The sequence below is a fragment of the Miscanthus floridulus genome, chromosome 11 (genome assembly GCF_019320115.1).
Source record: "Miscanthus floridulus cultivar M001 chromosome 11, ASM1932011v1, whole genome shotgun sequence".
NCBI lineage: Eukaryota > Viridiplantae > Streptophyta > Magnoliopsida > Poales > Poaceae > Miscanthus > Miscanthus floridulus.
Genome location: NC_089590.1, coordinates 96,763,013 through 96,834,164, shown reverse-complemented (window position 1 = coordinate 96,834,164; position 71,152 = coordinate 96,763,013). Strand labels below are relative to the sequence as shown.

The 71,152-nt window shown below is 47.6% G+C and overlaps 4 protein-coding genes and 2 pseudogenes across 5 annotated transcripts; 4 read left to right on the top strand and 2 right to left on the bottom strand.

Moving 5' to 3' along the window:
* LOC136492512 (haloacid dehalogenase-like hydrolase domain-containing protein At4g39970) overlaps positions 1 to 2,473 on the bottom strand; it is a 9,666-nt pseudogene extending 7,193 nt beyond the window's left edge.
* Positions 2,474 to 2,620: 147 nt separating this feature from the next.
* Positions 2,621 to 3,187, top strand: LOC136492511 (uncharacterized; annotated as a pseudogene).
* Positions 3,188 to 14,860: 11,673 nt separating this feature from the next.
* LOC136494093 (uncharacterized) lies at positions 14,861 to 16,406 on the top strand. Its single transcript, XM_066490236.1, has one exon. It carries the CDS (start codon positions 15,131 to 15,133, stop codon positions 16,067 to 16,069), a length of 939 nt encoding a protein of 312 aa, XP_066346333.1. The 5' UTR covers positions 14,861 to 15,130; the 3' UTR covers positions 16,070 to 16,406.
* A 40,482-nt stretch (positions 16,407 to 56,888) lies between these two features.
* On the bottom strand, positions 56,889 to 58,945 carry LOC136492510 (uncharacterized). The gene is made up of 4 exons (XM_066488502.1): positions 58,764 to 58,945; positions 58,474 to 58,560; positions 57,257 to 57,468; positions 56,889 to 57,160 (listed from the first exon to the last, which is right to left on the bottom strand). Exons 1-4 carry the CDS (start codon positions 58,943 to 58,945, stop codon positions 57,153 to 57,155), a joined length of 489 nt encoding a protein of 162 aa, XP_066344599.1. The 3' UTR covers positions 56,889 to 57,152.
* A 2,235-nt stretch (positions 58,946 to 61,180) lies between these two features.
* Positions 61,181 to 62,192, top strand: LOC136494665 (early nodulin-like protein 21). Its single transcript, XM_066490836.1, has 2 exons — positions 61,181 to 61,486; positions 61,600 to 62,192. The coding sequence occupies exons 1-2, from the start codon at positions 61,303 to 61,305 to the stop codon at positions 61,935 to 61,937; spliced, it is 522 nt and encodes a 173-aa protein (XP_066346933.1). The 5' UTR covers positions 61,181 to 61,302; the 3' UTR covers positions 61,938 to 62,192.
* Positions 62,193 to 62,496: 304 nt separating this feature from the next.
* On the top strand, positions 62,497 to 67,783 carry LOC136494089 (uracil-DNA glycosylase, mitochondrial-like). Of its 2 annotated transcripts, XM_066490233.1 has the most exons (7): positions 62,497 to 62,809; positions 62,928 to 63,148; positions 64,144 to 64,302; positions 64,870 to 64,900; positions 66,313 to 66,448; positions 66,640 to 66,723; positions 67,330 to 67,783. In XM_066490233.1, the coding sequence occupies exons 1-7, from the start codon at positions 62,587 to 62,589 to the stop codon at positions 67,394 to 67,396; spliced, it is 921 nt and encodes a 306-aa protein (XP_066346330.1). In that variant the 5' UTR covers positions 62,497 to 62,586; the 3' UTR covers positions 67,397 to 67,783. The 2 variants fall into 2 exon arrangements, with proteins under 2 accessions (XP_066346330.1, XP_066346331.1); XM_066490234.1 differs by lacking the exons at positions 66,313 to 66,448; positions 66,640 to 66,723; positions 67,330 to 67,783 and adding an exon at positions 64,380 to 64,421 and having other exon boundaries at positions 64,870 to 66,272.
* Positions 67,784 to 71,152: the final 3,369 nt, after the last annotated feature.

Sequence of the window (71,152 nt, the reverse complement as noted above, 5' to 3'; positions counted from 1 at the left end):
CACTCCCCAACGGGTGAGCGCGTCGCCATCGAGTGGCCTGGCGACGGTGCCCTACCACGCCCGTGGAGGCCGTGCCTGAGCGGCAGCGGCGCTTTCTTTTCGCGCACTGGCGAAGCGGTGCTTCCCACACAACGGCGGTGACGACAGCGGCAAGGTAAGCCTCTTTCCCTTCCCCTTCTTCCCCTTCTAGATCTTGTTCCTCTTCTTGAGTTTCACCGATTCGGATTAGGGTTAGGGTTAGGTAACCCTCTTCTCTTCTTAGATCCAAACGGATCTAAACTGATTCTTGTCGTTCACCCGTTCTAGATCTAAAAACCCTAGAAAACCTGGCTCTGGTACCATTATTGTACTATTCTGATCACATGGTAATAGATCTAGCTGGGTACATCATCGTAAACGGATAATAGGTACTAGTACATGAACTAAATAGAGATTAGAGAGAGAGGAGTAGTGCTAGGTTACCGACCATCGTAGGGCTTCGATCCAGTGGCTTTGGCCATAGTCGTTGTTTCGGTATCTGTGCGAGGGCAGCGACGGTCGGTGAAGACAGTGTCGGTGATGAGCAGTGGCGACCAGCGGTGAAGACCGATGGCGGCATAGTGCAGTGGTGGAGGTGCTTCCCGTCACTAGCCGCGCCCCTTACTAGATCGGGTTTAGGGTTTGTCGATGGGGAGCTCGGCTTAGGCGAACCTCATCACTTGAGCCGCCGGCCCCCACCTCTATTTATTGCATAGTGTGACAGGGGCCCTCCAGCTATAGTGGGCTGGATGCCCCCGATCAGGACGCGGATCAAAGGCCCAACTAGACCGTTGGGCCTAGTTTGGGATTAGAGATCAATCTAACACACCTAACAATAGAGAGACTCAAATCAGGGCAGACAAAAAAGGAGATGACTTGTTATACATATTAATTTTAATTATGATGTAAGTTTATGAAATAATGAAGGCATTGAACTTACAGTTCCAGATTTTATAATTTCTTTGTATCTCTTTGTTTTCCAATCCTGCAAATTAAGTGTTACAACTGTAAAAGTCTTGAATTCAGAAGGAAAAATGGTGTAAGCTGTAATAACATCTCTTTTCAAGAATGCACAAAACACTTGCACACTAATAGAGGTTAGAGAAGGAGAGAACTCTTTGTGTATAGATGGGGCGGGGGTTCGGGGATTTTCTCGATTTGTGTGAGAAGACCTTCATCTTAATCACAATACCATGGGGGCAGTCTGGACCCCCGTGGGCTGAGTTTTTAAGGAGAGAACATAACCGAAGTTCATAGCTGAGATACTAGGTTTTTTTGGATAAATAACATGCAATTGCAAAAGTATAATTGGATGACAGATTGATAAAAGAGATCAGTATTTGTGTAGAACACACAACTTTTGAAGATAACTCTAAATTAGTGAATGTCTCAAAGTATTTGTGATCCTATCCCACAACCCACAGAAATGATATTAGTGAACAATCCAAAATGTTATAAAACCAAAGATATAAAAGCCAGACCTGAATTATGTCAACAAACTTCTCCTTATCGAAGTCAGTCGAAGGTGGTGTCTCAAAGATCTTTGAAGAAGGCCACCCATTTTCTCCAAAGTACCTGTCAAATCCCAAGCCCCAACCAATTCAGAACCAATCGTCACTAAACAAAAAGATCCAATCGTCACAATCTTTTTGGCGTGCTGACATGTAACAATCAGTGGGAGGGAGGGGGGAGCACCCCCAACCTCTAGGATGTCCACTATATAACCTCCTTAATTAGCTAATAAATAATAATAATTACTAATTAGTGCTTTATATGTTTGCCCTTTCTTCTTTGCTCACACCAATCCGATCAACAATTGCATATTTGCATTGTACCATGCTTGTAAACTTCTTGCATGTCCATTGTAGAAACGTCAATGTGCCGTGTGATCATCCTAGAGTTCGTAAGTTAACAACATGCTTACGATCAAAGCTTGCATTTGCACAAATTAAACCGTAGATATGATTTGGCATCCCACTAAGGCACACATAATGCATTTTTTGCGCAAAGCACCAAGCACAAGGCACATGATCATCACAAGCAATTAACCAGTAGGTGAAGCAATTCCGTAATGAAAGAAACCAAACTTGCGCACGTACCACCACATCTTGGGCTTCCCTCCGCCAATGCGGTTCTGTAGGTCATTGTAGAAGGCCTCATCCTAGTACAGCGGGTCGGCGGAGGCCGACGGGCAGCGCACCCCAAAGTTCATGAATGCATCATTGTAGGCCTAGCGGTGGAGGTGCTCTGACTCCAGTATGACGCCATCATAATCAAAGATGAGAGCCTTGAGAGACGCCAAGGCGGAGACCATGACGAGCCAGGGTGCGCGGTAGAGGCATGTGGTGGGGACGCTTGAGGGTGATCGGTTGTTGAAGAAGGCATGGCGGCGAGCGCCAGCGCAGGCGGTGGTGGGGAGGGCGAGGGAAGTGGAAGTCACCGTAGTCAGAGGCATTAGGAAGGAGGGAGGGAGGATGGAGCGGAGTGGACAGTGGAGTAGGCACTAGGTGCCAATGGTTGCTTATCTAGCTGGAATATACCATCCTTCCCATAGAAAAGCTTAAAGCTCCCACCTCATCTAGAGACCAGAGGCCACGCGGCAATGGCGATGGCGGTGGCGTGGGTGACCAGCCTCGCCTGCGCTCCCAGACAGGCACAGTATCACCGCTTCAGGTGTGGTGGAAGTGCGGGTCTGCACAAACCACACATGCATGCGGTAGGATAGGCGCGATGTTCTAGCTATGCTTGCGGGCCTCGTGCCACCATGGGTCGATGTGGGCTCCTGCGGGTGCCTCGAGCGCTGCGGTGCCAGGCCCAACATCGCGGCGTCTGTCGCCGGAAGCGCGGCGATGTTCCACCACATGGGCATGACGGCGTGAGGCAGCAGCTACTGGAGCACCTCCTCGGCCCCACGGAGTTCGACGCGGCCCTAGGGCTCACCGCGCTAGCCACGAGGGAGAAGGCGGAGGCTGTCCTCGAGAAGGGAAACGCGGAAAAAGCGGAAGCCATTCTGACTGAGGTCTGGACTAGACACATGCGCCACTCTACGATTGTGCGTGCTCCCTCAGTTGCTGGATTCGAGCTTGATGATGATTACACTTGTATGTTTGCATAGGTTATTGGGTCCAATGTTTGTGGTGGTCTGCATTTGGTGTATGTTTACATCTAAAATTTGAACAAAAGAACGTGGGAACTTAGCTTTCAGCATTGTGTTATCAAGGAATCGATTAGATATGAATCAATATCAGTTGATTTAGATGCGATGTCAAAATCGGCTATTTTATAGATGACGTCAGCAGATGGTATCAATTGGCTATACTTGAATGACGAATAAGGAAAATTAGGGTCCAAGTTATTATTAAGTTAGGAAGTTTTCTTTTATTCTAAGAATTATAATAAGTCGTATTTGAGTAGGATTCATGTTTAGGTTCTGAGTATAAATATCAGACCCTGGTTATTGTAAAAAAACAACGAACACTCAATCAATACAACCTTTTCGATTTTCGTCATCGCATTAGGAGTAGAAGTACTATAGATTTCGGTGAGTTCTTCAACAAATAGGGCTGCATCAACTGATCGACCTTTAGCTTGCTTGTGAGTACCATCACGACTTGTATTGTGCTTATAAAGCTGCATCAACTGATTGATCTTTTATGAGCCATAATATAAGTTAGTTATCGATTTGTGTCATAGTTTGTAAGGCTACATCAGCTGATTGATCTCTTACGAATCATAATATAAATTAAAGTTATCGATCTTGTGTTAAATAACTTGTTGTTTAATATAATATCACCAGTTATCGAATCTGCTAAGATTAGTAAGATTTTTCTTATTGTTTTTTTATTGATTCACTAGTTGTCGATCTTGTTATAATTAATGTTTTTATTAATTATAACAAAATCACCTGATGGAGATAGAGATAGATCAGCATCACATCATCTTAATTGGTCGTCCTCTAATCTAGTCACGCTTTAAATCTTATAATTGATGGCTTAATTCTACTAGATCGGTTGTTTTATCTCTATTCCAATCAAACATAGAATGCATCCAAAGACATGTTTCAATCTTGAATAAACTCATTAGTTAATGAGATCTAATCTAATAACACTGCCATAGCTGCATCGATCTGGTCGAACCTCACTGGTAAGAGTTTAGATTAGAAATTATCGATTAGAGGTCTTGTTCATGATCAAGATATGTACTATGTTTGTTTGCTATGACTGCATCGACTATTTTAGCCGATTTGTCTATACTCTCACACATATAATATATTTTCATGAATCTGTCAACATATAGATGGTTTTATATATTCTTTGGCTTTAGTTTGTTATCATTATCATAGCTGCATCGATCTGATCGAACCTCACTGTTGATGAAATAGATTAGATTCAAACTGTTTGCAGATTCATTTATGTTAGATAGTCGATTTGTTCACATGTTATACTCTTTTCATCAAAACTTATCGGCTCGACGCTTTATATCGATCATGTTCCATTTAGCCGATGATGTTTTATGATGTTCCATGAGCATCGGTTATTTTGATTCATATCATTATCATTTAATATTAGCTGATAATCCTTGATTTAAAGATCTTCATTTTATGGATACGTCGGATATTGATTATTTAGTCGATAGCCTTATTGAATCGGCAATCTAGCCGTGCATTTGGAATGGTCTGGTTCAACACCGACATATTCCACCTCAAATTATTGATAAGATTTTCTCTACTTGTCAATTGTAGGTCAAATTGACTGCCACATCGTTGGGTTTTCAGAATTGGCTGGTTCTGTGTTAAAGCCAAGCAGATCTCTGGTCTCGTTCCACTCAGATCATCCAGCTTGATGTGTGTTGATCACATCGCCACATTTTTGTGTCAACACACTTTTTGGCATGCCCGATGGGACCACAATCGTCATGGTGGTTCACAACAATAAGGATATTCTTATAGTACCTTATGAAGACTTACCTGATGAGGATAAAAATATCATCGGTAAGGCTATAGAGGAGTTTTAGAACAAGTGCTTATTGTCATACATCAAAATACGTGACAATAAAGTTGTATAGAAATATCCACTGCTGAGAGTTTTGATGCATGGATAGTCAGATACAGATGAAGCTGATGATATGCATTTCTTTGTAGAAGCTGTCAACAAATCTGTTCATGATGCAATGTTGAATCATAATACAACTTTCTTGAATACATTCCACAATAACATAAATGAGGTGTTTCATGGATTTCCACTTGATCAGGTTGGACCGACTTATTACAATATTCTGCATCTGTCGACTCAGGGGACTAATCAAGCCAGTAGTAGCCATCAAGAAGCAGCACTAGTTAAGAGTGATGATGCCCAGGTAATTCAGAATTTATCTAAACAAATTCAGGGTGCTACTACTAATCAAATGCAATATAATCCTAGATCATTAGTGCAGCATGTGCAACAGCCGACAGGGTAAGTTCAGAATCAGATGGTTAATTTTGGTATATTAGGCCAAATACCACTGTCGGCTCAAAAGATAGCACCATCGGTTGAAATGATTCATAAAGATACAGATCCTAATATTTTTAATCAGAGATTTCAAACATTAAATCAGCAAGGGGCCTGACAGATAGATACTCCACAAGGATATCATTATGGTTTAGATTATAATACTCTCAATATGATTCCAAATTCAGGATATCAAGGCACTCAAAATTTCAATCCGCAGATGGGTCAGCAATTGCCAAGAAATTCAAACTCAAATGCTGATGAATTATCGCTCAGAGTAACCAAAATGATGAAAAATTAGTTTGATTTAAAACCAAAAGGGCAGACTTTTTTGTACAAACGTCTATATCCAGAGTGGTATGATTTAGTGGCCCTTTATACAAATTATAGGCTTCCAGAATTTACTAAGTACAATAGAACATGTGAGTCGATATCTTACTTAGTTGGGTGAAGCCTCTGTTGAAGAAGCGCATCGAGTTCATTTCTTTGTTTCTGTTAGGACCAACTTTCACTTGGTTTTCATCACTAGCGGTTAATTCTATTGCCAATTGGAGTGATCTTAAAAAGAATTTTCATACATATTTCTATACTGGAACAGGGGAAAGAAAGATCACAGATTGGACAATTATAAAGCAAAGAGCTAATGAATTGGGTGCTGAATTCCTTCAGAGGCTCCGAGAAACAAAAAAACTTATGCTTTTCGTTGAATTTGACTGATGATCGGCTAGCTATGTGGGCCATTCAAGGAATGTTGCCAACATGGAGAGAAAAGTTGCTTGGGCAAGAATTTGACAATTTAGGTCAACTGGCTCAACGCGTGGTAGCACTTAATAGCCAATTCCAGAATATACGCAGAGATACCTAATTCTAGAAGAGTGCTGCAATCACTGAACCTTATAATTCATATTTAGTCGATGATGATGATGAAGAAGAGGAAATTGTCGCTGCCGAATGGAATTAGGGTAAAAAGATAGTAATGGTTCCAAATCCTTGGAGAAAAGAAGTTGAAGAAAGTTATGATTTTGATGTTACAAAAGCAGACAAACTTTTTAATTTCTTGCTTGAGAAGGGACAGATTAAACTGCCTACCAATCATGTTATATTATCTCCTAATCAGTTGAAGAATAAGAAGTTCTGCAAGTACCATAACACTACTTCTCATACTACTAATGATTGAAGACTTTTTCGGCAGCATATTCAGAGGGCTATTCAACAAAGGAAGCTTAAATTTAATACAACTCGAAAAATGAAAGTTGATGATAATCCTTTCTCGAAGGATCAGAACATGGTTGATGCTAAGTTGTTCAAAGGAAAAGCTAAAGTTATAACATCAGCTAGGGCAAGAAAAACTAGAACAGTTGATCCAGAGATACAAATATCGGCTGATGAATATAAAGAAATTAAAAGGCGTTGTAACCAACAAAAGAGACGATATGAGCAGGGAGAAACATCGAGAGATGGTGTGATGAAACCACATGTTACATCTTGAATTCTGTTGAATAAATGGCAACAGCAGAAGAAGAAAGATTATCAGCACTGGTTAGAAGAGAAAGAATATCAATGTCAACAAGAAGAAGAGAGATATGAAAGAGAACAAGCTGAGTCACATTGGAATTGCCTTTTCTTCATATATTGTTGGAACGAAGGTTTGAGATTGCCTACTAGAAATAATTGCCCAGAATGTAGCGAATAATATTAAGATTGCCTACTATAAATAATTGCCTAGAATGGTGCGATGCGGACTCCGCCATGGCTCATGGCCCCCACCGACCAGTTTTATGGCCTTCCCATGACCCTAATTAGAGAAAAGGAGCTGCCTTTGGGCTCAATTGAGAGCATGGCCACCTTGCCGCAGCCGCCACCACCGTAGTGACACCACCACCATGGCCAGCCTCGCCCGAGCCCCTTTCGCCTCACCTTGATGCCCTAGCCGTGTTTGCTGGAGCACCCAGAAGCTGAAGAGGCCCTGCTTGGGCTGTGCCAATGCCTCTGGTGCCCACGCCACCGATCCGCGCAGTCACTGTCCATCGCAGCGCTTATGCCGGGTGCCCGAGCCTCCAAGTCACTATCCTTGGTCCACCATGAGGTTCCCCATGACCTCACAATGACGTAGACCCCTTTAGTTGCCCCTCCGTGTCGTCGCAGCGTGAGAATGGCCGAGCTCGCCGCCGGTGAGAGCGTCGTCGCGCGTGAGAGAGAGAGAGGGAGCCGCCGTGCCTTTGCCTGAACCCGTGTGCACCCGGTGCACCATAGGCTTGTGTTTGAGTGCATTTCAATCTTTTGAATTTATGTTGCTTCTTTGTGATCATCTATAGGAGTCGCTTATCACAGCTATATGCCTCGTTTGACAAACCCAGAGGAGCCACAGACTGAGGAGCATGACCCCGACTACACTAAGGAGCTTGGAGACGACCTGCCAAGTGCCACGTCCCACCCAACCTCGTAGAACCCTATTAGACATGCTACCATATATATGCTAGTGCTTTACTTTTATACAAATGATTTGTGATAGATTGCATGGTAGAATTGCTTATGAGCCATTACCTTATTGCAACCTATACCCCTACACACCCGCTGATAGGTTAGATGCTCGCTTACTTGCTATTGCTTCTACTACTCATTATATCCGTGATGTGATGCTTGGTGGAGGATTGTTTGTGAGTGGTTAAGGCACTTGGTGCCGATAATGTGGTAACAACCGGAGAGATCTTGGCATGCGTCTTGGGTGTGTGGTGAGAGTTGAGTCGATCAGGCAGGATCTTATGACGAGTCATTGGACGAGTCTTGCCAGGGGGTGTGACCTAGGCATCCCCTACTAGTGGTACCTGTGGCGGGTGCATGTGAGATGAAGAGGTCCTAGGGTGAAGTGTCTTTGGGGGATGAAGCCCTGGGATGGAGGTGCCATCGAGGCATGGAGTGTTGGTTATCCCCTTTGAGAAGATATCATGTCCGGTCCCCTAAGTACTGGTATGTCGAGAGAACCAGATCATAGGACCCTACATGCACGCCACTCATCCCTGAATGGGCGGGGAACGGATGTTGACCAACTAGGACGATGCCACTACTGTTAGGTTGGAAGTGGATAGTGTAGGGAGGTACGGGCATACGACCCACACCCTCCTAAGATAGCGTAGTGACCTCTGGGGGTCCGGTACTACGTCTCACAGTCTCAGCGTTTTGGTGGACTCCAGGGTGGCCTAGGGCTGAGTGGTAGAGTGGCATCGCACCGGTTGGGAGGTAGCCCGGTATCAGCCAAGGCGGGGCACCACCGATGATGGTGATCTTGTGGTTCTAGGTGTACACGCTCTGCAGAGTTGATCGAACTATACGTATAGCCGCGTCCTCAGATATGGACATTCATATGACCTACGCTTCCCTTGATTAGTGAGTGGAGTCTTTTCTTCTCTCCCCCTGGGTTCTTGTGTTGGTTTCTAGCCTTGGCCGATGAGGCAAGGTACGAGCGGGAGTCGTCCTTGTCGCCTAGAGAGTGTGAGAGTGGTGAGATATGTGTGATGGGATAGGAGAACGTGTGGATGAGACGGGTTAAAACTTGATGAATTATTATTATTAAAACTTGACATACTCTCATAGGAAACTACAACCACAAATAGGTCTTTTTGCTCTACCCTTGCATTCCACTACCACAAAGCAAACGTAAAGCATAGGGTGGGAGCCAGTGGCCAGTACAAATCATACTGATAATTGTTTGACATGTTCTGAGCCCGAGTACGACTACCAGGGAGACAATTGGGAGGATTAGAGGTCTTGTTCCTGTGTTCAAGTTTGGTTTTGAAGATGGAGTCTATGTCCTCTGCCTTTCTACTTGATGCTATTCTGGATGTTGCATGCTCTGAGTGATTCCGCCAAATGACGATGTAATAATGAGTAAATCTTGATATTTGTACTCTCTTTAAAACAGGTATTCGATGTATGACTGTGATATCAACTATTATTTGATAATGTGATAGGATGATCACCTGGGACTATCAAGTTATAGTTTGAATCTGTGGATTTTCTTTCGAGGAAATCGGGATTGTTTCGGTCCATCACCTGGATTGGTTTAAGCACGTGCTGGATGATGAGAACATTCCTAGCATGCTATATTTATTATAAAATTTTAAAAGGGAGGAAACATTAGCTGTTCTGATTGTGATGTTCGGTTGATTGGCTGCCCGTGTGATGCAGTGTACAGAAAGAAAGCTTATATTATAACGTTGCTGAACTCGCACATTGTCATGCTGGCCTTGATTTGGTAAATGGCAAGTCCTGTCTTAGACATTCAACGCCAGCCATTATTTTGTTCAGTTGCAGACATGCCCTGATGCCCTTATGATAGTACCTGTTATGATGGAGCCATGCATAAACAAAATCCTATATGGTTGTGACTTGCACCACCTGTATAAGAAAATGGCAAGGTCAAGGCTGTAGCAATTTCATTGTGACTTGCACCACCTGTATAAGAAAATGGCAAGGTCAAGGCTGTAGCAATTTCATTCTGTTCCTTGCTGTTTTTGGTTGATTCACCAGTTATCGATCTTGTTATAATTAATATTTTATTAATTATAACAAATCATCTGATTGAGATAGAGATAAAATCGACATCACATCATCTTAATTGGTCGTCTTCTAGTCTGGTCACACTTTGAATCTTATAATTGATGCCTTAATTCTACTAGATCGGTTGTTTTATCTCCATTTCAATCAAACATAGTATGTATTCAAAGACATGTTCCAATCTTGAGTAAGTTCACAAGTAAATAAGATCTAATCTAATGACACAACTATAGCTGCATCGATCCGGTCGAACCTCATTGGTAAGACTTTGGATTAGAGATTATCGATTAGTGGTTTTGTTCACGATCGAGATATGTACTCTGTTTGTTTGCTATGCATCGGCTATTTTAGCCGATTCGTCTGTGCTTTTTACGCATATAGCATATTTTTCATGAACCTGTCAGTATATAGATGGTTTTATAGATTCTTTGACTTTAGTTTGTTATTATTATCATAGCTGTATCGATCCCATCAAACCTCACTGTTGATGGTAACAGATTAGATTCAGAGCGTTTGTAGATTCATTTGTTCTAGACAGTCGATTTGTTCGCGTGTTATACTCTTTTCATCAAACTTATCGGCTCATCGTTTTATATCGATCATGTTCTATTTAGCCGATGATGTTTTCTTATGTTCCATGAGCATCGTTTATTTCGATTCGTATCATTATCGTTTAATATTAGCCGATAATCCTTGATCCAAATGTCTTCATTCCATGAATACGCTAGATATCGACTATTTAGTCGATAGCCCCATTGAATCGGCTATTTAGTCATATATTGGAACTGTCTGGTGCAACACCGACATATTTCACCTTAAACTATTGATTATTCTCTCCTTGTCAATTGCAGGCTCAAATTGACTGGCACGCCTTTGATCCCGAAACCAACCGTTCTTGTGTTGAAGCTACGCAGATCTTCGGGCTCACTCCGTCAAAATTATCCGGCTCGCTGTGTGTTGATCACATCACCATATTTTTGTGTCAACAGAATCCCAACCCCCTTAACAAAATGTTAGCACACCCATTTATTCCACCCAAGTGCTGCAATGTGTTACTAAACCAAATGCTTCAGCAACTTAAACTGTGTTTCTACTCGCTGCTAGAAACCATTGCTGTCATAATCCCTGTGAGCTTTTGTGTAATATTGATATAATGTGAGCTTGTGTTACTTGTGAGGTTGCCGTAGTTCAAGGCTGCACATCTCAGACTCGAGGTGCACCCTTCCCCAGCTCCCCCTCCTCTAAACAAACATCGATATAATACGAAGGCCTCGTTCGGCTTACTAAATCTTGACTGAAATTGACTGAAAATGTTGTTCTGACTTAATTGTTGTAAAAGAAAAATACTGTTCTAGCTAAAAAAACAAACTAAATAGTGTTGTTTTCTAGATAAGCTGAACGGGACCTTTCTTAAGACCTGTTCGTCCTCATTATCCATGTGGTTGTGTACTTGTGTGCAGCTCAAGCATTGCCTCAGGTCAAAGTCGATGTGCGGCCAGGCCAACGCACGAGGCCGGAGGCTCCGGCGCCCACGTTTTGGTTCCCACCGCTTCCGATGCGTGGCGGTAAAGCCAAGCATGCGTGGAGGCAACTGTAGCGATACCAGACGGGCTGCTCCAGGCAGTACTGCACTATACTGCCTCCGTAAAAAAAAATTGAGATAGGTCGAGCTTTTTTAATTTTAAAGTTTAATGTTAATATTTATGTCTCTAATTAGACTTATACAAAAATATATTTCATAGTTAATATAATAATACCTATTTACACAAATGTTAATACTTTTTTTGCAAACTTTTTTTTATAAATTTGGTGAAACTTGAAATCGTTTGACTCTAGTAGAAGCGAGATTTTTTTTTTAGAATGGATAGAGCAGTATTTCCTTGGCCTGTTTGACTCCGGTTTCGTGCTTTCCACTAAATCAAACTTTTCTAATTTTGACCAAGGTTTTTTTTAAAAAAAGATGAGTAATACTTGTTAAAGTTCTTGTCATAAGTTATTGACTAACCAGTATGCACTAACAAATTATATTTCATGGATAATTTGACGAAACTAATTAGGTATCATAGGCATTGGTGTATTTTATACGTACTCCCTCTATCCCAAAATATAAGGAATTTTAACTTTCTTGGGGAGTCAAAACATCTTAGGTTTGACCAAATTTATATAAAAAAACAATAACATTTATGATACTAAATAAATATCATTAGATTTTCATTAATTATATTTTCATAGTATAACTATTTGATGCTGATGACATAAATCTTGGTAATTATCTCTATAATTTTGGTCAAATTTAAGATGTGTTGACTCTCTAAGAAAATTGGAATGTCTTATAGTTTGAGATGGAGGGAGTACTTATCAAAGTAAAAGAAATTTGACTTATATAGAATAAAAGTTAAAGTGGATTATAAACTGGAAGGAAGAAACTAGTATCACTCAACAGTAAACACTAGCATTGGCCATTGCACCGGATGGCACGAAGTGGGTGCTACTACTATTTCAATATTTTTTTTCCAAAACAATTACTCAATCTATTCTAAATTATAAGACGTTTTGACTTTTCTAGATTTATTACTTTTACTACATACTTAGATATACACTATATCTATATGCATAATAAAAAATAATGTATTTAGAAAAAACAAAACGTCTTATAATTTAGAACGGATGGATTACGATTTATCTGCGGAACTACCCTCTACGAAGGGCTGAACTACTACTACTATTTCAAATATCTGTGGAACTACCTACCTACCCTCAACAAAGGGCTGAATAGGCGTGACGGCCTAACGAGACAGGTTAGTTCATGTGGGCACGGAAAAGGCAAAATATCTAACGTGCCATGGCCTGCGTTCAGGTCGTTGCGTCCACGGTAAGCAGGGATGGGAAAAGGGAAAGTGATGGGCATACCATCGAAGGCTATGTTCGGCTGGTCATAAGGTTCTGGTACTAATTTGTATGGTTGATTTATTAGGAGAGAAAAATACTATATCATAACTGAAGCCGGCTTATAATGATAGCCGAACAGAGCCGAAGTGTCTGGTCCATAGGGCAAAAAAAAAATCATATGGCGGTGTCAGCATGTTTTTCACGCTGACATCGTCGTAGGATGCATAGATGATCAAAACAACCTCGTACAAAGGGGTGTGGTCGTGTGGAAAGTGGTGGTTTGCCAGTTGCCATGGCGGTTAACTTTATTATTATAATAATAATCATTACATGGCGATCTTTAGGGACCTAGGCAAAAAAAATGCTCCATTTTGGAATGTGGCAATTTTTTTATAATCCTATATATTGTTTGTAAAATTCCTACTTACAAACGAGCTCGGAGGAACGTTTACGAGTGATAACGACCGCGACTTTGCGAAAGTGAGCACGGACCAGTTTCGCGTAGGAGGGCACATTTTGGTTCCTTCCTTGATGAGAATGAGATGCACATCACACCAAGTGCGAGATAATAATGATTCGTGGCCGTGATGAGGTGAGGTGTCAAGTGTCATCCGTAACACCGTAACGTACACATCTCCTATTCTCCTCCTCCTGTCCTGTCGTGTACCTCAATTGGTACGCACTTGCCACTTGGCATTCCACAGGCCCATCAGTGTGAAGTACGTACCGTAGGTGTGAACTGTTTTCCTTTTCCTTTGAGAACAATGCAATGCAAGAACATCCAATGTGAACCGTGGAGGAGTACAAGGCTTGAACTGAAAATCACTTGTACGATCATCTTACGATGCGACCCGGCTGCAGAGATCGGGTATCGTAATTGTGAAAGGTCGATAAGTGGGCGAGAAGTCAGTGATCAGCATCAGCCTGATTCTGATCTCACGTGAATACAAGGTGGGGGGAAAATCTCTCGAGTTTTGCGACCCACAAAGAGCGGGCTATATTCGTTTCTCTTATAATTCGTATTTTTTATTTTATTTTTTTAAGCTAAAACAGTGTTTTCCTCCTCTAACAAATCAGCCGAAACAGTGTTTTGGTTTTTTTTAGCGAAGCGAATAAGGTATATAGGCCCATCAAACATGTCGCAAAGCATTCATTCTTGAACTTATCAGCCTGGCTTAGGCCTCGCTCGCGTGCCCTTGAATCCGGCTTAGACCCGTTTCTTTTTTCATCCAGAACAATGTTTTCCTCTCACAAATTCCTCCAGATTCATCCAGATTCCTCCAAAATTCCTCCAAGCGAACGAAACCTTATCAGCCATCGTACATTGTTTTTCTCTCATAATAAATCATCGAACAATATTTTTCAGCTTGGCTTTTTAGCGAAGCGGACAAGGCCTAAACTATAAGCCACTTTGATTTTTCTTTTATATATAATTTTTGTTATATTCCTAGATATGATATACTTTAGATATATGGTAGAAAATTCAATTTATAATAAACCAAAATGATTCACGATCTGAGAAACTTAATATATGTTTGGATGGTTTACGGAATCCACTTAGATATATGATACAAAATCTACTTAGATATATGCTATGTTTACCTTTTTTCGTTTTCATTTTGATAAGAAACTAAATATGTGTATATACTGTATAGTTTATGGTTATCCCATGCTTTATGAAGTGGTGCAATATAATTCTATTTTACGAATTTTGGTGAAACCAATTCATTCCTCACGTATATACTAATTATTATCTTACAAGGAATAATTGTAGTGATAGATTAACCCATTCTATTTTATAAATCAAGAGGCTAGCAGAAAAAGCTAGTAGCTCCCCGCCCCCACCGTTGCTGCAAGGAAAATAATCGCACAAAGAGGAGGGAAGCGTCAAGGCGCGGGAGACCCGCAGGCCAGGCCGCAGACCTCCCGCCACCGCCACATCCCATCCCATCCCATCCCATCCGCTTCCCCGAAACGCAGCCTTGCCGGGGACAGAAGCCTTCCCGCGTCGCGTCGCGCACGCCGTCCTGCCCGCCCCTTTTCACACCCCGGACGCAACCGCATCGCCGCCTGCCCGCCCTCTATATCCTCCCCTCCGCCACCGCAACCTCTCTCTATCCTCCTCAGCACAGCAGACGCCGCCGCGAACCCCCAGCCTGATCAGCAGCACCTCGGCCCAGATGTTCCTCGCCGACAAGTACGGCTCGCTGCTGCCCTCCCTCCACCAGCACCACTCCAAGCCGAGCCGCCGCCGGAGCCAGCAGCAGCAGCAGCAGAAGGGGGAGGCGGACCGGTTCGGCGCGGCGCTGGCCGCGCGCCTCCGGGGCCTGCTGCCGCTGCCGGCCTCCCCGCTCGCGGCGCTCGCGCGTGTGGCCGACCTCCTCGCGCTCACGCTCGCGGACGCGGGCCCCGCGCTCGCCGGCGCCGGCGAGGCCGACGCGACCGCCGTCGCCGCCCACCTCGACGCCGGCGTCGCGCTCCTCGACGCCTGCAACGCCATCGCCGCGCGCCTCGATCGCCTCCGCAGGCGCCGCCTCCTCGCGCGCCTCGCGCTCCACCTCCTCCTCTCCTCCTCCTCCTCGCCGTCGGGGTCCGGGCGGGTGCGCGCGCGTGCGGTGCTCTCGGACCGCGGTGACCACCCAGCGGCGTCCCCATCCCCTCTGGCGCCGCTCCCTTCGCTCCCGTTCGAGCAGCCCCGCGGGCGGCTCTCGGCCGCCGCGCGCGTGCTCGCCGCCGTGGACGCCGTCTCCTCGCTCGCGGCAGCGGCCGCAGCCGCCATCCTCGTCGGAGGACCCACCGCCTTCCCCCGGGTCTCCGGCGGCGGCAACCTCCCCTGGGCGGAGCCGTTCAACGCGGTGTCCGGCCAGCTCGCGGCGCTCGAAGGCGCCGTCGACGAGGCCGTCCGGAGGCTCGCGTCGGCGCTGGACGCCGGGACCGACGACGAGGCGGCCGTGCGCGCCGCGGCGCAGGAGGTGGAGAGGCGCACCGAGGAGATCGCGCCGCGCCTGGACCGCCTGTCGGACGCCGTCGGCGGCGTGTTCCGCTCCGCGCTGGGCCTCCGCAACGCCGAGCTCGGGTGCTTCATGGTGGGACCCGCGGGGAAGCCGTGTAGTAAATAGCCGTCGCTTTTCTGTGTACTCGTAGTCGTAGATGTATACTGTATACAATACTGTACTGGGATACCGCTACAGCTCAGTGGAGTGAAGTTGGGTTACGTCACGTCGCCCTCGCCGGCGCCGCGAGCTGGGTGTGGGATCATGTATGTCAGTGTCAAAGGACGAGGAGGCCACAGATGACGATACATTATTTGCATTTTGCATCATTTTGGATTTGTGGCATCCGCTGCTGTATGGGAATTGGGAAAGGAAAAATGTTGCAATCTGGCTGTGTAATTTCGCGGCATATAATAGCATGTATGTATGTATATTTTGAGGTACGTGAGCTGCATTTTCTCTCCATGGCTCCATCCATCCATAATCCATTCCATAAACCTGCTGGGTGGGAGAAACCATCTTCAGGTTGGTCTTTCATTTGTGATGCAGCGGTTAATGTCATGATCCAGCAAGTAGCAACAAGCCTTCGATAACGACACAGTCAAGCCGGAGGATCAACTTGGACGGTTCTTTCGTGCCGGATACACTACAGGGCAGCTGGGGCTCCCTGTTTGCTTGAATTTATCAGTCATCAGCCGCAGAAACCATCAGCCAAACAGTTATCAGAGATCATGAAGGGTCAGCGGTTCTAGCAGGGGCGGCGAACCTTGGTTCAGTTCCTGACGCCATTACCGCAGAAGCAGCTGCTTGGGCACCGCAGGAGGTGACAGATCATGGCATATCACGTATACAGCTGGAGACGGACTCGGTGGTTTTGAAACAGGCTCTACAATCACCATCCATGGATTTCGCAGCATGTGGTATGTCGATAGGAGATACACGTTTGCGTGAACATTTTGTATGCAGTGGCATCCTGTACGTATATTCCACGCAATTGTAATTCAGTAGCGCATAATTTGGCTAGACTTTGTTTGAGTGGACCTGGGTGTGTACCATGTTTGGGCAGACCCCCTCTAAGAGTTTGTACAAACCTTTGTTGCTCGCGATGTCGTCGAGCCTGAGTTATCAATGAGAAGGTCGTAGAGCCAGAACTTGCATTAAAAAAAAAGCCAGCATGCTAGAACTAGAACAATCAAGCAAGCCTGTGTAGATGTTCAGTTTGCTTCGCATAAGGAACAGAGGAAAACACTACCGTTCAGATATGCATGTGTATAGGATATGGAACAAAAATACACTGAAAAATCAGTCACAAATTGAAATACACTAAAGCCATAATGTTGAAACAAACTCCTGCCTCTCTTTCAAAGATTCGTCTTAAGTGAGCAGCACTAAAGATTCAAAGCTCGAACAAACTAAGAGATTCATCTTTTTTTTAAGTGAGGAACGTCGTTCCAATTGATATTCAATGGGGATACAAGTTTGAACAGAGTTGCAAAAGAGTAAGAAGCAGAAACCGAAAAAACTAGATCTTACTCTCACCAGTCATTTTGAGAAAAAGAACCTGGGCACTATGAGAGAGAACACACCCATCAACTAGCTTATTTCAAGATAACATCTAATACTACCAACTGTCCAAAGACCTAAAAGCAATTTGTTGGTAATTCTTCACGCAGTCGGCCTTCGAGTTCCCACCAATGTTTCAAATAGCCGGATATAGCATTCGCTATAGCCGGATTTAGTGGATTAGCAAGGTCGGCGCTAGGAGAGGTCCCTTTTAGCGCTAACTGATCTTGAACGCTAATAACGGTGATTAGCACGCCAAAAACGCTAAACGAGGTTGATATAGCTTCGCTAAGCAGTTCCTGACGGACCCGTGGGCTGAAATAAGAGTGGGCTTCCTATAATTTTCATCAGCGGAGGGCCCAAAACAGCAGCGACGGCCCAAAATGCTACTCAAACCCTACTAATTGCCTAATCTCACGCATCCTCTCGACCTGTCCTCTGGGCGGCGGCGGCATTCTCTGAAGAAGACGGAAGACCAAAGCTTCTTTTCACTAATGTGTGACATATTTTACAAAACCGCTAAATGAATTAGCGGACGCTATATCCGGCTATAGTGTTTGTAGCGTCTGGAGAAACATGCCTCTAACTGCTTTAGCCGGCAATTTTAAACTTTGGTGCCCATGTCAAGTTTCACGCTTCCCCTCCTTGAAACCATGCGAATTTTAGTAAACAAACCCAATCTACACCCAGGCACCATGAGCCTATTAGTGGTGGGGGCTAGGGGGCCAATGCCCCTAAGCCCTAAACCTCTATAGTTTCTACAAATTTTTTTAAATTGTGACATGAGAAATACTAATTAATTAGTGACTCACCAATAAAAAACAAAACAAGATAGTAGTGTAACTAACCCAAGAACCGACAATGATGCAGCACGGACAAGGCAGCCCTACGTTCATGGATGGCCCATAGTGGTGCCGCCATGGCCACCAAGGCAACCCTACGTGCGTGGATGGCCCAGTACTCGTGCCATATTTGGACCCCAAACAGTACTCGTGCCATATTTGGACCCCAAATATGGCTCCAGTACCATGAGCACGCCAATGAGCCAGCAAGCGAGCTCGGCCCAGGCCCGCTACGCCACGTGGCCCATCGCCACGCTGCCTAAACAAAACTAAGATGCATGGCGAGATGAAGTAGGAAGCAGGGGAGGGAAGGAATGGAGTGCCAGCCGACAGTGGTGCGTGTGTTTGTGTGCCAGCGATAGCATTGTTTTTCTACTAGGGGCATATGCCCCATGTGCATCATAGTTGGGTGCTCATAGGGATATGTGTGTAGCAGGAGACATATTTTCTGTGGCAGAATCGTCAATTTATACTAATTAATCATGTAGATACTCACCCACCATTGGACACTAAGAGCAACCACAATGTATATGGGCTAAGTAGTCCATATGGGTAGCTTTTGTGTCAGTGGACTATAGCTATTGTTGTCTCCACAATGTTTCAGCCAACAAGTAGTCCATAAGATGGGTCCCATACGAGATAAAAAATTCTCTCTTTATGAGATAAAAAATTCTCTCTTTACAATCCTGTGCAAAATCAAGAAAGAGAGAGGAAGGAGTGAGAAAAAGTAATATTTTTTTATTTCTTATGGGTAGTCCATAAGCTTATGGGTACCTTTTGCTATGGACTACCTTATGGACTGGTCTCACAATGTTCCACCTACCTGATAGCAAATATTTTAATCCTATGGACTACCTTATGGCAAACATTGTGGTTGCTCTAAGTACACGATGATTGTCTTAAATCGGGTTATCTGTCGAGCCCACCATGCAAGAGAACTTGAAAAGACGTTTGATACAGGATCCATAATTGAGTAGCGAAGTCCACAGTTAATATTACAAGCTTTAATTTATATTACAATACATGATACAAATAATATTACAATACCAGTTGAAAGGTCCTAATAGCTAGAGAGGGTGAATACCCTATTAAAAAATTCTATAACAACACTAAGTCAAGTGAATAGTCAATAAGATGGAGAAGCGAATTTTACGCTAGCACTACACTTGGGTTTACAAGCCACCTACCCAAATCTAATTTCTATGATCTCTAGTATGCCACACAAGAGCTATGCCGCTAAATTACACCTAGATGAACAAAGCTAGCTAGATAACTATAACTAAAGATGTACACAAGCTACAAGCACTACACAAGGTGAATACAAAGTAATGAGGGAGAAGGGTAGAAGTGATATACCGTTGTGGCAAGTGATCAATCAATGAATATCGAGGAGACAATCAAGACACAATGATTTTTCCTTCGAGGTTCACTTGCTTGCCAGCAAGCTAGTTGTAACACCCCTAGTGTTACGAGCTTGTTTAGCACCGCGATTTAGATCTAAGAAAAATTTCCAAAGCGAGTTTCCTCGAATTTTTAATTTAAAACGTACTGGAGGCGATAAGCGAATCCTGTGGGACTTAGTTTCGTGGACTCAAATAAATGCTCAAATTAAATTACACAGTGTGTAGAAATATTTTGGAATCTCGAACGACGATGCTAGCGAATGGTTTGTCCTGGTAGATTAAGCATGAAAAGCAACTTTTATAAATAAAATAAAATCAATTAATAAATAGAACGATATACATATATGTAGCTTTTGAAATCAAATTTAAATTCGAGCTTTGCTGAAATTTTTCTGTGCCTAGACTGTTGCAACTCGAATTTAAATTTGATTTCAAAAGCTACATATATGTATATCGTTCTATTTATTTCAAAAGCTATATATATATATATATATATATATATATATATATATATATACATATATATATATATATATATATATATATGTGTGTGTGTGTGTGTGTGTGATGGGCATTATATTAGCATGGCGCCAAAGCGCGGATTAGGGGCTATTCCTGCGCGTCATCAACGTCACATTGATTCAGATTTGCCTCACATTCCCTCGCCTTGGTCTCTTCTAGCTTTCCCTGTGGGTACGAGTATTAGGTTGGCATTAACTCCGGCAAATTTAGCTTCGTCCTCGTTCAAACGCCACGTTAACGGCCGACGGCGACCCGGCTCCAGAAACTAGACGAGCGCGCATGATTGAACATGTTGTTTCCTGCTCCGCTCGACACTGTTCGTGGTCATTCATGTCGGCACCGTCCAGATACCTTCGCTGCCTCCGCCTGCCTCGGTCTTGTCTGCGTTGCGTGTCCTGCCTGCCTCTACGTGTTTGTTTCTCTGCTTGGTACTGCTGTTGCTGTACTAGACGTGCAGATGACCACGCAAGCTTGCTTTCTCGTTGGCCCGCTCTCGTCCTTCATACATGGCCGGCTGACCCGCTGTTAAGGTCGACTGCAGCGTCGCGCCATCCGTGCACCGTGCCTGGCACGTCCAAGGACATCATCGCACTGCTGTGCTCACTGCCCATCCGTGCTGGCCTCGCGCTGCTGCCCGTGCCGCGTCCGTCGCCTTGCTGCTGCCCGCCGCATCGTGGTCGTTCGGCCCCAGTCACAGTGACGATGTGACGCGTCCCTGCCTCGCTTGCCCCCGCTCGGGTTTGGCTGCTTCGAGTTCAAGTGCGTCGCGCCATCCGTTCGTTGCGCCTAGCTCCGCGCTGCTGCCTGCCTCTCCTTTTTCTCCACCGGCCAGCCGCTCGAGCGCCCTGCAGTTTCCGCAGCACTGCCCTCCTCTTCATCTTCTTGAGCGCGCGCGAAGCTCCTTGATTCCGTGCAGCAGTCGCAATCCCAGCTCCTCCACTTCCTCCCCCGCGTCGCGCGTCTGTGCCTGCAGTGCCTCGCCGTGGCCGCTGTAGTTCTGCAGTACGCCGTAGTCGCAGCGCGCGTGGCCGGCCATTGCCAGTACAAACGCCCCTGTTTTTCCCCACACCGCTGCCTGGCCATCGAGCGTGCAGGCGCACCCGTACCCCCGGCCCGCGCTGGCCTACTGCTCCACGGCGTTTCCCATCCAACGCCGCTCCTTCGCCTCCTCCATCGCGCGCCCGAGCCGCAGCCCCGCTGCGTGGCCCTGTGCTGCATCCGCGCTGGACCACGGTCCCGCGGCGCCCCGCTGTCGTCCGTTTCCACCGCCGAGCGCGCGTGCACGCTGTGCCACCGGTGCCGTGGACCTTGCTGCGCCATGGCCACGCCCGCCTTCCGCTGCCTTGCGCGAGTCCCTTGGCCCCGCACAGGAGCCACTGTCCTAGCTCCGCAGCCGCAGCGCCTCGCCCCGTCTCGCCGAGCGCGCTCCTCCTCCTAGGCGCCTTCTTCGTTGTCATCGTGCCGCACCACCGCGTGGCTAGCCCCGCCGATGAGCCACCCCTTCCACGCTTGGAGCGCCTTCCCCGCGCCGTTCCGCCGCCGCCGTGCCGAGCTCCTCTGCCGCGGCGCCTCCTCTGCTTCGTCGGGTACAGTACCGTCGTCGGACGGTATTCTTTTCCCTGTGCTGCTCTGTTTCTAGGCAGAGAAAGGACCCGAACACGAATAATGATTTTTACTGTGCCTATTTTGCAAAAATGCTAGACTAAGAGATTTGCTAATAGAGGCTTAGTTAATTTCGGGGAAACCCAGGGGCCGAATCGCTTAAACGCCGTCGTCGTCTGGCCCTAGCCGCGTGGACCGCACTCGTCCGCGTGGGCCGGCCTGCTCGCCGCCGCGCCTGGGCCACTCCCGCTTGCGTCCGCGCCGTTTGGGCCGGACGGGTGTTGCCCGCGCTGGGCCGGCCTGTCGCCGCCCGCCACGGGCCGTCCGCATGTTGGGTCGGTCGGTGGCCCCAGTGGCTGGGCCGCGCGCGTCTGGTGGGCTGCCGGCCGGGCGCACCGCCTGGGCCGTCTGGTGCCATGCGCCTGGGCCGCGCTGTGCGCCTACGGGCCGCGGCGAATCGCCGACCGTGGGCCGCACTGTAACCACGCTCGCCGTGGGCCTTTTGGGCCGCGGTGATCTTTTCCGTTTCCAGTGAATCGGAGTAGATTTCCTAATATAAATTCTGAGCAGATTTTGTTATTTAAATATAAAATTATTTAGGAGTCCAAAAATAGTGAAATCAGTTTTGTTAGTCTCCTAAATTCATGATCTACCTGTTAGTATACTTTGTTTACATAGTTTGATAATATTCTTGGGAGCTATATAATTAATTTAAAGTACTTAATATTGTTAAAATGAGAACTTGTAGGAATTTCTGGAATAAATCGGTGATAGTATTGACTCTAAAAATTTGATAGTAAACTACTAATATATTAGGTACTCGCTGTAATTGTTGTAGCTCTGGGATAACTAGTTGCTAATTAGATAATGATGTCCTATTGCGAATAAAGATTAAATTGGTAGAATAGGATAAAGAAATAACTTGGGTTTGTATAACTAAAATAATTGTTGGGAATTAACGCCTTATTCGACAACATGGATATGTAGTCTAAGTACGATCGTCGTTAGAACTAGCCCGTTAACTTGAGAGGCATAAATCATATTTTATGAGTCACGATTGCAGTCGATTAATTACATCTTTACATTGCATCGCATTGCCTATCATATAGGTACGATAATGGATCAATGGATCAATTGAAGGATGATTGGGAATCTAAAAATGGTATATGGTATGCTCTCCGGGAGATGATGCAATGGGCTTTCTATTCAGTTGATGGTGGATGATTTGAAGATGCAGATACTAACTTTTTAATATATATCTTACCCAGGCAAGCCCCGGTGCATAACCCCTACTCCTCTGCAGTTAAAATTATATTTGTGCATTAAGTTTTAAGGAGTTGAATAAAACCCACTTGCATATATATCTTTATCCTATGAGTCTTACTAGTATGACATGATTGTGTAGATTGCTATGCTACAGGACTTCGGTAGAAGTCGAGTGATTGCATGTCACTCGCGAGATATAGGAAATATATTACTATATGATTATCACTTGGAATATATAAAATGGTGGAAAGGAAAATGGTGACCGGGCAGGGATATGGTTTGGGTATTGGTGGGTGTAAGAAGTTGTGTCGCCGCGGATACGGGGCATAGCTTGGTTACACCGTTTTCCCCTGTCTGTGTCGGTTAAGGACCGGTCATTGTATAAGCCATCGAGGCAAGTCACAGACTTATTATCCTGAGCACATACTTGGGTATGGGCGCTTGGAAGACTTGTTGCTCTCTTGTCATTGATCCGGCTCTTTCTAGACCGACTGTTAGGGTTTTATTTTGGTGGAGGAGGTCCTTGCACCGCACTGAGTCCGGGACTCAGGGGCGAGGGCTTGGAGTCCTAGTTTGGACGGGGACCTGGACACCCAGGATAGAAGAGTGATGGGTTGGTCCTACTTGTGCCTTGGGTATAAGCGGGGCGTGTGTTTTCGGGGTACCCAGCTGGGGGCATTGATTCATGAATCGTCGGGTGATCCAATATGGCTTGTTTCGTGCCTAGCACCGTAGTAAGAACTGAAGACGAAAGATGGAAGATGAAAAAGGAAATCTAATTGCTTATCACATGCTTGAAAGTAGCACAGGTGCTTACATAGAATGGTTAGTTAATGAACCAATGAGGCTATTAATAAAAATCGAATATAAGGACGCATGCTTAGTAATGCTTCCTGCAAATGCAATAAACCCACAAGCCAGATAGCCTTGCATATCCTTGGAGTCTTTTCTTTTCTCCTGTCGGGTAAGTCTTGCTGAGTACAGTTGAGTACTCAGGGTTTTATTCCCCCTGTTGCAGGTGATAGGTGGATGCTAGAGCTGACTCCTGTGTGTGGATTCCTCCTGGTGGGCTCAGCGAGGATTCCTTTACGCTGTGATCATAGTTGTTATTTATAACTCTCACCAAATGCTTTTATAAAGAAAAGTTTCATAATCTGTTGTCGTAGTTTATATATCAATACTTCGTCATGCCATGAATAGATAATTATTTCCACTGTAATTCTGATCACGTATTTATATTCCGTTGTTATATTAAGTTGATCATCACTCTGATAATAAGATTTCATTCCACTGTTATTAATAAATATTATGCTCTGATGTTATATTAAAAGTGATGTAAGAAATGGTTTAGAATGATGTAAGCTTTATTCTCTCATTTGTGATCCTGATGGCAAAAATATGGATTTTTGGGTTCTCCCCTAGGGTGTGCCCGATGGAACCAAGTAATTTAGTGTTCTCCTTTGGGTGCTTAGTGTCTAATGGAAGACAAGCACTCTTGGGAGGCATTAGATTAGGCGGTTCTGCCACACTAGTCCTTATTGTGGTGATTCACTCACTTGGAGGTTCACGCACTAATAGGCATCACATGCCTAACCAGCAATCGGGTGCCGCACAACCAACATAAGATAAGGATCCACAAGCCACACGCAATCCACTAGAGTTGCCTTTGGCGCTCCATCGGAGAAGTCACAAGAACCCCTCACAATCACAATGATCGGAGCCCGAGACAATTACGTTCCTCCGCTCGACGATCCACCAATCACCGGGCCATCTAGGTGTCAACAAACACCAAGAGTAACAAGATCTCCACCAGTCCAAATCACCCAACTAGTGCCACTATATGCTAGAACACTAAGCAATGCACTAGAGACTCTCCAATCTCACTCAAGATGATGAAATCAAGTGTGTAAGTGAGTGGAGTGGTGTGCTCATATCTCAAAGAGTGTATGCAGCTGTTAGAAGTGCTAAGGGAGTGGCCAAGGCCAGCCACTAGCTCTATTTATAAGCCCACAAGCAAATAGAGTCGTTATCCCTTTGGAGTAGCTTTCTATGAGGGCACCGGACACGATGGTGCCTAGCACTGGACATGGTGGTGCCCCTCCCAATGGTCACTTTCCAATAGCTAAAAACTAGACGTTGGGGCACCGGACTGGATGGCAGTGGCACTGCCCCTAGGGTGGTGGTGACCACCTAGCCAACTTCCCGAAAACCCTAGCCCCTAGATTTTTATGGTGGTGCATCGCCCTTAAGGCGGCGGTGACCACCTCCAGTTCACCCAGTCTCTGGAAAAATACGGTGGTGGCACCACCTTTCTCACGGTGGTGACCAGGTGGTGCACCGCCCTCACAACGGCGATGCACACCGGATGCATCGGTGCCACACCCTTCTCTGCTCCTCTCGGCTAGCTCCAGGTGGGCACCGCCACCTTGGGCCATCGGACAGGCTGGCGGTGCTCCCAACCGAACACCTCCCTCTTGGCCAGCACTGCCGGTCATCGCCACAGGGGTGACGATGCACTGGATAGGGGTGGCAGTGCCCCCAGGGCAGCACCCCAAGCCATGTTCCGCCTTCATTTCTTCACCTTTCTCGCCACCTTTGCAAATGTGCTAACAATCTAAGTGTTTCACCATCGCGTGCAAGTGTGTTAGCATTTTTATAATTATTTTTCAAAGGTTAAACACTTCTCACCTATTGTGCACTAGGCCTAAAATGCATATCCATGTTTTCCAACACCTAGTGGCACTAGATGATCGAGTTGTCCAATAAGAGCTCCTCTCTTAATAGTATGACCATCTATCATAAATATGATTACACTCTCTATAGTGTCTCGATCACCGAAAACAAAATGGCCCTATGGATTTCACTTTTGCCTTGAGCTCATTTTGTTTTTCTCTTTCTTCTTTTTCAAGTCTTGGAGCTCGATCATCATCACATGTCCACACCACCAACATGGACTTCATTTCATGTGGCTATCTTCATCCATGAGTGCCACCTAGCTCCTCCACTTGGATTAGACTATCTTATCTAATCACACACTTAGATGTAAAGATTAGTCCAACTAGGTTTCATCAATTATCCAAAGCCAAACTAGGGCTTTCAATCTCCTCCTTTTTGATAATTGATGACAACCTTCACAAAGATATGATATAAATTTGAATTTAAATCCATGTTGCTTGCCCAAGCATTTTTGCCATGTGTAAAAGGATATGGACAAGTTTTATGAACCCTAATTGGTAGCATTAGCTCCCCCTACATATGTGCTAAGAGTTTGGTTTGAAGCTTGCATATATGCATGAATTTGAGTTGTGGGAGAGTAATATCTACCAAATGATGCTAAGGTATAAGAGATGGACCTTTGAAGCGTAATACCAATCGGAGTGCACCAAATATACCATCCTTAGCACCATTAGTAACTAGATATACACAAAAACTAGAATACCTCATGAGATGAACATTAGAAGCAAGGGTCTAATTTTCTCAAAATAAACACAAGTCTAGTTACTCAACCTAAGCATGCTAGTTTTTCATTTCATCATTCAAACATACAACTAGCATACACCACGCAAGCATGGAAATTTAATTTTAAACTTGTGCCATGTAAGCAAATATATGAAATGCACATTTAAATACATCAATCAAGTTTATAAGCTTGCTCCCCTTACTTGTGTGCTCAAAATTTTAATTGATCCCCTTACTTTCTCATATCTCTCCCCCAATGTCAAAGTTCTCCCCTTTTGTCATTTAACCTCCCTCTATGTTAAAGTTCTCCCCCTCTGTCATTTAACCTTATCTTTGTGTAATTTCTCCCCCTTTGTCATCAATGATCACGAAGGTTCAATTTTAGATGGGTTAAGATTAGCAATGTTAATCAATGGGGTGATGATCATTTTTCCAAATTTAGTCCAATCTATAACACTTGTCAAAGATATTTAACTTGGTTTGATCCAAGGATAAACTTCTTCACACCTCCAAATATGGGTTATCTTGTACCATGTTGAGTTAAACACTTATAACTCATTTTCTAGATCAAACACTAGGTTCACAAGCCCACAAATATGTCATATGCTACCACTAGATCAAGTCAAGCATAGAAGCAATAGTGGTACCATACAAGCATCAAATTCATTTGATTTTCATGAATGAGCCTATAAGACATGAGGAATGACTAGATGCACTAAACATGTCCTTAGCAAAGGATGTATGCCATGCCAATCAACTTTTACCTTGGATTGCTCAAAGGAGAGGCATGTCATATAAGTGGGGGTGCATCAACACATATTTGAGAAATCCAATATGTTCAACTCATTTCTTAGCTTACAAAACCTTTTATCATCCAATAGCTTGGTGAATATATCGGTAAGTTGATCTTCGGTGCCCACACTATCAATATAAATGTCTCCTTTTTGTTTATGATCTCTAATAAAATGGTGGTGGACATCAATGTGCTTTGTTCTACTCTTCAAGCATAGCATTCACCCAATCAACATCCTTCAATGCTTCATCTATCTTCTTTGGTTTAATGGATGACATAAATGAGAAATGCTCATAAAATGAAGCTAGTCTTGATCTAGTTTGCACACCTCTTGAAATATCTCTAATTATAGTGTCCAATAGATGATCTCTTGCAATATGAGTTGGTTGGAGAATAGGAACATTGCTTGCACTTGCTTGATCATTGGGTTGAGAAGATGTACTATCCACTTGATCTTGCACATTGTCATGAGAGTCACTTGTACTTGCTTGATTAGTGTCAACTTGCACATTTGAGTTAGATAGCACTTGCACTTGATCATCTTCATCATCAATCACTTGCCTAGGCCTCAAGTCAACAACATCCATGTTCTTCATAGCATTTGAAAGTTGAATGCCTCTAATATCTTCAAGATTCTCATTCTCATCTTGGGAACCCTTGGTTTCATCAAATTCAACATCATGCACCTCTTCAAGAGTACCACTTGCCAAATTCCAAACTCTATATGCTTTGCTAGTGGTTGAGTATCCAAGTAAGAATCCTTCATCACATTTCTTGTCAAATTTTCTCAATCTTGTGTCTTTCTTTAAGATATAGCATTTTCAACCAAAGATCTAAAAATATGCAATGTTGAGTTTTCTACCATTCAAGAGCTCATATGGTGTCTTCTCTTTCAATGGGTGACTATACAAGTGGTTGCTACAATAGCAAGCCATGTCGATAGCTTCGGCCCAAAAAGATTGACTCACATTATACTCACTAGGCTTAGACCTTGTCATATCAACGAGTGTTCTATTCTTCCTCTCAACACGGTCATTTGATTGTGGAGTGTACTTGATCGAGAATTGACGTCTAATTCCAAATTTATCATACAACTCATCAATTCTAGTATTCTTGAACTCACTACCATTGTCACTTCTAAGTTCTAACCCTCTTGATGGTTGTTTCAAACTCATTGTGTATGCCCTTGACAAATGATTTAAAAGTTGCAAACACATCACTCTTGTCCACTAGAAAGAATACCCAAGTGTATCGTGTATAGCCATCCACTATCACAAAGCCATATTTGTTTCCACCGATGCTAGTGTATTGTGTTGGCCTAAACAAATTCATGTGCAATAACTTAAATGCCTTGCTAGTGCTCATTATGTTTTTCTTAGGATGGGTGTTTCCAACTTGTTTACTGGCTTGACAAGAGCAACAAAGTTTGTCCTTCTCAAATATAATATTTTTCAAGCCTTTAACCAAGTCATGCTTAACCAATCTATTCAATTGTTTCATTTCAACATGATCAAGCCTTCTATGCCATAATCAACACATACTAGATTAGTGAACAAGCATGTAGACAATTGAGCTTTACTAGCATTGAAATCAACCAAGTATAGTTTCTCATATCTAAAACCTTTGAAAATCAAATTAGAGCCATCTATACTTATGATCTCTATATCATCTACTCCAAATATGTATTTGAATCCAAGATCACACAATTAAGCCACATATAGCAAATTAAAGTTCAAGCTCTCAACTAGCAACACATTGGATATGCTCATATCATTGGATATTGCAATCTTACTAAGCCCTTTGACCTTGCCTTTGCCATTGTCACTAGATGTGATACTGTCATAACCATCATTGTCGTCGGTATTGATTGAGTTGAACATTCTTGCATCACCGGTCATGTGTTGAGTGCACCCACTATCAAGTACCTAATGCCTTCATCTGTCTTTGTAATTGACCTACTATTAACGGTAGTTATCATTCATTATAAACTTCAATATAACTTGAAATAATGCATGAAAATGATCACCAACATAGACTTAGGGGTTTAAACCGACAATTTCCACGAGTTTTGGTGAATCTGTGTTTTTAGCTGTGTTATTTTAGAAAAACGTCAAGGGAGATCAAAACGTCAAATTAAACCGTGCTTATCCGCGGCGAAAACTACTCTAAAAGGTTCCAGAGGACTTGAGAAGACACCACACCGAAGCGGAGTCCGAGGTGCTGACATGTGGGGCCGACCGGCCCCACCTGTAAGCTGACCGGCCCCCTGGGCCCACATGTCAGCCCCTCCTTCAAATGTTGATTCTCCACCGCCTCCTAGGATGCATCTACACCGTTCTTTAAGTCGGTTTGATCAAAGGCTCACGTTGGACGCTTCGGCCTATATAATCAGCCATTGCCCCCCTCCAAAGCACGCTACCATAAGTCAAGATCAGACCAGAAATTAGGGTTTTCAGAGAGAAGAAATTAAAGCTCCAATTCTTTAAAGCTCTAGTATAGGCTAGCTAGCAAGGTTAAGTAGTGTGGGTTATTGCTCAGAATTCTGGATCTGCCGTCTGTAGACTGGTATAGCCATTGTATATTTATATTTATGACTTTATGCTACTTCAATATTTTGTTACTATTTATTATGTTTCTAGTTTGTTCTAGTTATATATTTGATATAGTTATGATTCATAATAAATTTATACATATATTCGCAAAGCTCTTAGCTCAGTATGCGGTGGTTGTGTTTTTGTTCATTGCGTTTTATCGGTTCCTGTACGGTGTAAGTGTACACTATCACATCACATACGTATATTCTTCTTCTTGGATTTATATTATTAGATTTAACATAGATAACATATGTCCGCTGTGCATTGATCGATGTGTCTTAAGGTCGTCCGGTGATAAAGGAGGCTACAAATTCTCTCTCTTCTGCTGCCAGCTCCACTCCAGTACTAGACGAGGAGAGCAAGGTACAGGTGATATCCTGCCTCTCAGGCGACTGCGACTGCTTCGGAAAAGGTTGGCAGGATTGCTACTGTTGTGGGGCTTTCGACCGGAGAGCTCATTGCTACGGGACGATGGACGAGTGCAAGGCACGTTGCCCCTGTGCAACCCGAAGTACGTGCTCGCCATAACCACCTACCACTGTTGGAAACAGTAGAATTACCGAGTGTCTGAGGATTTATCAAGTACATAACATCCAAGTTACTGAGTATATTTAATGAAACACTCGGCAAACATATAGTATTCGGCAAAAGCCAGCTTTGCCGAGTGCCTAATATAAAACACTCGGCAAAATACAACAAAACTCTCGGCAAACACCGACACTCGGCAAAATGGAGTCACGTGCGCTGGGCGTGCGGCGGCCATCTGACGGCCGTTGGGTGCGCCGTCCTGCCGTTAGAAATTTGTCGAGTGTCCGTTAGAGACTCGGCAAAGACAAGGTATGCCGTGTATTTTTGCTTGACACTCGGCAAATTAGTATTTTTGCCGAGTGTTTTTTGTTTACACTCGGCAAAGTAATGTTTTGCCGAGTGTTTTTTAATGGCACTCGGCAAAATAATAATTTTTTTTTCTCTCCTGCCCTCCAAACTTTTTCTACTCTCCACATACAACATGTGGTACTACATGTTAAAATGTTAAAATTTGGTATATTTCTCAATCTGTTTGCTATATTTAAGTAATTTATTGTATTTAGAGGAATTTTTTGGTTTAAGTCAAATTTAAACTGCAAGTGATACAAATAATGGAATAAATTGAGTGAAGAAATCATATTCATGTTATTGAGTCCATTTTAGGGCCTTACTCGGGAAATGAAAAGAATTTTCGAACATTTTATTCAGGAAACACGACCACGAACGTGTGGCCGAATGATTTTTAAATTCTAAAAAAGCAAACGAAGTCTAAAAATGACGAGATTTGTCAAGATCTCCTGATATCATACGTGGAGTCTGTGAAAAAAATTGAGAAGGTTTCGCATAATTTATCATGTAGGACCTTTACAAACGGAAGCATCTCCGTAGAAGAATCGTAGTGTTTAGAAGGATCCAATAAGATTTGGAGTCAAAGTGACGGTCGAATTGGGGTTTGACTTCAAAACTTTTTGTATAGGCAATAGACAACATAGATTGGTTCACGTCAAATTTTGGTAAATTTTCAGATCCGTTTGATAATTTTAATTTATTAACTGCAATTAAAGAATTTTAATTGATATATATTGATTTTGAGCTATAAATGCAAGAAATAATGGATTAATATTCGTAGAAAAAAATCAAATATGCATTGTTGAGTGAATTTGACAAGGTATTTTTAAATTACATCGTAACAAATTTAGTAGAACACGCTATGAAGAAGGAGGACGGTGGAGCATGAAATATCGATTTATTTTGCCGAGTGTTTTGTACCTGACACTCGGCGAAAAGAATAGTTGCCGAGTGTCATATAGGGGACACTCAGCAACTTCGTCGACCAGCCCCACTGCACAGTATCGGGTCGTAATGAAAATTAAAAAAAAAATAATGTCAAGTGCTCCAGATCTTGGCACTCGGCATACTCCTTCATATGCCCCCAGCGGTTAGCACCCCGACCCTCACCCTCGCGCACACAACACGCCGCACCGCACGACCGCGCCCCGCCACGCCCCCCCCCCCCCCCCCCCCGCCTCCCCGCCCCACTGCGCCCCGCCACCAGCGCGGCATCGCTGCCCCGCCCCGGTGCTTCCCGCCCCTAGCGCCGCCCGCCCCCAGCGCCTCGCCCCGCCCGCGATTGCGAAGCCATCGGACGACCTCGCCAGGACGCCGCCACCATGACGCACCGACGCCGTTCCCGCCACGTCGCCGCACTTCTCCGGTGAGGAGAACAACCAGGTGTGCCAACCCCATCTCTTCCCTTCCTGCTGTGCTAAACGGATCACCCAACCCCTATTAAACTAATTGGCTATTTTGAATTCGAATGTGTTCTAATTACATGTGCGCACATGTATTATGCCTGCTAACTTCGATTCCTTCCAAAGATTATCATGCATACATGTGCACACCCATGTTCTTTACTGGATCTGCGCCTGCAGTCTGTTTGCTTTGCTCTGAATGTTCTGTGCACTGAAAGTTTCCCAATCAAGAAATTGATTTTGAGAAGAAGCTTTAAAAAACCCATGTATTTGTCTATGCTTCACTTATGATTCTATTTGCTGGAGAGATCTTGTCATAGTTCTAAATTGCCATGTATCGTAAGTCTCTATTGCCATGGTTCTATTTTTTTAAGAGAGTTATCAGTTTGCTTGTACGAAGGCAGACTGGCCTTTAAAGTTCAAATTTCTGTTGAATAGAATGTGATTGAAGTGGGTTCAGAAGTATTTTACTAATGTAACTTTGTTGTACAGAAGTGGCTATGCTTCCTGTTGCCTTCGTTTTGCTGGACTCTTTTCTCTCCCTCTTTCTGAAATTACATTGTGCTAAGCTTGAGCTGAGCTTTGTTATACCGTGATGTGTAAGAGCAAAAGGAAAACTAGCTTAATGTAGTGTACTAGCTTATACTGCCTCTCTTGGTGTTACCAGTAACAAACAAATATGATTATATATAGGCAAAAGGAAAACTATCTTAATGTAGTGGACTGCTTAGATTTGTTTGGGAATACAGCTAGCAATGTTTTTTTTTGTTTCCAGTAAGCTTTTAAATGGATCACATAGAAGGTTGCATTGAGTTTGACACATCATCCTTGTTCCATGCTAACTGAGGGCAACTTTTTTCTTTTTTGTATTAATGTATTTTATTTTCAGTAGTTACTGACATTTGGGCCAGACGGTAAAAGAACCAATTAGTTATATGCTGCGATTATATAAATACTGTAGAACAGTACTCTTGGACGACATCAGAGTCATGCGTAAGTAGCTACTTTAAATTACAGCGATCACTCATGCATGAATCGGTGAAATAATCTCAGTGATGTATATACTATGATTTTCCTCTTATGATCATATTTCCCAGCTGCCCACTTGGGACCTTACTAAAGTGAACAAAAAGAGATGTAACTTTATTGTAGGTTTGATTTTTTCAAAGCTGAGTTGCTACATAAAGAGCACTTTGTTTGATCAAATATAAGTCCATCTAAGTTTGTCCAGAGTCAAAACATTTTTTAGATTTGGCTCGCAATATTTATAAAATTTATTATCTTGAATGACTATTGTGGATGTGGTTGTCGGCCATCGTGCTGTTGTATTTGTTGCAGATTTTGGAAGCCTCCCCGTGCAGGGGAGGTGCTACCGAAATTTAGATTTGACACTACTATGATCCTTTTATTGCAGGAGAGGCTATTGCAACGTCCTCGACTCGTCGCTTTGCAGGACAGCAAGGTGAGGCATACAAGACCCTTCTTTCCATATTAAGTTCGTATATCACGTAACCTAGCTAGGCGTCTCCCGTTCGAAAGAGATACGGTTGGAAATATGCAGATCTTTGCATATCTATAACCGTATCTATTTCGAATTGTCCACGTTTTTTGGACAGCCCGAGGATGTGTAGATGCGGTTAGTTTTCATGCTCTACTCCGATCCGCGATAGAGTTTCGGCAGCATCTCCCTGTTGTTCTCCGGATACACAATCTCCCTTCCAGAACGTGTATTTGGAGAACAGCGGGGAGGTGCTGCCGAAATTCTGTCTCGGATAGGAGTAGAGATGGAAACTAACCTCATCTATACATCCTCGGGTGAGATTAGGACCTATCTTCACCTATTAGATAGTATAGGAACGTGTAGATGCAACATGATTTTTTATATTACTCGCTGATATGCTAGAGGATGGATAACCGTGAGTGGATGTACACGGGCCGCTTTAGTCAGACTTCGTTGACCGAAGAATGGATTGACAAGACCGATGCTTTCTTGGAACGGGCATTTACAAGGGTTAAAGGAGCTAGTGTCACTTGGTGTCCCTACAACAAATGTGCAAACACGTGTTGGCAAACCAAGCTGGTCATGGGTAAACATCTTTGCAAGAATGGATTTATGACAGACTATACCAGGTGGATCTACTATGGTGAAGCCGATCGTGGGAGAGACGATGTCGTCAGACAACGCATCGAGGAATATGATGGGGATGTCGGGGTAGGAGACATGTTAAATGACTATCATGAAGCACACTTCGATGAAGGACGTAGGGAGGAGGAGCCAGAGGCTACCGCAAAGGCGTATTATGATATGTTGTCTGCGGCACAGCAACCCCTTCACGGGTATTCCAAGGTTTCTCAACTGGATGCCATTGCACGCCTAATGGCCGTGAAGTCCCAGTTTAGCTTGAGTCGAGACGCCTTCGATGTTATGCTCACAGTTGTTGGCAGCTTGCTCCCGGATGGTCACATCTTGCCAAAGAGCATGTATGAGGCATAGAAACTCCTTCGTGCACTTAAGATGCCATACGAGCAGATACATGCTTGTCTGAAGGGGTGTATCTTATTTAGAAAAGAGTATGCAGAAGAAAAGTACTATGTGAAGTGCGAATCATCTAGGTTCCTGGAGGTAAACTCTGGTAATGGTCAAAAGAGGTAGCTCACAATCCCCGTGAAGATCCTACGGTACCTTCCTTTCATACCGAGGATCCAACGGCTTTACATGACTGAGGAATCCGCAAAACAGATGTGTCGGGTACCTTAGAACAGGGTACCCCGAGCAAACAATCGAAAGGGTCGCTAAAGTCCCATCAAAAAATAAAGCTAGAAGGTAAGCCATGGGCCCCTCACTCGCCACAACCGAGCCCACTGGCCCTCCTCCTCCTCGCCTCGAGCCTCGAGTAGGAGGTCTCGACATCCTGACATGAACTTCGCCTCACGCGAGGCTCTCCATGGAAGGCCTCGGCAGGGGGCGCATTCTCCGTATCGCGCGAGGCCTCTCGCGGCATGCCTCGGCAGGGAGTCTGATCTCCATCTCGCACGAGGCCTCATTCTCCGTCTCGCTCGAGGCCTCATTCTCCGTGTCGCTCGAGGCTAGCTCGCTCGTAGCCCGTCGCCCCCCGCCTCGACCGACCCTCCCGACAGCGCGTCATGTCTCATTAATGCTTCAACCACTCCCGCAATCTCAGCCGAACGATGGCTCAACGCCACAGAATGACCGACGGGACCTGAGGTCGCATCAGCGCCACACCAGCTGGGACAGGGCATGGTGGGGATTACCGGCCACTGTGTCCTAACGCTGTGTCCACGATCAGCGCCATACCAGCTGGGACAGGGTACGGCGGGGATTACCAGCCACTGTGTCCTAACATTGTGCCCACGATCAGCCGCCCACTCGAGGCCTCGGCACTATACACCAAGGTCTCGGCTATCTTGGGGTTCGCGCCTGCCGAGACCCCTCCACTGCTGTGCAGCCTCGGCACCAACCAAGTCTCGGCCTCACGCACAATCCGTCCATAGTGGTTTGCACGTTCACCGCTGTACCCACTCTGAGGCAGTCTTAGGGCTCCCACGACACACAGGATCAGATGGGACGACCATGCCGCCCTAGTGCTCCAAGGACGGACCACTCCGACGACCACGCCGCCACAAGAACAGGCTATAGGGCCTGGACACGCCGCCTCTGTTCACACGACACCGTATAGTTAGCTCATGTACCGTCCTTGTCCTCCCTTTAGGCTATAAAAGGAGAGGACTTGGGCCGTTTTAGGGGACGAAGAAGAACACCCGGTAATACACACACGCACACATCTCGGCCGTTGAAGAGCAACGTCTCAGACGGTTCACACGACACCTTGCCGAGACCTGGGACTAGTTCCCTCTCTCCCCTAGCTCGTAACCCCCTACTACGAGCACTTAAGTGCAAGGAATACAGGATCGACCTCTTAGACTGGACGTAGGGCCTCGATTGCCTGAACCAGTATAAACCTTGTGTCTCTTTGTATCACCATCCGAAATTGGGAGCATGCAGAACAAATTCACTGGTTGGTTGAGGACCCCCTGGTCCGAAACATTGATAGTTGGCGCGCTAGGTAGGGGCCTCTGCGTGTCAGTTTCATCATCCCAGTAGGTTCTGGATGGCAGACCCCGCACGACCATTGCATCTCGGCACCGTGGTTTGGTTCGGGAGCCTAGAGTTCATGTCTCTAGGGCATGAGTACGACATGGTACTCCTCACTCCTCGAGCCCCACCATCCGAAGATGAAGTTACGCACTGGCAGCCTAGGCGCAGGTGGCGCCCGGGCGGCCGCTCTCGCCGCGCTCGCTAGGCACGACATGAGCAAGGCCACCCCGATGCTACGCGAATCTAGGGAGGCATGCCACCCCCCGCCGATATCCTACGACCAGCTGTTGGCATAGGGTCCTTGGCTGGGGACCTATCTAGCCTGAGCTTGGACAAAGGAAAATCGTCGGTGGCACGCGGCGATGCCTAGTTGTCAAGCTCTGCTCCACCACTCCCAGAAGAACCGACCCCGGCGGAGCAGAATCTGGCGATGGCACCATCCCCATACCCCTTTGGGTTGAGAAATGCCGCCGCCTCTTATGCCTACGCTTACACGGCCGCTCACGAGCATCCCTCGGAACGTCGCCAGCACTTCGCTCTCGACCCGAGCACCCACGCCGACTCCTTGGATGAGGACGAGGCATGGCCCAGAGTGGATTTCTCTGGACTCCACGACCCTGGGACTATGCGCCAGTTCTTGGCCGCAAGCGACTACTGCTTTGGCTACTCCAACTCCGACAACAAAGGCACCTACGACCCCACTCGTGAGTGTTTTCACGTCGGGCTTGGGATGCCGAGGGTGGGCAAAGAGGACGAGGGGGCAGGTAGTCGTTCCCCGCTTCGCCCAGGTGCAGGCGCCGCCACACCTCCACACGCTGTCCTATCGGCCGCATGAAATGAGAACATCGCTCTTGCGCGACCTCAGCACCTAGACCTAGAACAGCTCCGTGAGCTCCAGGCCAAGGTTGAACAAGACCAACTCCTTCTGCAATAGCTTCGAGACTCTCTCGAACAGGAACAACGAGGTCGTGGTGAAGGCGGGGGAGCCCGACGGAAGACCCACGATGTGCATCACCGCATCCATGACGACGATGGGAGTGAGCAACCCCCAGTCTTCAATTGCGCTAGCCAGAATGTCGCGGCTGTGGCAATGCTAGTCCGCGCAATGCCCGAGCTCTCTACCACGGAGGGGCGACGGGTCCGCGGCGAGCTCCGGGATCTCCTAGAGACCGCCGCGGTTTAGCAGGCCAAGAGTTCCGCCTTCCGACGACACGGGGGTGCCTCGAACCTGCCCACAGCACCGCCTCGGCAGGATAGGGAAGCCCTAGCTTGTCCCGAGCCCGACCGAGTGCCGATAGCCCACAGGGTCCCCGTGCTTCTGGACTGCCTCGGCAATCGACGCGAGGTACAGGGAGACCATGAGGTGGTCAGCAGGCGACGATGCCACGACAACGAGGGGCCCGCTCGGGGCTACCACCCACATCGAGGCGGTCGCTACGATAGTGGGGAGGACCGCAGTCCTTCCCCTGAACCACCAGGCCCCCGGGTCTTCAGTAGGGCCATCCGCGCTGCTCTTTTCCCTGCCCGATTTCGACAACTAGCCAATCTCATGAAGTACTGCGGCGAGACCAACCCTGAACTCTGGCTTGCCAATTACCGCCTGGCCTACCAGCTAGGTGGCGCGGATGATGACCTACTCATCATCCGCAACCTCCCCTTGCTCTTGTCAGACTCAGCGCGAGCCTAGCTCGAGCACCTTCCTCCCTCGCAAATCCACGATTGGTGCGACTTGGTTAGGGTCTTCATCGAGAACTTCTAGGGCACATACGTGCGCCCTAGGAACTCCTAGGATCTTAAGAGCTGTCGCCAGAAGTTGGACGAGTCTCTCTAAGACTTCATCCGACGCTTCTCCAAACAGTGCACCGAGTTGCCCAACATCGGCGACTCGAAGATCATCCAGGCTTTCCTCTCTGGCACCACTTGTCGGGACTTGGTTCGAGAGTTAGGTCAGAACGTGCCATGCTCTACTGCCACGCTCCTCGACATCGCCACCAGCTTTGCCTCAGGAGAAGAGGCTATTGGAGCCATCTTCCCCGACACCGACACCAAGGGTAAGCGAAGGGACGAGGCCCCCAAGGCCTCAGCCTCCCACCTCCCCAAGAGAAAGAAAAAGGGGTGCCTGGGGAAGCAGGAGGTCCTGGAGGCTGATCTGGTCGTGGCCGCAGAACGCAAGAACCCCCGAGGCTTCAAAGGCCCTAGGCCCTTCGACGACATGCTCAAGAAACCCTGCCCTTACCACTAGGGCCCGGTCAAGCATGCTCTCGAGGATTGCACCATGCTGCGGCGTTACTATGCCAGGCTTAGGCTCCCTGACGATGACACCAAGCAGAAGGGCGCCAGTGGCCGGGACGAAGACAAGGACAATGGGTTCCCCGAGGTACGCAACGCCTTCATGATCTTCGGTGGGCCCTTGGCATGCCTTACGGCGCGGCAGTGCAAGAGGGAATGCTGAGAAGTCTTCTCGGTCAAGGTGGCTACCCCCAGTACCTCGACTGGTCTCGAGAGGCGATCACCTTCGATCGAGATGACCACCCTGACCATGTTCCGAATCCCGGGCAGTACCCACTGGTCATCGACCCGATCATCGGCAACACCCGACTCTCCAAGGTGTTGATGGACGGAGGCTCCACTTCGCCGCCTCCAACAACGTGGCCAAATACGAGGCCCTCATCAATGGCCTACAAGTCACCATCAAACTTGGGGCATGGCGCCTCGATGTCCGAGGTGACTCGCGGCTCATCATAGATCAAGTGATGAAGGAGTCAAATTGCCTCGACCCCAAAATGGAGGCTTACTGCAAGTTGGTACGACGCCTAGAAGACAAGTTCGACGGTCTCAAACTAAATCATGTCATGTGGAAGTATAACAAGGCCGCCGACAAGCTGGCAAAGATGGCCTCGGCATGGGCCCCGGTCCCCCCGAATGTCTTTGCCAGGGACCTCCACAAACCTTCCATTGGCTACACCTCAACAACAGATGAGGGCCCACTTGTGGAACCCATGGCAAAGCTCGATGCCCCCTCTACTGCCGAGACCCCCTCGACTGAGCCTGAGGTCATGGAAGTCAACGCCGAGCCTCCATAGACTGATCAGGACGTGGATTGGTGAGTCCCGTTCCTCAATTGGCTTGATCGGGGGGAGCTTCCTGACGATAGAACCGAAGCGCGATGGCTTGCGCGCTGAGCCAAGACCTACGCCCTCTACAATGATGAATTGTACAGGCGAAGTCCCTCAGGTGTCCTCCAATGGTGTATCAGTGCCGAGGCGGGCCAAGCCCTGCTTTGGGACTTACACGCAGGTGCCTGCGGGCACCATGCGGCGCCTCAGACGCTTGTAGGGAACGCTTTCCGCCAAGGGTTCTACTGGCCGATGGCGGTCGCCGATGCTACCAAGCTAGTATGCTCCTATGAAGGATGCCAGTACTACACTCGGTAGACACATCTCCTAGCCCTGGCCCTGCAAACCATCCCCATCACATGGCCATTCACCGTGTGGGGGCTCGACATGGTCGGGCCTCTGCAAAAGGCCCCCGAAGGCTACACCCATCTACTGGTATCAATCGATAAGTTCTCCAAATGGATCGAGGCTCGTCCGATCAATCAAATCAAATCCGAGCAGGCGGTGCTGTTCTTCACTAACATTATCCACAGGTTTGAGGTCCCCAACACCATCATCACCGACAATGGGATGCAGTTCACCGGCAAAAAGTTCCTGACGTTTTGCAACGACCACCACATCTGTGTGGCCTGGTCGGCCGTAGGACACCCAAGGACCAACGGTCAAGTAGAGCGTGCCAACGGCATGATCCTACAAGGCCTCAAGCCAAGGATTCATAACCGGTTGAAAAAGTTTGGCAAGAAATGGCTCGCCGAACTCCTGTCGGTCATCTGGAGCCTAAGGAACACTCCAAGCCGAGCCACAGGATTCACGCCTTTCTTCCTAGTCTATGGGGCCAAGGCCATCCTCCCCATCGACTTGGAATATGGTTTTCCAAGGCTGCAAGCCTATAACGAACAAAGTAACCGCACCACCCGAGAGGACGCCCTTGATCAACTGGAGGAAGCCCGAGACGTCGCGCTACTACACTTGGCCAAATACCAGCAGAGCCTGCGGCGCTATCAGGCCCGACACGTCCGAGGCCAAGACTTGAAGGTAGGTGACCTGGTGTTGAGGCTAGCACAGAGCAACAAGGGTCGCCACAAGCTGACCCCGCCATGGGAAGGACCGTACATCATCGCCCAAGTGCTGAAGCCCGGGACCTACAAGCTGGCCAACGAGAAGGACGAAGTCTTCACCAACGCTTGGAACATAGAACAGCTACGTCGCTTCTATCCCTAAATTTTCAAGCATTGTATATGTCGTTTCTCGAAATGCAATTAAAAAGCGTTCTTTAGTTGGTCTAATTTTTTGAGAAACCCCCCAAGCCCATCGTAGGCCTCGGCAAGACAGTAACACGGCAAGGGAGACTCGGTTCTACCTCGGCAGAACCAAGCCTCCCTCGGGGGCTAGATAGGGGACCCCCCTAGGTGTCCCCTAGGTCCCACGCACCATTCTTCAGTTGTTTTTCGCAAAAATTCCTACGCCAAGTCCCTAGCAGGCTCTGACGAATCAGTTGTAAAAACTCCTCAGACCAAGGTCTGTTTTCTAAGCAAGAGGCCGGTAGAGTCACAAGACGGCCTATGCCTCCGGGCTACGGCACTCCCTCACTACCTCTCGCTCAAAGGACGGCTTAGGCCCCAAGGGGGTGTTTTGCAAATGAAATCCGATCAGGAGCAACAGAGGGCAGAGGCTCGGAAACATAAGAAAAACAACTAAGAAACACAAATACTTCAAAAATAAAGGCCTCGACGACCACAAGCGTTATGATACAAAAAATAACCCCTATTCTATTTTTACATAGCCCCCAGGGCCCAGATCAAGGCTCAGGGCCTTCAGCACCGGCAGATGGTAGGGGAGGAACCACCTCCTCTTCGAAGAGCGTCGCCAGCGCCATGCCAGGGCCTTCCGCCGCCTCCATCAGCTTCGTGACCGCCGTGTCGGCCTCCTCATCATCATTAGGCAGAACATAGCCATCACTGATGTCCGGGAGGTCGACGCCAAGGTAGTGAGAGGAGATGATGGCCAACGCCCACTTGACACCCGTATGCAGCGCCCCTCGGAGCCGCTCGCGCATCTGGCTACTCAGCGCAATCAAGCGGCACCCAAGGGAGCTGCCTGACTGAACCCCCTCGACCTCCAAGGCCTCGCAGGTGGAAAGGGCAGCACATTTCAGCGCCTCGTGCTCCCCGATCTCGGTCTCGAGCACCATCTACACCACGCTGGAAGCCTCGGCAGCTCGAATGATCTCCGCCTCTGACTCTGCACCGCGGAAAATGGAATGAGGTCGAGCGAGAGAAAGAACAACCTAAGTTAGGGACGGAAGCCCACAGAACTCACCCTTGGCCTTCTGCTCCCAGCGTCGGGTCTCGGCCTGACAGGCCTCGGCCTTCTCCTTCAACCACTAGGCCTCGACCCGAGAGGCCTCAGCCGCCCTGGAAGCTTCACTTCCCAGCTCTGCGTCATACAAGGAAGTCAGGGAGCGAACATAAGGAAAAGGAAACAAAACAAGGGGACTGGAACTCACCCTCGACCGTCCCCTTCAAAACCATAGCCTCGATTTGTGAGGCCTCAACCGCAGCAAGGGCCTCATTCAGAGAGCCTTTTGTTAGTTGGTGCGCACTCTCCTCTGCCCCCAGCTGCCCGGCGAGGGCCTTGCCCGAGGCCATCGCTTCTTCGACCTGGGACCTGAAGGCATCCCGATCGCTGACCACGCGAGTAAGCTCCTCCTCCAGCTCCTTGACCTGTGCCGCCAAAGGGGCGAGCTGCGTCTAGGCCATGGCTGCCTCGACCTTCGCGTCAGCACAGCGAAGGTGGAGGTCCTCCACCTCCGCGCTTCACGCCAACAGAAGCTCGTTAGCGTCGGCAAGAAGGCCCTTCTACCGCTGAAGCTGGTCCCAGATGCCCCTCTCCCGCCAAAGAAAGACCGACTTCCCGAGGGACCGGGTCTCGAGCTCCTGAGGAAGCAGAACAAAGGTCGTCGATTGCGACAAAACTGAGAAAAGAACGACGTCGCGCGAGAAAGGAAAACACGAACCTAGGCGACTCTGGGCAGTTCGTCGGCCACCATGGACAAGGCCGTCCGCAGTGACTGCTCTGCTAGCTGGAGGTATTGCTCAAAGGTGCCCCAGTGCCCACCCTCGACTGCGTCCTCGAGGGCGAACAGAGGCTCCCCCTCAGGGTCATCTCGGCTCCACCATAGTACCCGCGGGTGGTCCCACCCGCAAGGCTCGGGTCGCGCCCGCGCGAGGGCTGAACTTCCCTCGTCCAAGATCGACGCTGGCTGTTCCATGGCACCGGCATCCTTGGCGTCGACCACCTCCCATGCCCAGGAGGTATCGTCGGAAGAGATCGGATAGACCTCTGCCACCCGGGCGCTCTCTCACAACAACGGCGGCCCCTGAGCCAAGGGCGCCACCGAGGCCTCCGCCGCCTTCATCTCCGCCTCCTGGACAGACAGCCCTGCCGCCATTATGATGGCCTTGGTGATCTCGGGGGCTCTGGCCTCCGCAATTATGGCCTCGACGGCCTCGGGGGCTCCAGCCTCCGCCATCGTGGCCTCAGAGGACGCAGAAACACCAGCCGCAGCCACTGCGGTCTCGGCGGTCTTGGGCGCCCTGTCCTCCATCGCCTTAGCCTCAGAGACCCCGGGGGCCTCGGCAACCAAGAGCACGCTAGCCCCATCCGACTCGTGAGCCTTGCCCCCGTGGGACGGGAGCACTCCCTCTCTCATCGATGTAGGGGCCACCTCGGCAGCCCCTCCTTAGGTGGCCGGTTCTTTCAGGTCGACCCTTGCCGACACCGCACCGCGGTGGATGGTGGCTTGTGCCTCCACCACCCAGTGGGCGAAGGAGTCGGGGCTCGCCTTAAGCGCCTTAAGGGGCGCCAAGGGAAGGTCGTCCACAGGCCACTTCCGACTAAGGAAAATTAACCTACAGGGTCAGCGCGAGACCAAAAAAGTGAACGGAAGGCACTATGACCCTACCAAAAATACACTTACTTTGAACGGGGTGGCAACCGCTTTGCCACGGCAAACCTCATCTGCAACGGCGGAGGCAGCGGCAGAGGCGTCGCCTCCGTATCCATCAGCGCCGGTCAGTCCTCAACGGACCCCGGCGCCCCTTTGGTCCTCTACGGGGGCGGTGGTGTTGCCTCCACTGCCACCTGCTCCACCACGGCCGCCAAGCCCACTGGGCTGACGGCGCGTTTGCCTAACGTCTGCGCCTTGGGTGTGTCGGCCTTGGCCCCGGAGCGGGCAACCACCGGCCCCGGATCTGCTTCTCCTCCCCCTCCCGAGGGTGCCGGGCTGCTTGCCGACGCCCCGGGCGCCACCTCCATGACGTCAGGAAGGTGGTCCAGGGGACCTCGCCCTTCCTCGCCCTTGTCGTTCCCGTCCGAGGCCTCCGTCGACAACGACGTCGACGGGGATTCCTCCAACGGGAGACCATCCTTCCGTTGTTGACGGCGGCACTTATCCAGCTCCTCGTGCGCGAGGATGTGCTTCGTGCGCTTCGCCGCCTTGGCGTCCTTTCGCCTCTTCTGCGCATCGGCGTGAGCGCGGTTGATCGCCCGCTGCCCCGCGTCCTCGGGAACGGGCGACGGAGAGGAGCGCATGTCCCTCATCCCCTGAAGGAATGACAAACACGCATAAGGGAACAAGGGGTAAGGGGAGACTGAGGAGGCTCAGAGGCTACAACAGCACATGACTTACCAGCGATAGGAACCCCCGCGATGGTTGCATCGCGAAGGGGGTCAAGTTGCCACCCTTCAACTTTGCCTCTACCGTCTCTCCCACCCGACGAAGAATTTCCTCGTCGAAGAGGGCGGAGGAGGACATCCGGATGCCCTCCATGGGTTCACCCGGCCTCATCTCAAACAACCGCCGCCGCTGAGCCATCAGCGGCAGCACCCTCCGGCAGTGGAAGGCGGCCACGACCACAGCCACGGTGAGGCCATAGCCCCGCAGCCTCGCCAGCCCCTCTAGGAGCGGCTCCAGCTTGGGCTGGTCGTCCTTCGGGACGCCCCACTTCCATCTCTCCAGGTATCTCCCCACAATCCGCCTAGTGTAAGGGGGAAGTCCTCCGTCATCGTTACGAAGGTAGAACCAGCTTGTGTACCACCGTCGGTTGGAGGACGCGAGCTGGGCTAGGATATAGAGATGCTGGTGGTCCTGGCGCACCTGGAGAGTGCAGCCGCCAGCCCTCGTCGCCTTCCTCTTACCTGACGTACCCATTGGCTTGGTAGTGTGCCCCGCCCAAAATAGGTGGAGCCACAACTCCCAATGGGGAGCAATCCCCAAATACCCCTCGCAGACGGCAAAAAAGATAGCCGCCTAAGCGATGGAGTTAGGATTGAAGTTATGGAGCTCCATGCCGTAGTAGTGCGGGAGCGCCCACATGAACTGGACCGCCGGGACGCCGAGGCCACGCTTGTGGAAGGAGACGAAGCTCACGACGTAGCCGTCATGAGGCCTCGGCTTCGGCTCGCTATACGGAGCAATCCACTCTGGTCTGACAGGGTCTGTCACCGGGCGAAGGAGTCCACCATTGACAAGCGACTGAAGCGTCTCCTCGGTGACGTCCAACGGGTTCCAGGGGTCCGCCTCGACAACAACGATGTCGCCGGCCATGGGTGCGATGGAGGAATCAGGTGCGGCGGTGAGTTTTTTCTCTCTCTCCCACGTTCTCGCTTTTTTCTCGCTTTCTCCCTAGGCTCGCTCTTCTCTCCTCTTCTTCCCAGCACCCGCTGCTCTAGCGACGGCTCGACGGGGGCGGTGTCAATGCGGGCAAGGTAAGACGAGGAGGGGCGAGACTCTTTGGGTATTTATGCATGGAGGAGGCAAAATGAACGGGCGACAAAATCAGGGAGGTTTTCCCCCCGATCCGGGGAGGTTAACCATGAGCCGATTTCGTCGGCCCACGTGCCCACGTCTCCTGCATTAAATGCGAGGACCGTTACATCCCATCCACCACACCACGCTCGGCCACTATGGTAGCAGGCGTCGTTTCAACTCCCCATGAAACTGCCTCAAAAGGCCCGCCGCCCGTGCCGAGCCAATAGGGAAGATATTCCCTGTGGCCTATTCCTTTCGTATGAAGGAACCGGGCTCTGAACCTATTACGATCCAGGGGTTCGAAGGCTGGGCCCCAAAGGGTTTCGATAGCCGCCCCAGGATAACAGAGTCAGAGATGACCATGGGCGAGCCCATACGGGGCCGAGGCCCAAGCAAGCGAAACGCTTGGGACGCCCAAAGTTGTGTCTGAGACCGAAGGAAAGTCTCCGAATGGGATCCCACCGTAGGGAGGCACCGAGCCACCGAGGCCCAACGAACGGCCTCGGCACCCACTAGAGACATCCTTTGGTACTCTTGGAGTGTGTCTTTGGACTGCTAGCCATCCCCTAGCGAACGAGGTTTGGGCCTCCACTCTGACTACCCGATAACAGCTCACTGGAAGTGCCACCGCTCGTGCCCACCGAGGGTAGCGAGGCACATTCCACCCCTCCTTCCGAGCGAAAAGGAAGTGTGAGGGTCGCACAAAAAGTCAGGGGAACCCCCGACGGCCTTCTCGTTTTATGCAGAGGCTAGGGGGCTCTTCCTACAACCTTGCCGAGACCCAGCAACCCCAGCTCGCACTCAAAGGGGCTCGACAAAACAAACCCTCCTTCCGAGCGAAAAGGAAGCATGAGGGTCATACAAAAAGACAGGGGAGCTCCTGATGGCCCTCTCACCCTATGCAGAGGCTAGGGGGCTCTTCCTGCAAATACGCCGAGACCCCAACTCTCGGGCTTGCGCCCAAAAGGGGCCTCGGCAAACAAACCCTCATGCGCGAGGGGCGTATAAAAAGTCAGGGGAACTCCCGACGGCCCTCTCGCTCCGCGCAGAGGCTAGGGGCTCTTCCTGCAACCCTGCCAAGACTAGAATAGGCTTAGCAAACAAACCCTCCATCTGAACGAAAAGGACATGTGTGGGTTGGATGAAAAAGTCAGGGGACCCCCGACCGCCCTCTTGCTCCAGGCAGAGGCTTGGGGGCTCCTCTTGCACCCGAAGACCAAGACAAACAGTCCAAGCCCATGCTAGAGGTTTCATTACAAAACACGATAAAAGGGCTCCAAGCCCGTTACGGTCCAGGGGTTCGAAGGCTGGGCCTCCAAGAGGTTTCGACAGCCGCCTCAGGGCAACAGAGTCAGGGACAACTTCGGGGTGAGCCTACGAATGGCCCAGGCCCAAGCAAACAGACGCTCGGGGCGTCCTAAGTCATGTCCAAGACCGGCAGGGAAGTATCCGAATAGGATCCCACCGTAGGGAGGCACCGAGCCACCGAGGCCCAGCGAATGGCCTCGGCACCCACTAGAGAAACCCTCTGGTACTCTTGGAGTGTGTCTCTAGACCACTAGCCGTCCCCTAGCGAATGGGGCTTGGGCCTCCACTCGGACTACCCGATAACAGCTCACCGAAAGTGCCACGCTCGTGCCCATCGAGGGTAGCCTGGCACATTCCACCCCTCCTTCCGAGCGAAAGGAAGCATGAGGGTCATACCCAAAGTCAGGGGGCCCCTAACGAACCTCTCGCTCCGTGCGGAGGCTAGAGGGCTTTTTCCTACAACCTCGCCGAGACCCCCGCAACCCGAACTTGTGCTTAGGGGCTCAGCAAATGCAATAAGAACTACTCGTTCAACACAAAAATAAAAAAGCCCCTAGAGGAGTAACTCCACTCCTCCAGGGCCTCAGGGGCTACACTCGGCGGGTGCGCTCGCGCACACCCACCGGAACCCCAAGATACAAAACCCAATTCCTACAGGAGCGGGTACGAACCAAGCCTAGGCAAACCCTTAGGGAGAGTGCATGCAATCCCCTGGAGACTCGGGGGCTACTGTTGGGTACCTTAGAATGGGGTACCCCGAGCGAACAATCGAAAGGGTCGCTAAAGTCCCATCAAAAAAATAAAGTTAGAAGGTAAGCCATGGGCCCCTCACTCGCCACGACCGAGCCCACTGGGCCCTCCTCCTCCTCGCCTCGAGCCTCGAGCAGGAGGTCTTGGCATCCTGACATGAACTCCGCCTCGTGTGAGGCTCTCCATGGAAGGCCTTGGTAGGGGGCGCATTCTCCGTATCACGCGAGGCCTCTCGCGGCATGCCTCGGTAGGGAGTCCGATCTCCATCTCGCGCGAGGCCTCATTCTCCGTCTCGCTTGAGGCCTCATTCTCCGTGTCGCTCAAGGCTAGCTCGCCCGCAGCCCGTCGCCCCCCGCCTCGACCGACCCTCCCGACAGCGTGTCATGTCTCATTAATGCTTCAACCACTCCTGCAATCTCAACCGGACGATGGCTCAACACCACAGAATGACCGACGGGACCCGAGGTCGCATCAGCGCCACACCAGCTGGGACAGGGCACGGCGGGGATTACCAGCCACTGTGTCCTAACGCTGTGTCCACGATCAGCGCCATACCAGCTGGGACAGGGTATGGCGGGGATTACCGGCTACTGTGTCCTAACGCTGTGCCCACGATCAGCCGCCCACTCGAGGCCTCGGCACTATACACCAAGGTCTTAGCTATCTTGGGGTTCACGCCTGCCGAGACCCCTCCACTACGGTGCAGCCTCGGCACCGACCAAGTCTTGGCCTCACGCACAATCCGTCCATAGTGGTTTGCACATTCACCGCCATACCCACTCCGAGGCAGTCTCAGGGCTCCCACGACGCACAGGATCGGATGGGATGACCATGCCGCCCCAGTGCTCCAAGGACGGACCACTCCGATGACCACGCCGCCACAGGAACAGGCTATAGGGCCCGGACACACCGCCTCTATTCACACGACACCGTATAGTTAGCTCGTGTATCGTCCTTGTCCTCCCTTCAGGCTATAAAAGGAGAGGACTTGGGCCGTTTTAGGGGATGAAGAAGAACACCTGGTAATACACACACGCACACATCTCGGCCGCTGAAGAGCAACGTCTCAGATGGTTCACACGACACCTTGCCGAGACCTAGGACTAGTTCCCTCTCTCCTATCTTGTAACCCCCTACTACGAGCACTTCGGTGCAAGGAATACAGGATCGACCTCTCAGACTGGACGTAGGGCCTCGATTGCCTAAACCAGTATAAACCTTGTGTCTCTTTGCATCACCATCCGGAATTGGGAGCACGCAGAATAAATTCACTGGTTGGTTGAGGACCCCCCCCCCCCCCGGTCCAAAACACCGACAAGATGACATGGCACAAAAATGGACATTGATACAATCCTGAGAAGATGGTACACCCATCCGATGGTGAAGCCTGGACAAGGTTTGATGAGATTCATCATGAGAAAGCTCTAGAGGCTCGTAATGTACGTGTTGCGCTGGCAACAGATGGGTTCAATCCTTATGGAATGGCAGCTGCCCCGTACACCTATTGGCCCATGTTTGTTATCCCCTTCAATCTCCCCATGGCATCCTCTTTCAACGACAGAACATATTCTTGTCGTTGATAATTCTAGAACACCCGGAGAATAATATGAGTGTGTATATGGAGCCTTTGATTGATGATTTGGTCCGTGCTTGGGAGAAAGGGGTATGGACATATGATCGAGCTACAAAGACAAATTTCAAGATGCATGTTTGGTACCAGTACTCCCTGCATGACTTGCCAGCATATGGGATTTTTTGCTGCTGGTGTGTTCACGGGAGGTTCCCATGCCCGGTATGCAAGGCTTCTCTTATGTTCATTTGGTTGACGAAGGGTGGCAAGTATTCTTCGTTCGACAAATATTGACAATTCCTCCCTCCTAACCATCCATTCAGACTAGACATCAAGAACTTTACGAAAGGTGTCGTAGTTAAAGACCCTGCACCGCAGATGATGACAGGAGTCGTGGTTCGTGCTCAGTTAGACGCTCTTGATGTCAATAAACAAGAAGGTGGTTTTGTGGGATATGGCGAGCAACATGCCTGGACTCAGAAGTCATGCTTGTGGAACCTCCCCTATTTTGATGATCTTCTTCTTCCACATAACATTGATGTAATGCACACTAAAAAGAATATCGCCGAGGCAATTTTTTGTACAATCATGGACATTCCTGATAAGACAAAGGATAATGTTAAGGCTAGAGTGGATCAAGCAAGGTTATGTGATAGACCAAAGCTGAACATGGCACCTCCCAGAACTAGCAAGTCATGGAGAAAGCCTAAGGCTAATTTCATCCTAACGAGGGCCCAAAGGAGGGAGGTACTAGAATGGTTCCAAACGTTAATGTTCCCTAATGGGTATGCAGCGAATCTGAAGAGGGGAGTGAACTTAGCTACTATGCGAATCAATGGGCTCAAGAGTCATGATCACCACATATGGCTTGAGCGCATACTTCCGGTGATGGTTCGAGGCTATGTCCTTGAGCATGTCTGGCAGGTGCTAGCGGAGTTGAGCAATTTCTTCCGCCAGCTATGAGCCAAGGAGTTATCTCGTAACGTGGTTGCAAAAATGGAAAGAATGGCGCCTGTGTTGCTCTATAAGTTGGAGAAGATTTTTCCACCCAGCTTCTTCAATCCGATGCAGCATATGATTCTGCACCTCCCGTATGAAGCACGAATGGGGGGACCTGTGCAGGGCCGTTGGTGCTATTCAATTAAGAGATGTCAAAAGGATCTTTGAACTAAATATAAAAATAAATGTAAAATTGAAGCATCCATTGCAGAGGCATACATTCTGGAGGAGGTGTCAAACTTCACAACAAAATACTATGCTAACAACATTTCTAGCGTGCATAATCCACCCCCTCGTTACAATGCCGGCGAAGATGAATCGAGCCGTAGCATTTTCTGAGGGCAACTTGGAAGTGCAAGTGGTGCGACCCACAAGACCTTGAAACATGAAGAGTGGTGCACTATCATGCTGTATGTGTTGACCAACCTATCCGAAGTGGAGCCGTACATGCTGTAAGTTCTCAATAAACTTGTTCTCAAGTAGTCACTATTCTATGTCCAACTCCCATGTTTCTCGTTGGTACAGGGAATTTCATCGTCAATTCAGGCGTGAATCAAGGGAACCTACCCCGTAGGAAGCTGAGACCCTTCTCAGAGAGGGTGTGGGAAATGGAATGCCCGATTTCATTTCTTGGTTCAAACAGAAGGTACACATTACTCGTACTTAGTTTGACATTACATGTTGCTCACACATACGAATAATATAACGAACCACCCTGCTTGAACTTGCAGGGCCAAACTAATGCATCTATGAGTGCCGAGTTGAGACAGGTTGCCAATGGTTGTGCCTATAGGGTCAAGTCATTTACCAGTTATAACGTGAATGGCTATCGCTTTCACACAACAAGCCACGAGCAGAGTTGGCCCAATCGAAGAACCACAAATACCAGAGTTTTTACGCTGGGCTTTGATGGGATTGAGTACTATGGAAGAATTGAAGAAATATACGAACTCATGTTTCATGGTTGCAAACCTCTTAATCCAGTCATATTCAAATGCCATTGGTTTGATCCATCAGTAGTGAGACGGACCCCTAATCTTGGGCTAGTCGAAATTCGACAATCATCCGTCTTACCAGGAGACGATGTCTATATTGTGGCTCAACAGGCCACGCAAGTTTATTATCTCTCATACCCGTGCCAAACAGACAACCGTCTTAAGGGTTGGGAGTTGTGTACAAGGTATCGCCACACGGTAAACTACCTATACCAAATAATGAAGATTACAATATAGACCCCAACACATACGATGGAGAGTTCTTCCAAGAAGATGGGCTCGAAGGGAATTTTGAGATAGACTTAACCAAAGCGATCGGAATGGAAGTAGACAATGAAAGGGTTGCTGACAAGGACGCTGGAGATGAGGTTCAGAATGTGAAGGACTTAGAATTACTTCAGCGATTACATTTAGGCAATGACAGTGATGACGACATTCCCAATCATGATGATTATATCGACACGCGTGATAGTGATGATAAGACTTATGATCCAGCTAATCCCGATCATGATGATTATTTCTAATATATGTATGAGCCGTACTAATTTATTTATTATTTGTCATATCTTTCTAAGTATATTTTGTTTATCTGTGCTGATTGGTTTACTCTTTTTAATTGCAGGTGATTGAACAATGGTGGGCGGTACGAGGAATATCGTGGCCCTTTACGAAAAGACCAGAGCTTCAGGGTCAGCTTTAGGGAGGGGTCGAGGCAAGGGTGGAGGGAAGGATAAAGGGAAGGGTAAAGGGGTGAGGCCCCCGTCGCCTGTAGCTCCCTCGTCATCGTCTAAGGAGGTACCTTTCGCCCATGCCTCTGGTGATGAGGAGGAGGTACCTTCCGCGCACGCCTCTGGTGACGAGGAGGAGGTACAGGAGGAGCATGAGCAGGTGGAGGAGGCAATGGGTTCCCAGGTCTGGTTGCGAGGTCCCTCGACCCTCCTAAGGCGACCAATACCTCTTGAGAGGCGCCCGATGAGTCGACCCTCTAGAAAAAAGTAAGTAACTTTAGATGTTCTCAATAATTTTTTATTTGATACATTGAAAATTACAATGGAAACTAATAATTTATCTTAATCACTTGGGTAGGGCTTGGATTAAGGTCAGTGGGGTGATCACAACCGCAAGGTCAACGGCATCCTTGGCCTTTTGTGCAGGCTACACTTCCCTGGCTTAGTGCAATTCCGCGAAGAGCTGCAGCCGGCCTACACGTGGGACCACTACGTCACCGCCCTCGACGCCGCTGATCGTGACGGCAGGGTATTCCCCAACAAGGCGGAGCGGGTGAAGGGCGAGCTATGGGTAAGTATTCCTTGTACTACATTGCTTAATACATCACATTCACTAGACATTCTTGAAGTAATGACTGTATACATCGCGTCTAGATGTAGGACTTCTACAGATGCCAGGAGAGGTACGAGGCTAAGGCGGCCTCCATCTCCGAAGAAGCCGCCAAGAAGCTCGTGAAGGACATGCACTACGAGGCGCGCGTCTAGGCCATCACCGACTACTATGCTCAACACAGAGGGATGAAGGTTAAAAAAGAAGAGGCAAGAACAATGAACCTGACTCCGGGAACAATTCTTGCAGGTAAATATAGAACATTAATACTTACTTTTTATGAAATTAATTACGCTTAATTTCATTTTTTTCATATGTCACACACTTGATCACGTAGGTACCTCTGTACTAGTGCGCCCAGCATACCTAGTGCTGGGAATACATGGTGGACAAGTGGTTGGAGCTCGGGTGGGTGGAGACACACACCGCTTGTCAGGACCGGCGTTTGCTGATGCCACGTGCATCACACCATCAAGACAGCCTGAGCCTCAATGAATACAGGGAAAAATGGATATGCGGATTTATTTCTTTATTCTAACACTCAATTCTTTATAATTTCTAATCATTTTGCATTTTTGCCGCAGTCGTCGTCACATGGTGGTCAGCCTTGCTCCCAGTTCAAGGCATGGGTTCTGTCCAAAAAGGGCAAGGTGGCGGCAAACATCGACTTCAACCCGGAGGACCCGCCCGAGGCGTACAGCGATCCCAGCATCCACAGCCGCGTCAGTGAGTACACAGCGATGGCAAGGCAGGTTCATGGGCCACAGTTCGATCCGAGCACCCAGGATCTTGATGGAGAAATCATGATGAGGGTGGGAGGAGGCAAGAAGCATGGCCAGTACTGGATTGGCGACAGTACAATCGACACGGCCTCTACTCCCACTCTCTCCCAGATTCGAGCAAGGAGCACGAGCGCGAGCCCGACGATACGCCCACAGCCAACCGCTACACAGTTCCAGATGGAGGCTCTTCAGGTTATTTCTTATTTATTCATCGTTCGTTGATTGTTACGTAATTTAGCATTGCATTGTAACATTAGGGTAAAATGTTATAGGCCCAGGTGAAAGCAGAAACGAAGCAACGGGAGGAGATGGAGGCGAGAATGGAGGAGATGATTCAGCAGAGGGTGGCGGCCGAGCGACAGAACATGGAGGAAAAATAACGGCGGACGATGCAGAGGATAGAGGAAGAAAATCGGTTGAGGATGGACCAAATGTTCCAATACATGTAGAATTTTACATCAAGTATGGGTCAAGCTTTGCCACCGCCACCAGTGCTATTCCTTCCACCTCAGCCACCCACAACTACTCCTATGAGTCACTTACATCTTATACTACTGATTGAATACTTTGACTTAGACAACTTTAGATGTTAGCCTCAAGATCCGGACTTAAAGAATTGGGGTGCTGCATGCTTGTTCATCATCACACAAAAGCATGATCCAAATGGAATGCATGCTAGCTTTGCTAGTGCCTGCCATCCGTTATTTTCATCATCATCAGATAATATATCAATCTACTACTTGCTCTCTCCAGTAGTCCAGTAGTGTGTATTTCGGCTGTGCTAATTATTAGCTATTGCCACAAGTGTTGCGAGTCCAAAAAAATGTATTTTTGTTCATGTTAATGGAGACAATAGATATTGATTTACAATGCAACTTTATAGTTTTGGACTGATAACGCAAATTTACTATAAAAATGAAGCTAACAGTACCTTGTCAGACAATAGATAGTGATTTCAGTAAACTAAGGGAATTATGGGAGTGTTAATCTATTATCATTTTCCTGCAACCTAAAAAGAAAGCTAACACTGTTTCGAATACTTCTCTTTTGTGCAGAATCAATCGACGGCATCAAATAATCAATCTCAAGATCCGGATTTGTCGTAGAGGTTCCAAAGGCCTCCGCAGTGATTACATTTGTATTTGTGGCTTATTGTGACTTAGTTGTGACTTATGATGATGGTTTATTGTGACTTGTGATGATGGTTTATTGTCAATTATGATGATAGTTTATTATGACTGTGACATATAATTATGCCTGTGATGATGTTTTATTGCGAATTGTGATGGTTTATTGTGAATTGAGAGGGGTCCGACAGATTAGTAAAAAAGGGGGTCTTGGTCGCTTTGCCAAGTGTAACACTCGGCAAAGAGAGGAGTTGCCGAGTGTCAAGGAAACACACTCGGCGAAGAGGCCATTTTCTGTTATCTGGGAACCTTCTTTGCCGGGTGTATTCTAATGGACACTCGGCAAAGTGACTATAAAATCTGGTCGTTGCGTGCTTGTTTGCCGAGTGTTTTGAGCGTGACACTCGGCAAAGTTAGGAAACTTTGCCGAGTGTTTTGGTCTTAACACTCGGTAAAGTATATGAAGTTTGCCGAGTGTTTTGGTCTTAACACTCGGTAAAGTATAGGAACTTTGCCGAGTGTTTTAGTCCGGATACTCGGCAAACTTGAAAAACTTTGCCGAGTGTTTTTTCGTCGTACACTCGGCAAAATCGCCGTTACTGTGCCATCCCGTTAACATTTTTTTGCCGAGAGTTTATTTTTGCCGAGTGTTTATTGACACTCGGCAAACTATTTACCGAGTGCTCGATAAAAAATACTCGGCAAACTACTGTTTGCCGACAAATTAATACCGTTTGTTGTATGCCGAGTGTTACACTCGACAAATAATTTGCCGAGTGTTTCTGAGACTTTTCCGAGTGCCCCTGGCACTCCGCGTAGTGTACCCTTGCAACTGCAATACCTTGTACATACAGATGAAAAAAAATCTCGCGCAAGGTCATCATATCATGTACGGATCCAAATAATGCATACATGATGAATCTATTGCATGCAACGAGCCTACACATCATGCATATTGATATTGCGCTCTATTAAGACTCGTGTTATATATGTTTGATAATAGGTTGCGTTTAAACTCATTATGTGCATGCGTTGATAATTCTTCTCTTGATTGCTCATTCAGTCATTCTTCGTGTTTTGCTTACTTAATTTAAATTCTTCTCGACATGGTAGTAAATGGAAACTTTCAATTAGCTACCTTGTTGGAAACTAATTTCGAAACAAGGCAGCCGAGCACGGCTGCAGGGGCCGACACCGATCCATGGCATGGCTTCACGCAACCTCGCCTCTCGAAGCCCATCTCGAGCGGCCCGGCAGCCGGAAACGAAGCTGCCGTTGGCAAGCAACGGGCCGGCCCACAACCGAAAGTTCCTCGCGCGCGGTCAACAGCATGCCGATCCCCCTCCCTCTCCTCGTGCCGCCGGCCAGCGCCTGGAGAGAAATCCTGCGGCAAATCATCACGTGATATGCATGCTTTAATTGATGTTTAAGATCGGAGTTTCGTACTCCTGTTTTGAAGCCAACAATTAGTTCTTAAAGACGGCTAAACCACACGACAATTAAGCAAATCTATCTAGTACAACTTAAAATATATGGACGAGTTTCGTCCACAAAGATTTTCGTGCGCGCGCCCAGACTCATACTGTCCTGTGTCCGAACCGGAACTCGCGTGCGAGCTTGAGAAGCAGAAGGATGTGAGAAAGGAAAAGGAGAAAAGATAGGGTTCCAAGTGAGAAAAGCGCAGGAGAAGAGGATCTCGTCTAAACAGGTATAGAAACAAATTCAGTCACTAGGTAATTGCCCGTACATTGCTACGAGCACACAAAAATTGAACAAAATGTCAATTCTTTCATCAAACAAATATAATGCATAACTAATGAGCAATCCACAACTAATATGTCTAGAAATCACCATCCCTCGAATTAATTTGTGGTTACGGTGTATTCGGCCATGTCCATGTTTGGTTCCATGGTTCCATCAGCGAGGCTCGCTTCACCTTGCCTATCGAGAATCAGCGCTGGGAACATGTGCTGGCAAGCTTTTCAGCCATTTCGCTTGCTACCACGGGCGAGCTATATTGTACTTGTGTAACAAATATCCAGTCAGTATTTGGAAAAAAAAAAAATGAACAGCTGGACAATTGTCGTGTGACAAATTTGGCAACTCTTCCTATATAGTGAAGGTCGTTGCAGTTACAATTTCACCAAGATAGAACCACCATCCACATTCCATTAGAGCATTCTAAAAAAACGTGAAATTCTCATGTGTGCGTATGGGGAAATTTCACAAAAAAAAGTAGGCCACTGTAACTTAATGGTAATTCACATGCATGTAAGCTGTCATTGCAAAATTTTCTACATAACAGCAGGTAGCTGTCCTCAAGTCTAGAGGAGCATAGCATTAGCAGTGGCTCATGTGCTTTAGTTTGTTCAGTCAGTGGCCCTGAATACTCTAATGAAAAACAGTTCAAAAGATCCAGAACTGTTGCCTCCTGTCAATAACCATTGTGGATTGTTGTTACCTCTGGAAACAGTTACGTAGGTTCCTGTTGCAGATCATTGCAGAGTGCAGTGATGATTATAAGGCATCCAACCTATGAGTACTACTCAAAGACGGTTCAAGAAAAATTTCAGAGAGGCATCCAATTCCAACCTGTTGCAGATCCAAGCAGAGGTATCCTCCCGGAAAGGATTCTTCGCCCCGCGCGACCACGATGCTGGGCGCCCCGGTGAACTCCGCCGGCTCGGACGAGGAGATACAAGCAGACAGAGTGAAGGGAGGATTGAGGAACGAGATTACATACAGCGTGCAGCACGAACATGAGACGCTTTATTAACAGACAGGATTTGCTGAAACATACTACAATCTACACTGAATCAGTAAGCAAATCTTCATACCAAGTATTTGCTGAAATATACTACAATCTACGTACACTGAATCATACTAACTAGTGCTTGCTTAAATATACTACTGCTCTAGCAGCTAACAAGCTAGAACAGTCTTCCTCTTGAAACTTCGCGAACATCAGCAGATCAGTCACCTGAAATGCAAGACAAGTGTTTAATCAGTGACTTGACCCACCGGTCATTGCAACGAACTAGACAGAAACAACACACTAGCTAGTGTAACAACTTACCCCGGCGACAAAACAGCACGTACAGCAGCCGCCCGAACGCCTCTATCCGCGTCAGCCTCCTCCGCGGAGGTAGCGGCTCCCCGACCACCGCCGCGGCCCTGCGCGCCTGGATGGCCCGGTAGTCGCGCCGCACTCGGGCCACAAATACGGCTCCGACTCCAACTCCGAGTACCCACACGACAAGCAACCACGCACGGAGCTCCATCGACGCGCTGCCCAAACAAAAAACGCGCGGGGGATGAGGCGGGGAGGGGGAGGAACAGGAATGGGAGTTTGTGTGGTGACGTAAACAAAAAAGTGCCTTGACAAGATAGCATTCTGAAATGACATGCTGCTGTGTATCACTGAAAACATATTTTGAGCAGAGATGGAACTACTTCTAGCCATGCATATGCATGCTGCTTTAGCTGAGCACAAGCACAAGCTGGCCATCACATGTGCAAGAAAGTAATCATATATGATTAATTAAAATGTAGCAGCAGCAATGGCAACTGATCTAATTCATCTAAACCTATACACAATTCTTGATCTACTGCATCAATAGGCAATGCAAGTCAATTGCATCTCAAACATATATGCTGCAAGATGAGAAAGTAATTAGACAGACATAGCTACTTAAGCCCATCATCAGTAAAATATAAGTCGTAAGTTCAGCAAATTGGAGCAGCAACCCATCACCCATAATATTGCATAAATGATAGATGCAAATATTTGCACACAATTACCCTTGCGATTTTTCTTCAACACTTGCTCTAATTGCCTAGTCGATTCCAAGTGCTTTGAAGAAAAAAGATTGACCAAGATTTGTTGCCTAGAAAACCAGAGAAAAAACAGCAGGTTTTGGTTTAGATAATTTATTAGATACTAGTAGTAGGCTAGATAAACAACATCATAAGCAGATAATGAGAACGTTCGTGGTGTAGTATTTGCAGCCACTTGTAAACAAGATTACAGGCAGAAAATTATAGGCATGCAACACAAATTATAGGCAGAAAATTATAGTTCAACTCATTTATAAAAACTTGTGCTCAGTCATGTGGTTTTCAGTTTTCATCAGTAGACAGTTTCGTGGTTCATGTGGCAGAGCTTTTGGTTTTGATTTTCTGTTACCCTATGAGCATAGTACATAAACCTGCGCGATTTTAGATGTGTAATTTACTCTGTCCGCAGTTTGCTTTTGCTAAGAGAATTGGTCTTGATGTGATCCAAAGCCATACCTGAAAATCACAGAGGCATGCTGTTCGTTTCTTGGAACTGGGCATAGTCGTGGGGAACAAAAGCAGAAGGGAGCAGCTACCAATAATCTGCCAAAAAGCACGTACAAAAACAAGTTGTCACAGACTGAAATTTTAAGATGGAAAAAAGATATAACCTGCTCTCCGCTGCACCGTGGGTTTAGCGGCGGCGAGAGTAGGAGAGGTGGGGCGGCGGCGGCGGAATGGTGTCAGGCGTGGGAATGCAGAGGGGAGCCTACACGAGATGGCAAAGCAATGAGCGCTCCTCCTACCTCCGGCCGTCCCAATGCCGCAGCTTTATCGACGGACTGCGGGAGGCGCGGGCAGGACTCAGGAGCGACGGACTGGAGGAGGGAGTCGAGAGGTGGTGGAAGGAAGGAGAGTGGGTGGTAACTGGTAAGCGGAGGGGAAAGGGGAAGGGGAAGAGGGAGGAAAGAAGAAGGAGGCGGCCCATCATGACCCATGGGATGTGGTCACTGACGCGTTCCCCATTTGCTGTCGCGCGTGCACGTGCACGTCTTGGCACGATGCTCGTCACCTTATCTATACAATCTATACAATAGTATAATAAGCATCTATACAATAGTATTGTATAATAAGCGTGCAATCCAAAAACTCCGTCTCCTCTCACATAACACTGTTACCGGCACAGTCAACGCGCGATGTGTCTTCCCTGCTGAACAGTAACGGGTTTTCATAAACAGTAACCAGGTTTTGGAACAGTTACGTGTTGCTATGAACAATACTTACCCGTTACGGAACAGTACCACCCTGTTTTTCCCTCTTTTTTTTTTGACGCAATACAAATATTTTTTCCCCACTGTTACCCGCGCAAAGCGCGGGGTTCCCTGCTAGTTCGTATAATAATAAGGAAACGCGGCAGTATTCTTGCCGGATGTTAGGATCAGGAGCTATGTTTGGCCCCGTTTAGTTGGCAGACCAAGCTGGCGCCGCCGGAATTATGGTTTACTGTAGCACACTGCAGTATTTCGTTTGTATTTGGTAATAATTATTTGATCGTTGACTAATTAGACTCAAAATGTTCGTCTCGTAAAGTACAACCAAACTGTGTAATTAGTTTTTGATTTCGTCAACATTTAGTACTTCATGCATGTACCGCAAGTTTGATGTGACGGGGAATCTTCTTTTTGCATAGTGCCAAAATTTAGATTTTGAGGTAACTAAGCTTTGTGAAAAGCGCGTGCACAGTGTAAATAGCTCTGTGTTTACTCCGTGTAGCTTTTCTCACTGCACTGCAGATTGGTGAATCTTTAATTTTCACATAATAAATAATAAATTGGCCCACTCACCCACCGCCACCATGAAGCATGTATGTCACGTCGTAGATCCTCATTGTTGTTGAGGCCTTGAGGGCCCGCAGCATGCGTGTATATATGCTAATACATATATGCATCAGCGAGAAGCTCTCGGCGAGACGTGCAGTATGCGTGTATATGCCACAAGACCGGCCTGGCAGCTCCAAATACCAAACAAAGCGAATATGTTTGTATGGCGTTTCACTCATAACAGTTCGCCGATACGCTGAAATTTAATGAGAAGCGGGAGAGGGGTAAGATTACATACCTATACGTCAAGTGTGTAGAAGATTGGATGGAGATTATGGGCACCTATTTTTTTCTAATGTAAGGGAGTTAGAGAATGTTGGTACATGCTGAACATACACAATATGCCTTCTGACTTGGATCATGTCCTTCAGGGCAAGACACCATCATGAAAATTTGAAATTTAGCACAAAAGATGAAGCTGAAAGTGTTGGTGTTGTTATGAAGATAGTGGTCCGCATGAAAGTACGGGGGCCAAAATGTCTAGACCAACAGAAAATTGCAGTACAACCAATTCTTATTTGATGGAGCTTGAAAAGTTGTCCAACCAAGAGAAACCAGAATAAGTTGTGTCAATTCCTAGATGGAAGTCACCACCTGTAGGCTATTGCAAAGTAAATATTGATGAGGGGGATGGGGATTTGTGGTAAAGGGGTCAAATAGTGAATTTCTTGAAGCTGGGGCAGGGAACTTGACCCGGGTTTCGGGAACTCTGCCAGCTGAAACCTTTTGTCCAAATGAACCCGGAGCAGGTGCCACAACTTGGCAAGTCAAGAATAATTTTGGAGACGGATACAGCAACCCCGGGGACAACTCTTACATCGACAGAGAATGACCGAAGCCCGAATGGCTGCTTGTTTAAGCAGATTCGAGAATTTATGTTTTCTAATTTTGTGTATTGTACCATCTCTATCTTCTCTAGATTATGTAGTAACATGGTAGCACACAGTTTAAGTTTAGCTGCCCATGGGGCTTTGTAACTTGCAGCCTGATTCACATGTGTACTTAAGCCAGGCCCCAGACTTTGTTATGGCTCTGGTGTCCGGCAATTTGTCTGGAGCCAATGTTTAACGAAGGACTTCTGTTTTCTGTTTGGTAAAAAAAAAACGCGGTGGAGGCAGCCAAACATGGGCCGACGCCGATCCATGGCATGGATTCACGCAACCGCGCCTCTCAAAGCCCATCTCGAACGGCCCGGCAGCCGAAAATGAAGCAGGGCATTGGCAAACAACGGGCCGGCCCGCAACCGCAAGCTCCGCGCGCGCGGTCAACAGCATGCGAACCCGCCTGCGAGGCGGAGACAACCAACGCACTCTGGCAGTCCCCACGAGCCACGATCGACCCCCCCTCCGTCTGCTCGAGACCGTACGTAGCTACCACCCCTTTCCCCTCCCTATTAATTCGCTCTTCCTCTCGGCTTCGCAGCTGATCCGAACACACACGCGTACTACACGGCAGCTAGCGCGCGATGGCGAACCTCCGTCCGCTCGCGCTCCTCCTCGCCGTCCTCGGCTGCGCGCTGTGCCGCCACGCCGACGCGACCGCCTTCGAGGTCGGCGGCGACGACGGGTGGGTCGTGCCGTCGGCCAGCGACGGCGGCAGGTACAACCAGTGGGCGTCCAAGAACCGATTCCTTGTCGGCGACATCGTCCGTAAGAGATAGATTCATTCCCATTCGTTCGTTGGTTCCCTTGGATCAATCTGGCAAACGCCGTTAATCAATCTCGATCGCCGCCAACTCATGCATGGTCCGTGCCGCGTGCAGACTTCAAGTACAAGGAGGACTCGGTGATGGTGGTGACGGAGGCCGACTACGACAGCTGCCGCGCGTCGCACCCCATCTTCTTCTCCAACAACGGCGACACGGAGGTGGAGCTGGACCACCCGGGCCCCATCTACTTCATCAGCGGCGATACCGGCCACTGCGAGCGCGGCCAGAGGATGGTCGTCAGGGTCGTCGGCCCGGGCGCGCCCCCGCCGGCGCCTCCGAGCCCTCCGGCCCCGACTGGCGCCGCCGCTCCAGCAGGCACCACCGGTGGCGCGCTGGCCGGCGCCATTGCAGCCGTGGCCATGGCGTTGCCGGTCGTCGTGATCGGCGTCTGAATGAATTCGCTCGAGGGGCGATTAGGCGCGGGCTGACTGGCTCGATCGAGAACGGCGTTCGTGCGAGTTTGTGATTAATGGCGCTTTTCCTTTGTTTGTTAGGCTTGCGTGTTTTTCGTAGATGAAATTAGTGGTGAGTTTGTGGTTGCGCGAAGATTTTTTTTTTGGATTTTTTCCCTCAAAATTTGTATTGTTTCGACTGTATTTCACCGCGTACACATATGAAGAAATGACAAAAATATTATACCGTTGGCGTTTCAACTTGGAACCTTTCTTTTTTTTTAGCAAAACTTGGAACCTTTCTGCTTTCACAAGGGCATGCATGTCACATTCTGCAGCACTTGTGCGTGCCAGAACATGGACTGGCCCGGTACGGCCCAAGATACTCCAGTGGGCTGCCACATTCTGCAGGCTGGAAACCGTATGCTCCGCCCCCGCGTCATTTTTTCCTGTCTCGTGGGCCGTGGCAGCAGCAATTCCGCCCCCGCGCGCTCTCTTTCTTCCTCCTCGCAACGCGCGGGCGGGCGCGCGATTCATTTCACCCTTCCCCGAACAAGTCCTCCCAAAACCCCCCAAAGCGAGGGAGAGCCGTGGCTGCTGACCAAACCCCCTCGCCGCCTCCTCCCGAAATTCCTCCAATCCGGAGCCAATGGCGCCGTCCCCTCCCACCCCGACGGCACCCAAAACAATCGCCGACTTCTTCGCGCGCCCCGCCAAGCGCCTCCGCGCGGGCACCGCCGCCCCTGCCGCATCCCTCTCCTCCAATTCCTCCCCTTCCTCACTCTCGCCGGAGCAGCGCCGCCGCGCCGACACCAACCTGGCGCTCGCCCGCGCGCGACGCAACCTCCGCCTCGCCGAGTCCAAAGCGCAAGGTACCCGCGCTCCCGTCTCCCCCTCCCCCTAGGGTTCCGTCTGCGCGTACAGCGCATTCCCGTCTGTTCGTAGCTACTGACGGACGCTGCTCTGGTTGCGGGGATGGATGGGTTCCAGCGTCGGGTGGCGCGCCGAAGCTGGAGGAGCTCCTCGTGGAGGAGACGTGGGCGGAGGCGCTCCACGGGGAGCTGCGCAAGCCATACGCGCTCGAGCTCTGCCGCTTCGTCGCCCACGAGCGGCTCCACGGCCCACTGCCCGTGTACCCGCCGCCGCACCTCGTGTTCCACGCGCTCAACGCCACCCCGTTCGACCGTGTCAAGGCAGTCATCATCGGTCAGGTATAGCTTGCCTGCTGCTACCGTATATCATCTCTGGTGACCACCAGCATTTTGTGCTGATTTTTTTATACTTGATATCAGCACGCTAAATTGATTAGTTTTCTCTATGCTATTATTTCTCATTTGTGGGGAAATTTGTAATGGAATCGTGAATAGATGCATGGTTTGTGGTATCTGTACTGCACTCAGGGGTTGGCTAATTGCTTGGATGATCATTTAGTTACAGTAGTGGTCTATTTTTGTTCTAGAATGATGTGGGAATTTTTTTTTTCTTGGTCTACTTTCATTAGCATTGGCACATCAAGTGATTCCAAGGGCATATTCCTTTTTTTTGTATCCTTCTATCACGGATATTAAGCATCACAGTCTGATTTTGTCCAATATACCAACCCTTCTTATTATGCAGTGGTAATGTGTCACAGTTCTGGTAGTGCAACACCCACTTTTTTATTTGATTATTCGATGTGTAAAGAGGGCTCAGTTTGTCTGACTGTTATCCAATGTTGGTGTTGTCTGACTCACGATAAACCAAAACATGGATAGACCAATCACACATGTTGGAAATACTCGTGTCTTTTACTATGCAACAAGATCTGTTAGCTCCTGATGATTGATTTGAGCATATGCTGCTTGTGTTTTTGCTTTGTTTGAACTTATTGCATGGTTTTGGATGCCATAATGTCCATGTATGTGGTTTGTTTTCCTGTCATGCTGCTAGCCTGATTTGTACTAGAATTATTGTCAAAATGCTACTATTTATTGCCTCACCCTTCCATTCAGCTTTTATTGGGTTACACTTTATAGTCTGGTGCATTGGGTGTTGAACAAACCATATGTTTTTCTCGTCGTACTCAAATCTACTTAGATACCTCATCTTGTTTGCAATAGGTTTGCATTGCATTTGTCATCTACGACATAAACCACGTTTCACCTGTCAAGTTTAAAATGCATCTATTATTCCTCAGTGCTCATACTGTAGCATGCCTGCTTTTCAGGATCCATACCATGGCCCTGGTCAGGCCATGGGGTTGTCTTTCTCAGTACCGGAGGGGATAAAAATACCTTCTAGCTTAGGTAACATTTTTAAAGAGCTCGAAAAAGACCTAGGCTGCACTGTGCCATCACATGGAAATTTGGAAAGATGGGCCGTGCAGGTAACATTATTTAATATTCAATCTTGTTGCAAAAGAGGATATATGCAATTATACATTGATATATCATGAATTATTAGGGGACAACAATTTACAAGGAGAAAAAGTGTTATACTCTCGCAGTGAGTATTAAATACAAAGAATCTGCTAGTATTGACTTAACATCATGTATCTTATAATGTAACAAGAATCGAACATCAATTTGTATGTTTCTAGCACAAGCTTGATGTGATACGGACGCTATTGAATTATTTAATTTCCTGATTTGGCTATTAATAGCTAAGTGTGTTCACTAGAATGTGTTAAGAAGGTGGTGTGAAATCTTAAATAACAGGGTAGCAGTTAGCAGTATAAAAATTTAGAAAATAAAGTAGCTGCTGTGGTCAAATTGATTTAGTACTTAAACTGAGGGGTAAACAAAAATTATGGTGTTCCTATCCACCTATTCCTTTACCTCCTTACATAGTTACCTATGAAAATGTATTTGTCACATGATGCCATTTTTTTTCACTCATCTTTGCTTCTTGAAATATTTATTAATTTAGAACAAACAACATGTGTATGATGCAGGGTGTTCTTATGCTCAATACCGTCCTAACTGGTATGATTATTTCCTCCATTAGAATAAAAGATCTCCTTACCCCCCTTGATTCTTATCAAAATCTACAATCTTAACCAAACTGTGTTATTGTGAGCTGTTTTATATGACTACATTTATGTTGTGGTTCAACTTAAATGTGTCTCACTCTGTTCTTCTAGTTGCAACTCTATTCAGTATTATTATGCATTCCTGTAGCTTGATTCAAATTATATTTCTGCACACATGATTGAGCCTTGGAAGATTCTGAATCATCTTTTATTCTTTTTATTTAGTTCACTCCTGTAATCGCTCCTAAATGTAGGCTTAGATTTGCCTTGTCTCTGCATGGTGTTTGTTACACACCAGGGGTGTGCTGTGCGGGGGATCAAACCCTCGTCGGTCCTCCCCGCACTTGGGAGCTTACCACTGGGACGAAGGCTCATCCCCAAAGATGCTCCTGTCTCCACTAAGGGAACCTTACTAGTTACTACCTGTCGATTTTCTGTGATATCAAGTTATTTATTTTTTCTGTAAACTTAATGTGCACTAGCAACACTCCTCTGAATGATCCCTGCTGAAAGCATAACATAATGTGACAACAGCCATGATTCTATACAGCTATTTTATTTCCAATGACAATTGTGTTATCTGCACATTCCTTGTAAAGTTTTTTTTAGAGTTCCATGGAAAATAGCCCCTGCATGTGGTGCTGTGCATTACCAGAAGGACCAGAGTACAGCATTGATCCGGTTCATACATTTGCTGTAGGTCTAGGCCCAGTCAGCATATAATAGAAACTAAGCGAAAGAACAGCTACCATCGTAGCTCACACCCACATGCAGAACAGATCCTTTTAGTGATAACACCAAACTACATACATTTCTGCATGAGATTGGCACACGGCTCGGAGTGTACCATTCCCATTGTCTGTTCTTCATCAGAGATGGCCATCTTCTTCCCCAGAGACCGGGGCTCTCTAGAATGGACTGACAGGTTGTGAGTCAGGAAACACCAGCCATCAGTGAGAGCTTCTCCAGCCTTGCCACTAAATCCTCCAGCTTGATTCCTTATAAAGTTGTAATCCTTCAGCCATGTTGAATCAAGTACGTATGACAACATTAGGGAATTTTTAGAGTAACCCAAGTTCAAGAGAAAAGTTGCCAATATACCATGTCTGAAGCCTTATGTTATCAAAAGACCATAGAGCGGTGAGAATGACAAGTGGTCAAAATGCAATTTTGCCAATGATATCGGACTAATTTTTGCTTAGCATAGTGTTTATAATAGCATAACCTTGATCTGTTCTGTGTTGTAACTTGTCATCTTTGTTATCTTGATTCCCTCTAGCTTTATTCAAATTCATACTCCTACCTGTTATTTCCATTCTTGGGGATTATATCTTGTGTGATAGAAAGACTAGCTTGTCTTACCAGTGAGGGAGCATCAAGCCAACTCACATGCCAAGAAAGGATGGGAGCAGTTTACAGATGCAGTCATTAAGACTGTATCACAAAAGAAATCAGGATTAGTGTTCCTTCTTTGGGGAAATTCTGCTCAATCTAAGACAAGGTAGAGGCTTTATTCTACTTCTGGTAGACTTGAGCTCAAGTTCCAGCTCAGAGCATGACCAGACATATTTTTTTTCCTTTCAAATTGAATATTATGTGTTTCATTTCCTACTTAATTGAGCGGCAGAGCTCCTGCCATTTCCTTCAAAAAAACATTATGCAATTCATAGGGTGTATGTTTGTGCGTTGCAGATTGATTGATGAAACAAAACATCACATTTTGAAATCTGCTCATCCATCAGGCCTGTCTGCAAACAGGGGTTTCTTTGGATGCAGGTTTGTTTCTTCTCACTGAATAAACTTCCTCTTCCTCCAATACTGTTTTCCTGACTAGAAAAGGACTCAACCTCACCCAGTCACCCCCAAAGAAAACAAACAAAACAGATAAAAAATGTATATATGATGACACTTTGGTAGCAAAATTAATGAAGGTTCCTATCATGTATATTGTTGAATTGATTGTTTTGTTGGCCACAATAGTACTTATTTCATTCTATACCGTATGGATTCTAAACAGACGGCTGGTGTCTCTGCTATTGCTGAAGTGCAGTGGGTTTATAATGATTTATCCTATGAAAAAAATATTGAACTCCACCAGCACCGCATGTAATGCTATTGCCGGTACATTGCTTTTGGCCGTCATGTCCTGTCTAGATTTTTGCCAACTTGATGTTACTTTTGCCTTTTCACTTACTAGCGCTAATGGTTACAACCGTGGGTGCATTAGCTGAGTCACCTGATACATGGAACGTCGATATGATCTCCTCAGCATCTCAAATCCTGTTCATGGAGCCCAATCCAAATAAATGAAGTGCTACTAGCTTTTGCTGTAATTATCCTTGAATCTTTTCTCACGTGCTACTGTGGTTTCATGATTCCCAGGCACTTTTCTAAAACAAACCAGATCTTAGAGAAGCTGGGGCTATCTGCCATCGATTGGCAGCTCTAGAAAAATTCCAAGACGACATGTGATTTCTCTGCTTGAGCTTGACAACCACCGTTGCAGGAAGTGGAGCAGAAGCACATGCCTCAAGGGCCATCCTATTAGGTCAAGATTTTGTGGCGACTTTAAATCATACCTGGCCGATTTGGATATGAGTGCTTAACTCTACCAACGCTTTGTACAGCCCTTCTTTTGTTTCGTGTCTTGTCCTGCTTTATTTACTTTGGCACCCAATTGTTCTGGCAATTGTGGTTGTCGTACGTCGTGCAACTACTTTGTTTGGCACTAGGACACGCCCATTTGGGCTGCCTTGTTAGATCTGGTCATCTGACGTACTAGAGCTTAACAACCACCCTGCCCGTACATGTTTTTAATCACCTGTTCGTTAGTTGGTTTCTGGGCTGATAAACTCGACTGGTGCTGGTTCGTTGTGAGAGAAAAACACTGTTGGCTGGTTGATAAGCCTAGCTGAAATCAACCAGCGAACGGGCTGTATGTGCATAAAGTCAGATCGTCCTTCCTCATTTGGGATCACTTTGTCTAGCAACTCTCGTACTCCCAAAGATCTGCTCGTAGACTCGGCACCAACTCTTGGATCATACGAAATCTGAGTGCAGCGGAAAAGGGCAAGCCTTTTCTTCCTTGCTTACCCTGAAACGAAGAGTGCCCTGTCAGCTGTCGCGCTACGTTAAACCGATACGTACACGTATTCCGCGGCCAATCGGCTGTAACGAGCCTCGCGAAAGGGTGCACGCCTTTGCGCCTAGTACCTCTCTACCTGCCGTATTTTTGTACGGTTGGAGCCGTGCCATTCTCCAGTTTCTGTGAGAAAAATCTGCTTCTGCGGATCTGCCTTGTAGAGTGTGACAGAGAAAGCAGCACTGCACGTCAGTCGCATTGCATCCGCGGTTGGACAGTTGGAGGATGGATGGAGTCCGGAGCGCGCGGAGAGAGTGACATGTGCAGTAAGTAGCAGTATCCATACGCCCATACGTGTTGATTCCATGCGTTCAGGATGTCATGTGTGCACAGTGCACCGCACCTCCGAAGCTTTGCTGAAACTTGACACGCAGGCAGAGCAGAGGCAGCGCTGCCGTGTCTCACCAGTTCGAGCCGGGCTGTAGCTGTAGGAAGCGACGTGACATCATCCCCGTCCCACCCCGGCAGGACTTGACGAGATCAGCAGCACGCTCCCGGCCCGGATTCGTCAGGCCGAGAAAGCAGATCATGGCGGATCCGGCGGCGTGACTTGCATCCGTTCGGACAAGGACCAAATTAACGTTGTTGCGACGGGGTCACGGTCATCACAGGGTGTGAACCGTGAACGCGTCGCGGCATGTACGTACGCTTTGCCTGGGCACCGTCGCGTTCACCCCGATCGTGTGGTCACACAGTCCAAACCACCAGGTCTCCGAAAACGCCGGCACCGGACAAACTCCAAGTCCAGGGTCTAGAAAGACTACTAGAAGACCGTCTCTACCTTCCACGGCCCCGGAACGTAAGTCGTCTTCATAGCACGGTAGTGTACAGAGGCTCCGTCCATAAATGATAGACGTATCTGACCATAAGAAAAGTCATACAAAATATATTTCGATCCGTAATTTCTCTTATAGTATAGACAATGGCTAAATTAATATCATCCTAGAGCCAGTTTGAACACAAATTTATTGGTGTAAGTTTTATGCTCCAAACTTGCGCATAATTTAACTAATTGTTAGTCAAACTTTGTAAATTTTGACTTTTTCTCTAATACTCCATCCGGTCCATTTTATCTGGCGCACACGTATATCAAGATTTAAACTTTAAAACTGTGACCAATAATTAGGCTAATAATTTTTAATTACTATAATATAAACTTTATATGATTAGATTTATAAGGAATTATACTATCCAATGATTATAAGTTTATAAACATAAATAATATAATATAAAGCAAATGAATTGTCAAAATATAATTTAAAAGACCATGTCATTCTAACTTACGTCAGATAAAATGGACCGAAGGGAGTATAATACACCTATCATTTCTGGACAGATGGGCCAGCAGCAGCGACTTGGCAACACACGTACCCCCGTCTGCCATTACCAGATTCTGTAATGAGCGAGCCAAGTCACACGCACATCGAATGACGACAGTTACAGACTACAGTCCTATGTATTGCCGGTGTGAGTGATCAAAACGTAAAAGGGCCAGATTCAGAGACAAATAACAGGGGACTGAACATGCTAGACCAACATACAAGTTTATTACTGTACTCTATCCAAGATAAATCGATTTTTTCTAGAATTGTGCTAAGTCAAACTATTTAAAATTTGATCAAATTTATATTTAGTTTGCTAGCTACTTTGGTGGAGCTAAAACACTTTGGAAAAGATCTGGCAAAACGGCTTGTGGGAGTATTTTCAAGAGGAACAGATAGTGGCTTCAAGGAGCAGAACCGCTTTCTTTTACTTTAGTTTGGTATAGGACTTCACGGGTAGTCGAAGAATAGAGTCCTGTTAAAAGAACCTTTATTAAAATGCTAGAGATCTTTTACAATGGTTAACCTCCAGGTTCTTTCATCTTTTATTTTTACAATGGTTAACCTTCTATTTTTTTCACCCTTCGATCTCGTCCGGTGAATGACCCATCTTTTTTCCAACCATTCTAGAATTTCTCTAAATGCTACTCCTCACGGATAACGCCATAACGGAAATCGAAAGGGTGGAAGGCCGACCTGACTCGTGATCCGGTGACCCGACCGGATCCGGCGCACCAGGCCAGCTGGCCAGGCAGCACTAACGCAACTGTTGAGGCCACTGACCGGTCGGTCCGCGCGTAACGTATCCGGTGGACCACCGCCCCCATCCGCGGCTGCCATGCCCCGGGCCTCGGCCTGCCGATCCTGCTGCATCTGCGTGGGTACAATCCCGGCGATCATGGCGACCCCCGCCCAGCGGCCAGCACAACCAACCAACAAACCGGCCCCGGTGCCGTCCCGTCGATCTCCTCATCGCCACTGGTGTCCACCTCACCGATCAGGCGATCACGGTCGATGGCTCTCCCACGCCGGGGCCGGGCGCCCACGTTTCCCTCGTGAGGCCACCACAGGGCCGCACCAGCCGCAGATGATGACGCCAAGACGGGAACCGCGTGGTGATCCGGCGGATCCTGACAGCCAGCCAGGTGGTCTTGTCTTCTTCCTTCCCTCGCTCGTTGCTCCCGGTCCCGACGTCCCGTCCACGCACGCCTTTCTCGCGCAGCCGGCCTCGCCTCACGATTCTGCTGCCGCTGTTTTTCTTTCTTTTTCTTTTTCTTTTGCTTTTGCATGGACTATTTGTAGGAGGACATTTTTCTGTGGCACTTGGTGAAGATAAAGCAGCTGCCGAAGCCAACTGAAACACCTTCTTTGTTTTCGGCTCGTACAGAGAGAAGAGAAGAAGATCGATCGTTGGTCCATCTCCACGATACGGATATCCGAGGGACCACCTCTTCTAGTCCAGAGAGAGACTGAAAGAGGGGGTGGAATGAATAGGGTCTCGTTCGTTTCTCTTATAATTTATTTTTTCAACTTATTTTTTTAATCACAATAAATCAACAAGAACAGTGTTTCCTCTCGTTTTTTCAATGAAGTGAACGGCCTATGGATCTCGCTTTGGAAGCGAGCCAAGCGACAGAGACCAGACGAGGAGTACGATGACGGGCATGCATGTGCCGAAGGCCCGTAGCAGTAGGAGGCCATGTGTCCGTGGAGCTAGCGCGACAACGCGAGGCCACCACTC

Excerpts from the sequence above, each read along its gene's own strand:
- LOC136492510 (XM_066488502.1), bottom strand. The coding sequence starts at position 58,945 with ATGGGCCGCCTCCTTCTTCTTTCCTCCCTCTTCCCCTTCCCCTTTCCC. Across the intron at positions 58,561-58,763 it reads CGGCATTGGGACGGCCGGAG|ATTATTGGTAGCTGCTCCCT; the intron begins GTAGGAGGAGCG and ends GCTTTTTGGCAG. Across the intron at positions 57,469-58,473 it reads CATGCCTCTGTGATTTTCAG|CGCGTCGATGGAGCTCCGTG; the intron begins GTATGGCTTTGG and ends TTGTTTGGGCAG.
- LOC136494089 (XM_066490233.1), top strand. The coding sequence starts at position 62,587 with ATGGCGCCGTCCCCTCCCACCCCGACGGCACCCAAAACAATCGCCGAC. Across the intron at positions 62,810-62,927 it reads CGCCGAGTCCAAAGCGCAAG|CGTCGGGTGGCGCGCCGAAG; the intron begins GTACCCGCGCTC and ends GATGGGTTCCAG. Across the intron at positions 63,149-64,143 it reads AGGCAGTCATCATCGGTCAG|GATCCATACCATGGCCCTGG; the intron begins GTATAGCTTGCC and ends CCTGCTTTTCAG.
- LOC136494093 (XM_066490236.1), top strand. The coding sequence starts at position 15,131 with ATGTTCCTCGCCGACAAGTACGGCTCGCTGCTGCCCTCCCTCCACCAG.
- LOC136494665 (XM_066490836.1), top strand. The coding sequence starts at position 61,303 with ATGGCGAACCTCCGTCCGCTCGCGCTCCTCCTCGCCGTCCTCGGCTGC. Across the intron at positions 61,487-61,599 it reads CCTTGTCGGCGACATCGTCC|ACTTCAAGTACAAGGAGGAC; the intron begins GTAAGAGATAGA and ends TGCCGCGTGCAG.